At 37.9% G+C, this 63589-nt stretch overlaps 4 protein-coding genes and 1 non-coding gene across 5 annotated transcripts; 1 reads left to right on the top strand and 4 right to left on the bottom strand.

Annotated features, from left to right (window-relative positions):
- The first annotated feature begins 16139 nt into the window (after positions 1–16139).
- Positions 16140–18486, top strand: LOC110942070. Its single transcript, XM_022183769.2, has 2 exons — positions 16140–16972; positions 17811–18486. The coding sequence occupies exons 1-2, from the start codon at positions 16267–16269 to the stop codon at positions 18431–18433; spliced, it is 1329 nt and encodes a 442-aa protein (XP_022039461.1). The 5' UTR covers positions 16140–16266; the 3' UTR covers positions 18434–18486.
- A 1019-nt stretch (positions 18487–19505) lies between these two features.
- On the bottom strand, positions 19506–21225 carry LOC110942071 (60S ribosomal protein L8). Its single transcript, XM_022183770.2, has 2 exons — positions 20697–21225; positions 19506–19991 (listed from the first exon to the last, which is right to left on the bottom strand). Exons 1-2 carry the CDS (start codon positions 21134–21136, stop codon positions 19652–19654), a joined length of 780 nt encoding a protein of 259 aa, XP_022039462.1. The 5' UTR covers positions 21137–21225; the 3' UTR covers positions 19506–19651.
- Positions 21226–26272: 5047 nt separating this feature from the next.
- LOC110942072 (indole-3-acetic acid-amido synthetase GH3.6) lies at positions 26273–34521 on the bottom strand. The gene is made up of 3 exons (XM_022183771.2): positions 34093–34521; positions 33305–33480; positions 26273–26989 (listed from the first exon to the last, which is right to left on the bottom strand). The coding sequence occupies exons 1-3, from the start codon at positions 34416–34418 to the stop codon at positions 26409–26411; spliced, it is 1083 nt and encodes a 360-aa protein (XP_022039463.1). The 5' UTR covers positions 34419–34521; the 3' UTR covers positions 26273–26408.
- A 4369-nt stretch (positions 34522–38890) lies between these two features.
- LOC118492783 lies at positions 38891–38996 on the bottom strand. Its single transcript, XR_004894785.1, has one exon. It is a non-coding gene; the product is annotated as a small nucleolar RNA R71 (small nucleolar RNA).
- Positions 38997–53245: 14249 nt separating this feature from the next.
- LOC110942073 (G-type lectin S-receptor-like serine/threonine-protein kinase At1g34300) lies at positions 53246–54528 on the bottom strand. The gene is made up of 2 exons (XM_022183772.2): positions 54423–54528; positions 53246–54302 (listed from the first exon to the last, which is right to left on the bottom strand). Exons 1-2 carry the CDS (start codon positions 54508–54510, stop codon positions 53449–53451), a joined length of 942 nt encoding a protein of 313 aa, XP_022039464.1. The 5' UTR covers positions 54511–54528; the 3' UTR covers positions 53246–53448.
- Positions 54529–63589: the final 9061 nt, after the last annotated feature.

Raw genomic sequence — 63589 nt, 5'->3', positions numbered from 1 at the left:
GTTACCCCTTCGAAACCGAAAGGCCAGGGCAATAATGGCAAAAGATTTGAAAATCTTGAAATACAGGCCTCAGGCGGGCCGCGTCGATGAAACAAAGAAGCTTACGCGGGCCGCGCGGGCAGTGCAGATTCGTTTACTGACAATAGGATCCAGGCGACCCGCGTAAGGGTAGCCTGATCCTTAACGCGGGCCGCGTCAAGGCCCCAGTTGCAGAAAACGTGCACAGGTTCAATGTTTGCTGTTTTAACCGACCTTGAATGCAATTATGGCAGCATGGGCGCCCCCTACACGTCCCCTAACACTCAGGGACAGTTTTTGAACATCCATGATCAATTATAGGCCTTGTTGTAATGATCTAATGCTCCAAAGTTCACTATAAAAGGCCATAAGTTGTGCACATTGTAACCACACCTCAAACCTGTTTTCTTGATCACTTCTGGAGCTCAAGAACACTCTTCTATCATCTCTGGTCGTGTACCAAGCTTCTGTAAGTTTGCCTAACCCTTTGTGGTTTAGTTTTTCATAGTTACAGCTTAAAAGTCAATCCGTCGTAATTAACGATTGACTTAGCGATAAATCACAAATGGTCCAGTGGTTTGTCGAATCAAAGGTAGTTATATGTTGGTAATCATGTGGGCTTTAAACCCCAAAAAGGGCACCCTTTGATTCCCACTATAACTAGTCCGAATGTCGAGTCAAACTTGCTTAGAAAAAGTCAACAGAATGCTATTTTGCGATTTTATGCATAATTAGTAATGTAGATAGCGTGTAACCTGTTTTAACACTCATATAACATGATAATAAGTATATTAACTAGTCTAAGCTTGTTTGATCCGACCATTTACTGTTTAGACCCCGTTCGGAACCGAAAGTCGCAAAACTTTGACTTTTGCTTTGACTTCAGTTCTGACCCGTTAAGGTATGATTTAGATATGCCTTAGGACTCTCTTAGGACCAGGTTACATGATGGTATAACCCTCTCTGACCGGTTCGTTGTTTGTCCGAGTCTTTAGCACATTTCCGTTAAATGCTTAAAAGTTGACCGTAACGCCCTTTTTACTTTAAAACGAGAATTTTGAATACGTGAAAGGACAATAACCTTAGTTACTGATTTCTAAGCATGTCCCTAAAATTTCACGTCAATCCGAGGTCTAGAATAGGAGTTATGCTAAATAGCGCAATTATAGAAACTTTAGTAATTAAACGGCGCATTTAGCATAAAGCCTATCTAAACCCAAATTTCGGCACCAAACCTTTTACACACTGATGTAAAATAATATTTTGGAATTTTTAAAGATTTTTAATTATTTTTAACCTGCTCATAACCTGCGGTTATGGCATCGGTTCGGTAAATACCGAATGTACCCTTTTCGAGCATAACTTGAGTTCTACATGGTATTTTGACCCGATTCCAGTTGCTACTGATTTTAAATAATAAATAGAGTATTTTAGACTTTATAAACTGTTCGGAAAACTCAGATTTCATGCAGAACTCAAAACCCTCTTTTATAATCTTTAAAATGACCGAAATACCCGTTCGGGGCATATAATGGATTTAAACTCGTCACGGGCATTATGGAAGGTATCCTACTGATACCACAACCTCTTTAGAGCATATTGACTTAGGAAACCTGTGTAGGACTCTTACGGTTACCCGTTACGCCTTTTGCGCGCACGGTTCGGTTTATGTAACTAGTTTACATAAACTAGCCGAAACGGGTCAAACCTTATTGTTTTGACCTCAAAATCCAGAGTGTGGTTATATTACCCATATAAAACAAGTCTTCAAACTTGTTGGGTCCGAATCACATTCCATTCCCGGTTTCCGCCTTTCACACGATTAAACCGTAATTATCCTTTGAAACTGACCGGTCTAAGCTAAGGCTAAATTAAAGACCCGTTAGGATTCTAATAGGTTGTTTAAACCTTCGTTCCAGAGTAGGAGACCAGTAAAAGAAACTTGCATTTGTTTATTAAGGATATTACTTGCTCAGGTAAATACTTTTAACTTATCTTCCCTATACGGGCTTGGGTTACGGTATATAAATTACCGCTTGGTCGGGCATTAAATCTTCCATCATATGGTGGTTAATTGAATAATTTAATCGGCCCGTTTAAATACGTTTTGTTGGCTTTACGCCTTTGGGAGCTTAATGACCATGTCCCGGATATCCTTGGCATCATTTTACGAAATGGCCACGACTTCGACACGCGGGTGTAGGCGTACACCCGACAATGTGTCTATATTAATAAAGGTATAACCATTGGTTTTCCCGCCACGGCTTTATGCTTTGTGGCGTGTCTATTAACCTTTAACCCGGCACGACCCGGACGACCGAACGCATAGTAAACATGTAATTCTTTTACAAGATTTAATTATAAATTATCCTAAGTTATAAAGAGTTTGTGCCTTGGGCATTCAAATCAATTTTATTAAACATTTTACAAAAGTGTCGGTTGAATGTATTTACCAGTGTAAACTGACGTATTTTCCCCAAAAAGATTAATGCAGGTTCTACTCGTAATAGGCTGGCCACTCCTTAGCATCGTTAGAGTCTCGCAAGCTTGGGATGCCAATATCTGTTGAACAATATTTTATATCTTATTTTGATCCCCTGTGGATTTGTTTCGACTACTCGTGATACTTGGATATTACAATCAGTGGTTGAAATATAATTTATCTTTATGCTTCCGCTGTGCATTTAAATATTGTGGTTTGACTATATTGTTGCCAACTACGTCACGCTAATCCCCCACCGGGCCCACCGGTGAAACATGTGGAAATCGGGGTGTGACAGTGACTCATGCCACCTATGCCCTAGCTAACCCCTTCGCGCTACGCGAAGGTGAAACCAGAAACTGGTCGTGCGACGCGACGAGGCAGAGGTTCAGCTATATAAGATTATAAGGGACGAGAATTTCACATTTCAGATTGCTCAATTTCTTTTCTTTCTCTCGTAACTCTGCTATAATACCTGAAGCTCTAAAACTTTGCTCCGTAATCAGCGTGCTAACCCGAATCACTGGTATGATACCCTGTCTGATCGATCTGAAACCAAATCAATGGATGTTTAAATGTTGTCTGAATAAGGCTATACTTCATCACCTACATTGTGGTTTTGATCATGTGATTATCGTTAAAGTTTGAGTTGGGTAAATACACTAATACGTGTTACATTATGTGCTTAATTAAGAACCCAAGACTTAGACCAGAAGGCTGTTACTGAAAACCCTAAATCTACAATGTGAGTCATTCTCTTTTATCAAAATGCTTTCAAAACCCTAAATGTTTTGTAGTTGTATTTACAGTGATTAAGTCTTTGTATTCTGAAATTACAGCCGGTATGTGGGGTTTTGTATACATTACTTGATAAGCTTTACTATTTGACAAAGTGTTAACCAATAGTAATATGACCACAGTCACCGAAATGGATGAGTGAAAAGTATTGTGAGTAATTGAAAGATATAAACAAATATAATATCTATTAATGTTGTAATTACAAATACTGTGTGTTTTATACGAATTAAATGAACTCACCAGTATTATTCGCTGATCAAATGTTCTTAAAACGCGTTTAAGGTGATTTATTGTGAAGAGAAGGAAAAGTGCTATAAGGCACTCAAACTTAAATAAATGGCTATGTAAAACTGAATAAAACGTGTTTTGTAATCAAGGGTTTATCCTGGTGAAAATCCTTTATGTATATATGGGTTTCATCCCACAGTTTATGAAATGGAAACGAAGGTGTTTTGAAAACTCTGATATTTTTTCCTGACACCCGGTCCTAATAAATTTCCGTTGCGATAAATTCAATAAACACTGGTACCCCTTGTATCTGCTCACGGCTCCCGCCCAGAGTAGGGTAGGGGGTTGTGATATCTGACCTCTGGTATCCTTCTTCCCTAGAACTGTCGCATCTGTGAGATTCTGGAACTGCCTAAAGGCATCCCACAACCTAAAACTGTCACACCAGTCTGGCAGATCGGAAATAAATAAGGTTGTAGACTTTTTTCTTTCCTCCTCTATCTTACGTTCCCAAACTGACTTAAGGCGGGTTCCTAATCTCGAACCATCTTTATCAAACTTCGCCACGTTAACCCCCAACTTGGCACCATCGATGGAAATCTTTGATAGTTCTAAGATCCAATCTTTGGTCCTAACGATGTTGGCAAGGCGAATGAATCCAAACTTCTAACCTCTGTATCATTCTTCCCTGGAACTATCGCATCTATGAGATTCTAGAACTGCCTAAAGGCATCCCACAACCTAAAATTGTTACACCAGTCTGGTAGATTGGAAATAAAAAAGGTTGTGGACTTCTTTCTTTCCTCCTCTATCTTACGTTCCCAAACTAACTTAAGGCGGGTTCCTAATCTCGAACCATCTTTATCAAACTTCGCCACGTTAACCCCCAACTTGGCACCATTGATGGAAGTCTTCGATAGTTTTAAGATCCAATCTTCGGTCCTAACGATGTTGGCAAGGCGAATGAATCTAAACTTTTGACCTCTGGTATCCTTCTTCCCTGGAACTGTCGCATGTGTGAGATTCTGGAACTGCCTAAAGGCATCCCACAACCTAAAATTGTCACACCAGTCTGGCAGATTGGAAATAAAAAAGGTTGTGGACTTCTTTCTTTCCTCCTGTATCTTACATTCCCAAACTGACTTAAGGCGACTTCCTAATCTCGAACCATCTTTATCAAACTTCGCCACGTTAACTGTGACAACTCGAACTTTAGACTCGTTTTGTGTAACGTTACGTGTCTATACGATATTTGGAATTAATAAATGTTGCATGAACTTTGTGAAAATGTGCAATGTGTTGCGTTATATTGAATGTATGTATGTATTTAACGATCGAACCGTACAAGCTCACATCATTCACACAAGGCCATTGGGCCATATCATTTGATTGGGCCCAAGGACGGCCCAAGGTAGAACCGGCCCCTCTCTCTAACCGTGTAAACAATTAGGGACTTGATCCTTTTTCTCATTTGTTACCAACACAAAAACACACACAACCCTAAACCCTCTCTCTCTCGGCTGCTTAGAACCCGACGACACAAGGCACAAGAGGATCATCGCCTCTCTCTTGATTTCCAACCGGTTAGTGTATGTTGCTTGTTACTAATTGATTGTATGTGATATGCACTCATATGATGTTACATGATGGTTGTTGATCGATCTAGGCTAGTCTTTATATGTGAATATACCTCATGATCTTAACACAAAAATCGGAAGTAAGGATATATGGTAATCGGTTGTGATGTGTAGAACGGATTCATGTTAATAGTTCTGTTAATCGTTTGATGCTTAATGGTGTTTTGATATCGGTCATATATGTATGCTCATGTAATCGGATTGGTTGATGTTCTAGGCCATATGTTCATATAAATTGTTAGAGATTGTTCATACGATTATTAGGGTTCATGAGGATGCTTGATAGAATATCTTGTTTGATCGATATCTTGCTAAACGAGTTGTTGTAATTGTGTTGATTGAGTTAGATAAATTTGGAAATAGTTATTGATTGTAACCGAATTTGCTTGATTAATGGGATGATTTAACTGATCGCACAAATGGACCACACGCACAAGCTGGCCCGATCGCACAACTGATCTGAATCACACAAGATCACACGCACAACAGGTCCCAGCCGTACAATGTGACCTCAGTCGCACAAGAGGTGACAGATCGCACAAGTTGTTGGGTTAGCCTAACTGTTGGGCCGGACAAGCCCAAAAGCTTGTCCCACAATCCAGCCCACTCGCACAAGGGTATTGGATCGCACAACCCAGCTGAATCGCACAAAAACAGCTGGATCGCACAACGTTACTATGTGTACATTGGGCCGTAGGTTATAGTTGGGCCGGGCAGCCCAACTGATCGGATCGCACAAGTCCACTACGTACCATATGTTTGGGCTGCTTATGCTAGCTGAATCACACAACACAATGGGCCGTTTATAGTTGGGCCTAGGCCAATCGCACAAGACATTGCCTGTTGATTTATTGGGCCGAAACCTTCATGTCTAAATTGTTATCTTTGGGCCGCTTACTGAATGGGTTATTGATTGGGCCGGGTATTGTTTGGGAAACATATAATGAATCGCACAAGTGTATGCTCTTGATTGTTTACGTGCATACGTACTTGCTTTGATTGGTTACGTGCACTACTTGAACACTGAACCTGACTTGCATAATAACCATGATAGGACGTGGTTGACCATTACTTGCTTACTCGTACTCTTTGTGTATCTGCCGAGCAAACCAAGGTGAGTTCACACAGCCAAGGCATGGGATTCCCGGGTTGGGAATTGGGTTGGATATGATGAATGTGGAATGATTACTCGTACTTACGCATATACCAGACTATAGACCATCGTCCTCAGGTTAGTCAGGACACGTTACGTAAAGCCTACGTAACCCAGTATAGTTGCCATATGTCTCCCGGGTCGGGAAGGACACGTTACGTAAAGCCTACGTAACCCAATACCATTCACTGGCTTCCAGGTCGGAAGGCCACGCTGCGTAAAGCCTACGTAGCCCCTCGCGTACCACTGTCCTCGGGGAAGGGCACGTCACGTAAAGCCTACGTGACCCTGTACGTTTTCCTGTTCTCGGTAAAGAAGAACACATGGTCGGAAGTTAGTCTAGTAAGTACCGTTAATGAGAAGCCCTCATTAACCAGGATGAACATGGGAAGCCCCCACCTTTAGTACACACTAGTATGGGAAGCCCCCACTAGCCATTCTTATGCATTACATTATGAACTTACTTTCTGTGAACTCGCTCAACTAGTTTGTTGATTATCTGCTGCATGCCTTGCAGGACCTTAGGTATACTTGGAGCTTGCACCAGAGGAGAAGCGGGTCGTTGTGGTCAAGAACTCGTGAATGCTTATTAAACACTTTTACATTCACACATTGATACTTATGTTTTGGGTTTTACATTTAATGCTTCCGCTACTTAAACAGTGTTTGGTTTTGAACACCAATTATGTCTTTGATTATTATTAAATGCTATGTTTGATATAATTGGTGGCTTGATCCTGGTCAGTCACGCCTCCAAGCGGTGGTACTCCGCGTGTGGGATTTTGGGGGTGTGACAGATTGGTATCAGAGCCATTGGTTATAGAGAACTTGGTTTTAATATGGGGAAAACGTTTTTATTAAAACCAGACTATAACCAGAACAGTGCTCTCAACGATCCACAACGACGCTTCGCTCCACGTGCAAGACTCGACATCCTAGGTAATAAGGTTTATGTTTATTGCCTACATGCTAGAATTGCATAGAACTTTACTCGTAGTATGCTCACATTACCTTGCTCACAACTTGTTATTGCTTAAGAACACTTACGTGCTTACACTCTTCTGTCATCGCACTACTCGCGAACCATTCATACTTACGCTACCTTTACTGTTCGATCATGTCTGGATGTGTTGACATGACTCAAGCCCAGTTGACGGCTCTCATTAACGAAAAGTTACTGCGGCACTTGCAGCCGCACAAGCAGGAGGTATAACCTGCTATTCCAGACCTATCCTAGGATGTTAGATCCTACTCTCGTGACCCAACTCCCGCGCTTAATCTTGACCCATCTTTCTCGCGCAACGGGTCAGAACGCACATCAACCTCTCTGCACATTCCAGAACATCATGGACTGTCGTCCAAGCACATTCAGTGGCACATTCAAGAACTTCATGTGTGCACGCCCTGAGGCTCGCAGGGTCAAGTACGCCACTGGTACTTTGGTAGGAATCGCGCTAACCAGGTGGAACGCGCAAATACAGATACTAGGGTTGGCAGCTGCTAACGCCACCCCCCTGAAACGAATTCAAAGAACGCATTAAAAGGGAATACTACACGCGTGATGACATCCACAAGTTGGAAGTGGAGCCTTACCATTTGAAAATGACGGGGTCAGAAATTGAAGCTCATACGAAACGACAGAACGAACTGGCCATCTTGTGTCCAACCATGGTGGACCCTCCAAACAAGCGTATCGAATTGTACCTCAAGGGTCTAGCCTCAGAGATTCAGAGCCATGCTACATCGGCTAACCTCGACAAAATCCAAGACATTCAGTGTCTTGCTCATCGCCTCACGGATCAGGCAGTGGAACAGAACATGCTGCCTAGTTGTATCAGCGCTATTACTACCGCTACCACTTCTGCTACTCCCGCTACTCCTAGTGACAACAAGCGGAAATGGGATGGGTATTCCAGCAAGGGTTCAGCTACCGTTCGGTCTCAAGCACAACAGCAGCACAAGAATAGTGATCGCCAGAGCACAGCAGAAGCTAAGGATTCAGGAGTCCACAACCTGCAAATCGGAATCGCCGGCAGTAACAGCCAGCAGAAATCCTATGCAAAGAAAAGATTGTTCGCATTCCTCTTTCGGGTCAAGAACCTCTCGAAGTTCAAGGCGACAAGAGTGGTGCTATGGTTGGCATCACCTCTTTCTGGAAGGCTCAGAAATGTTTACGAAAGGGACATACTGCCATTCTGGCACTTGTCACTGACACATCAGCAAAGGAAAAGAAGCTGGAGGATATACCAGTTGTGCGTGATTTTCCTCAAGTGTTTCCTGAAGATTTACCTGGTTTACCTCCTCACCGTCAAGCCGAGTTTCAGATCGAGTTAGCTCCTGGAGCAGCACCAATAGCCCGCGCACCATATCGTTTAGCTCCAACCGAACTGGAAGAACTGTCGAAGCAGCTACAAGAGCTCTTGGAAAAGGGCTTTATTCGTCCAAGCTCTTCGCCTTGGGGAGCTCCAGTGTTATTTGTGAAGAAGAAAGACGGTACGTTCAGGATGTGCACCGACTACCGCGAACTTAATAAGGTGACGGTGAAGAACCGTTATCCTCTTCCGCGCATAGATGACCTATTCGACCAGTTGCAAGGGTCGTGTTACTATTCCAAGATTGATTTAAGGTCAGGGTATCATCAGTTGAGAGTCCGGGATGAGGACGTCTCCAAAACCGCTTTCAGAACTCGTTACGGACACTATGAGTTTCTTGTCATGCCATTCGGGCTTACGAACGCGCCAGCAGTCTTCATGGATCTTATGAACAGGGTGTGCAAACCGTATCTTGATAAGTTTGTTATCGTCTTCATCGACGACATTTTGATTTACTCCAAGAGTCAGGAGGAGCACGAGCAGCACTTACGTCTTAACTTGGAACTTCTTCGAAAGGAGCAACTGTACGCAAAGTTTTCAAAATGCGACTTCTGGCTTCGTGAAGTCCACTTCTTAGGCCATGTGGTGAACAAGGATGGGATTCATGTCGATCCATCCAAGGTTGATTCGATCAGAAACTGGCCAGCACCGCGTACACCGACAGAAATACGCCAATTCTTAGGTTTGGCGGGTTACTACAGGCGATTTATTAAAGACTTCTCCAAGATCGCGCAACCACTTACTATGTTAACACAGGAAGGTGTCGTTTACAGATGGGGTAGTACGCAAGAGACCGCTTTTCAGTACTTAAAGGATAGGCTTTGCAGCGCACCTATTCTCTCATTGCCAGAGGGCACGGATGACTTCGTGGTTTATTGTGACGCATCGATACAGGGGCTTGGTTGCGTATTGATGCAGGGGGATAAAGTTATTGCATACGCCTCTCGGCAACTCAAGGTTCATGAACGGAATTATACGACGCGCGATTTAGAGCTGGGAGCTGTTGTTTTCGCGCTTAAGATATGGCGACACTACCTGTACGGTACCAGGTGCACGATTTACACCGATCACAGGAGTCTCGAGCATATTCTTAAGCAAAAGGATTTGAATATGCGTCAACGAAGATGGGTTGAACTTCTGAACGACTACGAATGCGCCATCAAGTATCATCCAGGCAAGGCCAATGTTGTGGCTGATGCCCTCAGTCGGAAAGACACTCTACCTAAGCGCGTGCGAGCGCTACAGCTTACTATTCAGTCCAGTCTTCCTGCACAGATCCGAGCTGCTCAGTTAGAAGCACTGAAACCCGAAAACGTTAAAGCTGAAGCCTTACGCGGCTCAAGGCAACGCATGGAACAAAGGGAAGACGGCGCCTACTATGTAACGGGGCGTATTTGGGTCCCACTTTATGGCGGTTTACGCGAACTTGTAATGGATGAAGCTCACAAGTCTCGCTATTCGGTACATCCAGGGTCGGATAAAATGTACCACGACATCAGCACTACTTATTGGTGGCCTAGTATGAAGGCTCACATCGCTACGTACGTTGGAAAATGCTTAACCTGTGCGAGAGTCAAGGTCGAATATCAGAAACCAGCTGGCCTACTGCAGCAGCCTAAAATACCGCAATGGAAATGGGAGGAAATTTCCATGGATTTCGTTACGGGTTTACCTAGATCCCAGCGTGGGAACGATACGATATGGGTCATAGTTGATCGACTCACCAAGTCTGCACACTTCCTGCCGATTAAGGAAACGGATAAGTTCTCCACTCTCGCAGACGTCTATCTTAAAGAAGTTGTCTCGAGGCACGGGGTGCCCACGTCTATCATTTCGGATCGCGATGCACGATTCACGTCAGAACTTTGGCAAGCAATGCACAAATCTTTTGGCTCAAGGTTAGACATGAGCACAGCATACCACCCTCAGACGGATGGGCAGTCTGAGCGAACGATTCAAACCCTTGAAGACATGCTTCGGGCATGCGTTATCGATTTCGGCAACGGCTGGGAAAAGCACCTCCCTCTGGTGGAGTTTTCTTACAATAACAGTTATCACACCAGCATTCAAGCCGCTCCATTCGAGGCATTGTACGGGCGTAAATGCCGGTCACCACTCTGCTGGGCAGAAGTGGGAGATAGTCAGATCACGGGTCCAGAGATTGTTGTGGACGCCACAGAAAAGATTGCACAGATACGACAACACATGGCGGCAGCACGCGACCGTCAGAAAGCCTACGCGGACAAGCGTAGAAAGCCATTGGAATTCGAGGTCGGGGACCGGGTTTTATTGAAAGTTTCACCCTGGAAGGGTGTGGTACGTTTTGGCAAACGGGGCAAACTGAATCCGCGATACGTCGGACCATTCGAAATCATAGAAAAGGTTGGCAAGGTTGCCTACAAGTTGAACCTACCAGCTGAACTCGGGGCAGTTCACAATGTCTTTCATGTATCAAACTTAAAGAAGTGCCTATCTGATGAAAACCTCATCATTCCTTTTAAGGAACTCACTATCGACGAACGGTTGCAGTTCGTTGAGGAACCAGTAGAAATCACGGACCGGGATGTGAAGGTCCTCAAACACAAGAGAATCCCTCTTGTCCGAGTTCGTTGGAACTCCAAACGTGGCCCAGAGTACACCTGGGAACGCGAAGACAGGATGACAGAAAAGTACCCCCATTTATTCGGGAACCAGGCAACCACTACTGAGGCTGAAGCTACTACTTCGGAATTTCGGGACGAAATTCCAGATCAACGGGGGGAGGATGTGACACCCCAGGAAAATCAGTAAACAGTACAGTTTACCTAGCTTCCTCAGTGAGTGCATACCAAATTTCGGGACGAAATTTCAAATTAGTTGGGGATAATGTGACAACTCGAACTTTAGACTCGTTTTGTGTAACGTTACGTGTCTATACGATATTTGGAATTAATAAATGTTGCATGAACTTTGTGAAAATGTGCAATGTGTTGCGTTATATTGAATGTATGTATGTATTTAACGATCGAACCGTACAAGCTCACATCATTCACACAAGGCCATTGGGCCATATCATTTGATTGGGCCCAAGGACGGCCCAAGGTAGAACCGGCCCCTCTCTCTAACCGTGTAAACAATTAGGGACTTGATCCTTTTTCTCATTTGTTACCAACACAAAAACACACACAACCCTAAACCCTCTCTCTCTCGGCTGCTTAGAACCCGACGACACAAGGCACAAGAGGATCATCGCCTCTCTCTTGATTTCCAACCGGTTAGTGTATGTTGCTTGTTACTAATTGATTGTATGTGATATGCACTCATATGATGTTACATGATGGTTGTTGATCGATCTAGGCTAGTCTTTATATGTGAATATACCTCATGATCTTAACACAAAAATCGGAAGTAAGGATATATGGTAATCGGTTGTGATGTGTAGAACGGATTCATGTTAATAGTTCTGTTAATCGTTTGATGCTTAATGGTGTTTTGATATCGGTCATATATGTATGCTCATGTAATCGGATTGGTTGATGTTCTAGGCCATATGTTCATATAAATTGTTAGAGATTGTTCATACGATTATTAGGGTTCATGAGGATGCTTGATAGAATATCTTGTTTGATCGATATCTTGCTAAACGAGTTGTTGTAATTGTGTTGATTGAGTTAGATAAATTTGGAAATAGTTATTGATTGTAACCGAATTTGCTTGATTAATGGGATGATTTAACTGATCGCACAAATGGACCACACGCACAAGCTGGCCCGATCGCACAACTGATCTGAATCACACAAGATCACACGCACAACAGGTCCCAGCCGTACAATGTGACCTCAGTCGCACAAGAGGTGACAGATCGCACAAGTTGTTGGGTTAGCCTAACTGTTGGGCCGGACAAGCCCAAAAGCTTGTCCCACAATCCAGCCCACTCGCACAAGGGTATTGGATCGCACAACCCAGCTGAATCGCACAAAAACAGCTGGATCGCACAACGTTACTATGTGTACATTGGGCCGTAGGTTATAGTTGGGCCGGGCAGCCCAACTGATCGGATCGCACAAGTCCACTACGTACCATATGTTTGGGCTGCTTATGCTAGCTGAATCACACAACACAATGGGCCGTTTATAGTTGGGCCTAGGCCAATCGCACAAGACATTGCCTGTTGATTTATTGGGCCGAAACCTTCATGTCTAAATTGTTATCTTTGGGCCGCTTACTGAATGGGTTATTGATTGGGCCGGGTATTGTTTGGGAAACATATAATGAATCGCACAAGTGTATGCTCTTGATTGTTTACGTGCATACGTACTTGCTTTGATTGGTTACGTGCACTACTTGAACACTGAACCTGACTTGCATAATAACCATGATAGGACGTGGTTGACCATTACTTGCTTACTCGTACTCTTTGTGTATCTGCCGAGCAAACCAAGGTGAGTTCACACAGCCAAGGCATGGGATTCCCGGGTTGGGAATTGGGTTGGATATGATGAATGTGGAATGATTACTCGTACTTACGCATATACCAGACTATAGACCATCGTCCTCAGGTTAGTCAGGACACGTTACGTAAAGCCTACGTAACCCAGTATAGTTGCCATATGTCTCCCGGGTCGGGAAGGACACGTTACGTAAAGCCTACGTAACCCAATACCATTCACTGGCTTCCAGGTCGGAAGGCCACGCTGCGTAAAGCCTACGTAGCCCCTCGCGTACCACTGTCCTCGGGGAAGGGCACGTCACGTAAAGCCTACGTGACCCTGTACGTTTTCCTGTTCTCGGTAAAGAAGAACACATGGTCGGAAGTTAGTCTAGTAAGTACCGTTAATGAGAAGCCCTCATTAACCAGGATGAACATGGGAAGCCCCCACCTTTAGTACACACTAGTATGGGAAGCCCCCACTAGCCATTCTTATGCATTACATTATGAACTTACTTTCTGTGAACTCGCTCAACTAGTTTGTTGATTATCTGCTGCATGCCTTGCAGGACCTTAGGTATACTTGGAGCTTGCACCAGAGGAGAAGCGGGTCGTTGTGGTCAAGAACTCGTGAATGCTTATTAAACACTTTTACATTCACACATTGATACTTATGTTTTGGGTTTTACATTTAATGCTTCCGCTACTTAAACAGTGTTTGGTTTTGAACACCAATTATGTCTTTGATTATTATTAAATGCTATGTTTGATATAATTGGTGGCTTGATCCTGGTCAGTCACGCCTCCAAGCGGTGGTACTCCGCGTGTGGGATTTTGGGGGTGTGACATTAACCCCCAACTTTGCACCATCGATGGAAATCTTCGATAGTTCTAAGATCCAATCTTTGGTCCTAACGATGTTGGCAAGGCGAATGAATCCAAACTTCTGACCTCTGGTATCCTTCTTCCCTGGAACTATCGTATCTGTGAGATTCTGGAACTGCCTAAAGGCATCCCACAACCTAAAAATGTCACACCAGTCTCGCAGATCGGAAATAAAAAAGGTTGTGGACTTCTTTCTTTCCTTCTCTCTCTTACGTTGGCATATTGATTTTGTTAGCTGTTAAAAATGATTTCTATTTGGATTGGTGGGATATATATAGGTTGTAGGCTCGCACCTTCACTTTTGCTTTTTGTTTAAAGTTATTTTAAAACTTTATTTAATCATAATTTCACTTTCATCTTTACAGTCTTCTTCCTCAAACAACCATCAAACCAGGTAACAACATTTTACCGTTCGCCAAAAAACGCTTAACTTACTCTCTTATTTTCTTCACTTTTTTTTTCTCTTTACACTCGTCTCTTTAACTATTGAGGAGGGATAGCATATATTTTTTTCAAAGGTAATGAATCGTCATAAAAAATGCACTTCTGGTTAAAAGTTGAAGTGCAGCGGAGGCTGCCTCTACCACAATGATAGATCTGCCCATGCATATGTCAAATGATCATGGAAGGTTTAAGCCTTCCTATTCTATCCTAATTTATAGAGATATGTATGTTAAAAGATGTTTACACATATGCATGATATGCTTGATATCCGAATATGTCATAGCTATACGGCTTTAAAGCATCTTTACTTTTTTTAAAGATGTTTCGACATATGCTTGATATCCGAATATATGTCATAGCTATACCTATACGACCTAGTCTTGTGTTAGGTATCAAACAACACTCATCTCACTTTATTTTTCTTAAAGAAGGTCCGGTTTAGAAGTTCGTACTCTATTTAGATAGTTATAGCATCATCCAAATATTGTTATTACAGCTTACTAATGTATTATTTTGTTTTTAACGGTAATTTTAATCACTGACAGACCACTTGAATGAACTAAATACCTTTTTATTTGAAACTAAATCATGTAATTTAATATAATTTGAAAGTTTCATTATATATAATTTAGTTGTTTCTTTTACTATTTTTATAATTTATGACTAAATATTCTTTCAATTTCTAATCTTTAAATATACCACCACGATATTCGTGTTCGTTTTTTCAAGAAAACAAACTTGACTCACAAGTAAAAGTAAAAAGCTTAGTTCTGGAAACGAACTAAATGAACACAAACAAGGTGATATTAGTGTTCGTCCGTTAAGGAAATAAATGTGTTCAAAAACTGTTCATGAATACTTTCCGTACGAATTCTTTGTACGTGTTCGTTCATTAAGTAAATAAGTAAATGAACGTGTTCATTTGTTATTTAGGTTATGAACGCAAAAGGACACAAATAAACATTCATTAAAAAGAAAAACAAACATTTTTTTGAACGATCAACAGAATAAATCCCAAGCACTCTTGGAGTACCTACTGGACCAAACAAAGTACTCCGAGAGTAACCTGAGTCCACCACCAATTCCGGGGAAAACCCGGTAACCCACCCGCCCGTAGGCACGATAGTGAAATTACCGGTAAAACTCGTTTGGCTCAAGTTTCGAACCCAGATTTCTCTGGGTCTCCTATCATTGCCACTAGTACCTCACTCTACACCAAGTGAGAGTTGAACCTCCATCTCCCAAGAGAAATGCAAGTCTCCCACCATTTGATTTAGAGATCATTGGCTAGAAAAACAACAAATCAACACAAACAAGCGAACATGAACAAAAACAAACACATGTGAACATATATTATAATATTAATTTTCTAGTAATATACAATTCACCAATATTACTAAACATCCTAATAGTGGAATTTTGGAGTAAATAAATAAAACATAAAAGTTAAAAACCCTAATAAAAATGTTGAACACGAACGAATATAAGGATCACGCTATCAAACATTCACAAACATAAATGAATGAACGTGGCCTCCATTCATGTTCCTTCATTCATTTATAAAAAAACGAACGCGTGTGAACTTCCCACCAAACAAATTTTTTTTGAACGGTGACTTTCTTTTTGAGTGACCCAATGTCACGCCGCCTAAACGGCGGCCCTAGCCAAGATCTGCCCAATTGATGAACGTTCATCGTTTAGAAACTAGAAAACCTTGTAATAAATGAACAACTTTAATGCATCATTCAAAATGGAAACCAATAAATTGAATATGTGCACCTTTTCAGTTATTCACATCCGTGACTGTCTTTTATCTTTACCATGTCATAGACTAATGGCTGATGCTTGTCTCAAACCGAAACTCTTTTTATGATATTATCCATTTCAATTCCATCACTCTCAACAACTTCCTTCTTCACCCCAAAACATCTTTAATATTTATTCCAAAATTCTCATCAAAACATGAACACCACAACACTTTCAACCAATCTTTAAAAAAAAAAAACATGTCAACCGTTTGGTTTTCCTTAAAAAAATCATTCCACTGCACATCAGATTCTTCAGATGTCCACGACCCGAAATCTAGAACCCATTTGTCAACAATCCTGACCCGAAAACCCGGAAGATGCGGATGTTCAAGATCCATTGCAAATCTTAAAGATGTAATAAATGGTGGAAGCAAAAGACATTCTGAAAATGTTGTTAATTATAGTCCAAGGTCTATTGGAAGTAGTGAGTTTTTGAATCATGTTACACATGATGTAATTGTTGATAATTCAACATGTGAGCTTAAAATCACCACCTTTGGTGGTGGTTTTCACGACGGGAATGGTGGCGGCGCCGCCGCGACAATGCAGGAGTTAAAGAATGGGAATTCTGGTCATTTGGGGATTGTTGGGAAGAATAACATGGTTTTGCAAAAAGGTAGATGTTCGTCGGAGAAAGAATATTCCGATGGGTTTTCCGGTGGAGTCACGTGCCATAAGTGTGGCAAGCAGTTTCGTAGGTTGGAAAATCTTGAAACTCACCATGTCTCCAAACATGCGGGTAAGATTCTTGTTTCATGTATTGTGTCCCTTGGATTTTTTTAATTTTTTTTGGGAGTAAACTTCCGTTTTGCTCCCTGTGGTTTGGTCACTTTAATGGTTTTGCCCCAAACCTTTCAAAATAGCCATTTTACTCCCTGATCTATGAAGGCCTTCATGATTTTGCTCCCCACCCCTAAACGTCATCCACTTTAACAGTTAAATTTTGTCACGTGCAAAACACCTGAGGGGCAATTATGTCTTTTCCCAACCCTCCCTTTACAATTCCAGCTTAAAACCCTAACTGTTAAAATGGATGACGTTTAGGGGCGGGGAGCAAAATCATGAAAGCCTTCATAGATCAGGGAGTAAAATGGCTATTTTGAAAGGTTTGGGGCAAAACCGTTAAAGTGACCAAACCACAGGGAGCAAAACGGAAGTTTACTCTTTTTTTGGTTTAATAGTGTGTATAATTTAAGGGTGATTAAACGCGTGTTATGATAGCGATAATATAATACCACTTAAGAAATTTGGTTACTGTTTTAGAAAGTTAATCCTTTAACGCATAATCATAATTACCTTATTTTAAACACTTAAATCGAGTTATTACAATTTTATGTTGTAATTATTGGTTTCACGAAAGCTTAAGTTCTGAACACCTTGGATATTTTATTGTTTGATTTAACATCACCTACGCTACATGATGTAAAAGGCTAAAGTTAAACATATATATAAAAAAAAATTAACTTTCTTTTAGTCTTCTTATCACGTTTGGCTGATGTTAAATTGTTAATATCATTTCCTTAAGTTAAGGGTTTGAAGCGTAAACTTGAAATTTCGTTTTCCTAACTTGTTTATAGTTAGTGAGCTTTCGGAGGGCGATTCGTCGAGAAAGATAGTGGAAATCATTTGTCGTTCGAGTTGGTTAACATCCGAGAGCGCTTCTGGTCGAATTGACAAGATTTTAAAGGTACACAACACGCAAAAAACACTAGCTAGATTCGAAGAATATCGAGAATTAGTGAAAACAAAAGCAAGCAAGTTACCCAAAAAACATCCTCGTTGTATTGCAGATGGAAACGAGTTACTACGGTTTTACGGTGCCACAATTGCTTGTTCGCTTGGCGTCAATGGTGACTCGAGTCTTTGTGATTGTGACAAATGTTGTGTTTGCCAGGTCATAAGAGAAGGGTTTTCAACAATCAATGACGGAATTGGTATTTTTACATCTTCTACAAGTGTTAAAGCTTTTCAATCTATAGAAGTGGTTGAAGAAGACCCAGATACACGAAAAGCATTGATCGTGTGTAGAGTAATAGCCGGGAGGGTGCATCGGCCACTAGAAAACATTCAAGAAATATCGGGTCAAACGGGGTTTGACTCGTTAGCGGGGAAAGTTGGAATTTATTCGAATATTGAAGAGCTTTATCTACTTAGTCCTAGAGCTCTTTTGCCTTGCTTTGTGGTGATTTGCAAACCCTAATTTAAACCATATTAAACGTTAAATGGCTATTCCAAGTACATTCCTTTGTAAAACTTTCTTTAGATAGAGTTATGTGTGCATACACTTGCATTTTTTACTTTCTATTGAACGACAATGTTTTTTATGTATTACATGGAAAAAACAACTTTTAATATGATTTTTTTCTTAAAAAAATTTCAAAACACCTATACATCGCATGTTGAATTTTGTTTTTTGTGTTTTATCTATAATCTAGAATCTTAATAAGTCATGTCGTCATAAATTGACGACATAAATTGTGTTAGTTGTCTTGTATTTTTTGTTCTAGATATTGATACTAGGAGAGTTTTCAAGAACCATACATCATCTTTGATATTATAATTTATTGGAAAAAAAAACAAGATTCATTGTGTATTAAAAATGCAAAGTTTTTTATCATGTGGTACATTGCTTTAGAACATCATTGGCATATTTGATACCAAAAAATATTGAAATAAAAGAGTTAGCCCTAGATAAGACAAGTGGTCCTAGATTATGAAATAGGACAATACAACAAGTGGAGTCAAATCCTATCTTTGTTTGTGTTGGTTCTTAATACAAGGTTATTGGTCTCCACTAGTAATGGAACAACTAGCTTCTTGTGATAAGGTTTGGGTTTTCCGTCAAAAATGGCTTGATGGTAAAAATAATAGTTAATTTTTTTTAATCATTGGTTTTGTTAATGCTTTGATGGTAAAAAATAATAGTTAATTTTGTTTTAATCATTGATTTTGTTTGGAAAATAGTATTTTCTTCTATTTCTCATATCAATTAATGTACTAATAGAGAGATCTAGATAATATTGACATGTAATAAAATATGGGGTGAGATTGTGAGAAAATAACATTTTATCAATATGGTTCAACAGCCATTTCAATGTTTCGTGGACCAGTAAGGCATCCGGTTTAATGTCCGGTCCGGTTATAAAAACATCTGTTCAAACTAACCTTAAGCGAATAAGCCAGGACACTTCATGTGTTCGATTATTAGATTCATGTTGTGTAACAAATTAACAACGCTACAAAATTAAACATAAAATCATACACTCCCATGATACGACTAAAATCTCATCAATAAATAAGCAAAATGACAATAACATTGTATCAAGTATTGTAGATTAACCCTCAAAAGTCCAAATTCAAACAAAACAAACAGATAAGTAAAAATTTCAAACCTGATACCAAAATCCATTCAAGTGCTCTACTTATCAGCCTTGGCGGCAGTAGCAGCAGCTTGACCTCTGAGACGACCCGTCCTCCTAGCAGCAATAAGACCAACCTTTTGACCAGGTGGTGCATCACGACGGACCGTACTTGCATGACCAATATGTTGATGGTTACCACCACCATGGGGATGCTCAACTGGATTCATAGCAACACCACGAACCTTGGGCCAGCAGTTTCTCTTCACGCGGAACTTGTGATAAGCATTACCAGCTTTAAGCATCGGCTTCTCGGTTCTACCACCTCCGGCAACCTGACCAATCATGGCTCTGCATCCGCTCGGCACAATTTTCTTGGCTCCAGATGGAAGCTTGACCCTAAAAAATCAACAATTAGTTCTGTGTCTGTTGTGATCAATACAACTTCTTTTAGATATATAAAGCTGCAACATATTCTCTACATATCGTAATAAAGCTTAAAAAAACATTAACTAAACACAATAATAATTTATGTATATAGCTAAATATGTTAATCTCTAGGCTGGTGACGAATTGAACAAACAAACAAACTTTCTTTCTCGTTCATATTCGCCCGTTAAGAAAAAAGAACAGGTATCGGTTCGTTTAAATTCATTCGTTCTTTAAACTCATTCGTGTTCAATCTCGATTAAACATAATAGAACCCATTCATGTTCAATCTTTTAACTATCATCAAACAAAAAAAACTCAAGCAAAGGATTTTTTTGTTTGTGTTATGTTCGTGTTAGTTTATGTTCATTCGTTAATATTTAAAACAAATAAATAGTGAACACAAACACAAGAACACATAAAACACATAAATGAACAATTATCATTACATCAAACCTTTCAAAAATAAACACATATATAATTATTAAAAGGCTTTAAAATATAAAACAAATTGTGATTAACAAGCCTAGCATTCTCCTAATCATAGCCAAAATGTGATTAACAAACAAGTATAAATCACAAATTAACTAGAAATTTAACCTAAATCAATCAATAATCAATAACAAACAAGCATAATAAACATATAATTACAATATAAAAAGTAAAAATTCATACCTAGTGGTACCGTTATCCGGATTATGACTAATAACAATAGCATAATCCCCGGAAGCCCTAGCAAACGAACCTCTATCCCCAACATGATGCTCCACATTACAAACCACAGCTCCTTCCGGAATAGATCTAAGCGGCAGGACATTTCCGACCATCAGATTAGCTTTTTTGCCACAAAACACGAACTGACCGGTGTACATCCCCTCGGCGGCAACGAAGAGCTCCTTCTGGTGCTTGTAACGGAACGGATGACGGAAGGTGACGCGAGCAAGCGGCGCACCGCGGCCTGGATCGTGGATGATTTCGGTGATGACTCCTTTGAGGTAACCGTTGCGTTCGCCGAAGTCGAGGCTCCGGAATCTGGCTGGGCCTTTGCGGTGGTGTGTGTGGGATTTGAAGACGGAGCCTGCTCCCTTACGTTGTGCTCTGATAACACGTCCCATTGTTGATTGTTTCTCTCTCTAAACTCTCTCTCTCTCTCTCTCTAACCTACGCGCAGGTTTGGGGACGACGGCGGATTGGAAGAGTGGGGAAGTTGAAATAGGGTTTGTTGAAGGTGCAGGAGTTTGGGCTGGGCTTTTTTGGGCCTAGTTGGATTTTGTAGTTTGATTTATGGCCAACTTATGGAACAGTCCGAAAGTGAAGGACCGGGTTGAAATTAGAGATGGGTATTTCGGGTTTCTTTTATACCCGGAATCGGTTCCTAACTGGACCCGGTTCCTGTATGAGTGTGGGTGGAACTGGTTCTTGAAGAAACCGGTTCCAGTTCCTAGCCGGTTTCAGATCAATAATAGTGGAACCGATACTAACCGATTCCAGGTAGGGTACCGGTTCCATTGGGTAACTCAATAAAATTGCTGCTATCATACTTTAGGAATTGATTCTTTCAAAAAATACCTTAATTTGAAAAAAAAAACTTACATATTAAAAAAAATACAAACTTGTTAAGAAAATACAAACATTTTGCATTGTAACCGGTTTATTTCTTTGACCGTTTACTTGTCGTGGGTGCGGCCATTTGACTTGCGGCTCGCTTTGGTGAGGCCACTTCGGTACAATCGTCTTCATAATCATTAGTTTCTACTTTGTCTTCCTCATCTTCATCAACAATCTTGTTCTCTAATTCCACTTCGTCTTCTAGACTTGTCTTATCTTGAATTGGTGGATGGAGAATTGGTGGTTTTGAAATTCTTGGATGCCATGGTATCAAATGAATAAAGAGCTTATTGAGTACAAAAAGAATCAAGAAGAAGATAAAGATGGTGTGAAAAACAAATGAATTTGGTTCACTATTTATACTGGAATCGATTCCAATAGCTAGGAATCGATTCCAACGGTAACAATGTAACAAATGGGTGTTTTGCAACGGCTAGAAATCGATTCCAATGGCTAGGAATCGATTCCAACGGTACCAGAAGTCAATCAATGCTAGAATTTAATGCACCGGGTTTTAATTGTTTACGGAGGAGCCGGTTCCGGGTAGGAACCGGTTACGAACCTTTTTTTTTATAAAATGTGGAACCAGGTAAGAACCTACGGGTTTTTTGAACTCGGAACCGGTTCTTCAATAGACTGGGTAGGGACCGGAACCGGTTCCAGGTCGGGTCTCCCGGGTCGGGTTTGGAACAGGTTATTATGCCCATCTCTAGTTGAAATTCAACTATGGCCCGCCGAAATTGTTACAAAAGAAAAATCTCTATGATTATTGACGAAATTGTTTCCATTTAAGCTTTTTGTAACCTGTTTTTACTCGTTTTAATGAACATAGTCTTAATCGAAGACGCTACGCCAAGTTTTGAGAAAAGATATTTCCAGGTACATGCCTAATGTATAGAACATCTTTTTATTTAGGAAAAATTACAAGTTTTGTCCTTTATCTTTATACCATTTTTCAGTCGGTGTCCTTTTTAAGGAATGTCGACAGGCGGTGTCCTTTACTAGGTATTTTGTTGCAAGTTTAGTCCTTTACACCAACCCAGTTAAAAAACCTGTTAATTGTTGGGTGTAATTGTGTAAAGTACTAAACTTGCAACAAAATACCTAGTAAAAGACACCGCCTGTCAACAATTAACATGGTTTTTTAACTGGGTTTGGTGTAAATGACTAAACTTGCAACAAAATACCTAGTAAAGGACACCGCATGTCAACATTCGTTAAAAAGAACACCGCCTGAAAAGTAGTATAAAGATAAATGACAAAACTTGTAATTTTTCCTTTTATTTAAAATTGTAGGAACAAGTTTTCTCTTCTCCTCTTTTACTCACATCACATGCATTTACTGTGACGAAGATGACGACTTCGGAAAATCATGACGGAATCAACAATTACGATATTATATGTTTGGTTCGTTTTTTAAATCGCCAGTGACCATGATTTAGGTTTGCATGTTGTATCTAGTTTATTTACGATAGTGCTTAATTTTGTGAAATATGTCTTTTTGGTGTACACTTGTTTCTCCTAAAACTATTCGGTAATCATCAACGCATATAGAATAAATTATAATATGTCTTTTTGGTGTACACTTGTTTCTCCTAAAACTATTCGGTAATCATCAACGTAATCTATACTATATAATAAAAGAAACCAATAAAGGGACACATGTCATTCATTGAAGCCATCAGTTAAAAGTTAATTATAAAATTAAACTTAATATAAATTTAAACAATTCGTATAGGAGATAATATAATATTTTAAGATATTTATCATATTTAATAATAATAATAATAATAATAATAAATTATTATAATAATTTATAACGATAACTCTTTTATAATATTTAAATAATGATTAAAAAGCTTTTTATTTTGATATACTCATATTAATTAATCAATTGATTTAATATTAACATATTAAAAAACAAAATGACTGCTCGCTTAAGAAAAAAAAATAAAATAAAATGAATCATTGGATAAGCATCGAATTACCGTTATTCTTTATTATTTTCATTACTTTGATATGAAAATATAATTTAATAAATATACTTAATCATATACTAAGTAAATTTATTTGAGAAATAAGGAGGTATTGCAATGTGGATAGTTAGTAGACTTTAAGTGGTTGTAACTTTTGCATTAATTTATTCGCATTAACACCGCAACTTTAGTGTCGGTGGTCGCTGACAGTAGTGTGACATTAGTGCTCGCCTATACTATATAATAAAAGAAACCAATAAAGGGACACATGTCATTCATTGAAGCCATCAGTTAAAAGATAATGAGTTAATAGCCAAAATGGTCCTTGAGTTTTGCTCACTTTTGCCACTTTAGTCCAAATCCAAAAATTTTAAATCTGAGTCCCTGAGGTTTGCATTTTGTTGCCATTTTAGTCCAAATTTCAAAACCCACCTTTTTTGACTGTTGCAACCAACTTATTTTGTCCTTTTGCGCATGGGTATTCTGGGTTCTTGATCTGAGTTTGTTATAAAAACTCATAAAAATGACCAAAATACCCCTGCACAAAAGGACAAAATAGGCTGGTTGCAACAGTAAAAAAAGAGAGTTTTTGAAATTTGGACTAAAATGGCAACAAAATGCAAACCTCAGGGATCCAGATTTAAAAATTTTGGATATTGGACTAAAGTGGCAAAAGTGAGCAAACCTCAGGGACCATTTTGGCTATTAACTCAAAGATAATTATAAAATTAAACTTAATATAAATTTAAACAATTCGTATAGGAGATAATCTAATATTTTAAAATATTTATCAGATTTAATAATAATAATAATAATAATAATAACAATAATAATTTCTCTAAAGGAGTGGGTAATATTATAAAATAATTTAGTAAAATTAAAGATGTTATTTTGGAGATTAAAACGGAGCTATAGACAGAAAAAAAAATGGATAAGTTGTTAGGAAAATATCATTAAGAATATAGAGATTAGAAATAACTTAGGTAAAATTAATTAATGTTAACGAGTCAAAAAAATCATAGGAGGCAAATCATCTGAAAAAAGATTACGTATTTACGTACACCAAGAAAAGTAGTCACCAGATATAATTTCTTATTAAATTCATTCAACCCGTGTAATAAACGAGATTTTTTAAAGATATAACATTTTTATTTTTTACCATACAAAATTACATTTATGCAACTCGTGTAATACACGGGGTTTTTAAAAATATAACTTTTTTTTATTATGTAGTATATAAAATTAGATTTATTCAATCCATATAATACATAGAGTTTATAAAGATATAACATTTTATTGTTCGATATATAAATTACATGTGCTCAACCCGTATAACACATGAGATTCTTAAAAATGTAACATTTTTCATTATTTAATATATAAAATTAAATTTTCTTAACCTGTACAATACACAGGGTTTCTAAAAATACAACATTTTTTTATTATTTAATATATAAAATTACATTTATTCAACTCATATAATTAACGAGATTTTTAAATATATATTGTTTTATTATTTGATAAATAAAATTGTATTTATTCAACCCGTGTAATAAACAAAATTTTTAAAGATATATATATTTTTATATTATTTGGTATATAAAAATATATTTATTCAACCCGTGTAATACACGGGGTTAAACCTAGTTATAATATAATTTATGTTTCACAGAAGGTGTTTGCGTTTTTGCCTCCCATACTTATAAGGGTTCACTAGTTTAGTCGACCGACCTGGTCTAAAAAGTCTAATGGCCGGCTAAGGGAGGTAACAAACATCAGTTGCTTCTACCGCTTTTCTCTTGTTCACTCAGATCCTTCGATTCATTTGTCAACAATTCATTAGATATAATCGAACCACTGACACCAGGGGTTCTACATTTAGGGCATGTTTGGCTAAGCTTTTCAAAACAACTTATTGGCTTATTGACTTATCAAAAAGCCAATAAGTTGTTTTTGTGTTTGACTAAGCCAAAAGTCCTTTTAGAAATGGCTTTTTGCAAAGAAGAAAAAAGAGGTTTCAAGAAGTCACAATATTGTGACTTTTTGGCTAGCTTTTAACTTTTCAAACTACAAATTACCAATATACCCCTTCTTTACCCCCTTATATCTAAAAGAATGCCCATTTTAGTCATTTTACATCAATAAACTAATCCAAACACTTTTTTAAAAACTCCTTTTCAAAAAGTTCTTTTCCCAAAAGTCTTTTTCCAAAAGTCCTTTTTAACTATAATAAGCTTAGCCAAACATGCCCTTAATATGTTGGATCATCAAGTACTATCAAGTTTTTAAAACACTAATACAATGGTCTTTATCTTTTAGAACGACGAAACATACATTTTCTAATTCTACACCACCTAAATTCACATAATAAGGTTTAAAACCACCACTTGATTGAGTCAAATTCACTAATGTCATTAAATCAAATGTCTCTTGACACTAATATAGTTGTAGTATGAATAGTTTTTAACCAAAAATTAATTCGAGATACAATTTAATTGAATAAAATACATCTTATATAATTATCAAAGTTTTAAAACGGATATGAAATTAAAATCTCCTTGATTATAAACTTTTCCTATATGTAAAGATTTTTTTTTTCAATTTACTTTTTATTTGAGTCTAGGTAACTAGAATGTATGGGTTTAATTAAAAAATGAAACATGAAAATTTAAAGACGAAAATGATGTTCGATTCTTAAATTGCTTTTGTACGTACACCATGACCCTACCCACTAGAAAACACCAAACACCACAAGATTCAGAGATTTTAAATTGTCTAAACAAACATTTTGGGCCTGAATTAGTTAATCGGTCCACTGCCTGTGGCCCGGAAACCATTTTGGGCACTTCGGGCTAAAATAGCTCGAAACCACATTTGCATTTAGCAGTTCCACGATTGGCTGGTACTTCACACATCTTGGAGTCTTGTACTGACTAATCGAAGCTCCTAAGCTTATTGCATAATCCATCAACTTATCAAACGTCCCGTTTTCGACAACCTTGATCTCCAACGCTCCTATTGTATTACTTGAAGCCCGACCCTCCCTATAAACACTATTCAACGACTCTTCGATAGTAAGACAACAATTTTCAAACACAGAGACGGGTATCGGGGTCGACCCATTTTCATTAACCTCCCAAAAGATGACATAGTGACCGGGGATCGTGGTCGTGTCTGCATAGCTTGTGTATTCGGTCAAGATCGCACTAAACGGGACTAAATGGTTAATTGCGTTCTCGACTGCTTTATGCAGCTCAACTTCATCGGTTTTATCGTAATCAATACTTAATGCCACGTTCTTTCTACAGATGAAACTGAATTGAGGAGCTTTGTTCTTGAATCCGACAACTTTAAGAATATCACCAACTCTATACCTATAAAGACCTACATCATTATATATATATCAGTGGTGAGTGAGCATGAGTAGTTCCTTTTTTTATACTTTAGTTGTCTTTTTTTTTTATTTGTTATATACATTTAAAAATACATATTTAATCAATGAAGCTGGGTGTTAGAGTGGTTAAAGTTGTTCACTTTTTTTTTTTTTTTTTTAAGATAGTTGTTCACTACTTCAATCCTTGAATCCTCCACTTTTGAATGCTTATTTTTTGTATATTAATTTTTAATGTTAATTAATAGCATTAATTTAATACTTATAATATAATTTAGAATTAATTACATAGTAAGTCCATGTGGTTTGCACAAAATAACATACTTAGATACTAATAGTTTAAAATCACCTTCTAGGATATTAACTTTTCATTTTGTAACCACTACTTCAATCCTTGAATCCTCCACTTTTGAATCCTTATTTTTTATATATTAATTTTTAATGTTAGTTAATAGCATTAATTTAATATTTATAATATAATTTAAAGTTAATTACATAGTTAGTCCCTCTGGTTTGCACAAAATAATATACTTAGGTACTAATAGTTTAAAATCACATTCTAGGGTATTAACTTTTCATTTTGTAACGTTTGGAGGTATTAACTTCTAGGGCATTAACATAGTTAGTCCTTGTGGTTTGCACAAAATAACATACTTAGGTACTAATAGAATGTGATTTTAAACCTACAAATAACGTTAATACATCCGAACGTTACAAAATGAAAAGTTAATACCCTAGAATGTGATTTTAACTATTAGTACCTAAGTATGCTACTTGGTGCAAACCACCTGGACTAACTATGTAATTAACTCTATAATTTATGTTCGTTAACTTTTTCTAAAAACCGAAGTATGTAATTATGCTTAATTTTTTTCCTCGACATTCTGGTATAAATTTTGTTAAAACGGATTTTCGTTCAAAATAGAGTTTGTATTGATAACGTAAAACAGTATAATGACGAACTAAACCGAACCGATTATGACGGTTTGGCTTTTTAAACAACACCCTTCATTTTCAAATAACGTTTGTTTTATATTATCATTTGCTTTGTTTCACTACAATGTGCGACATCAAGAAATCTAGTATAAATAATAATAAAACGTCAATAATTACCACAATATTCAAATTAAAGATAAAAAGGGTAAATTACACTTTCCGTCCTTTATGTTTGTATTCCATTGTAATGAATGCCCTTTAACTTCAATAATTACAATCACAATCCTTTATTGATAAAACTCATTATACTATACATCCTTTAGCACTAATGAGGTTAAAATTTTCGGTTAACTATGGCATGTGCTTTGCAAATGAGGCATTTATGTCTTTTAACTAGGGATGAGCATATCGGTATCCGATACCGAACCGATACCGATACCGCCTAATACCGATCCCGAATTTCACCCGAACTATGTACCGATACCGATACCGAAACATGTCGGTTAGGTATCGGTACGGTACGGTATCGGTATTATACCGTATTTTGAGGGTCGGTATCGGTATAATACCGATACCGTACCGTACCGATACCGAAAACGCCAAAAAGTGGATACCGATCGGGATACCGATCGGGATCGGTACGGGATCGGTATGGGATCGGTATTCGGTGGCATATGCTCATCCCTACTTTTAACCCCAATCTATTTAATTTAAATTATCCCCTTTCTCTCTCTTTTATCTCAATCTCTCTCTAGAAAACAGCCGACCACCACGGCGGCAGCACTAACTACCACCACCCCAATATGCAAAACCCTAATATTCAAAATCAATGTGATACATTTCCAAACCATATGATACATTTCCAAACCATAGCAACAATTGATGACACTGATGTACAGTTATAAATAAATTTGTAACAACACAATTAATTCCTAAAATTTAAAAGGAAAAATTACAAGTTTTGTCCTTTATCTTTATACCACTTTTCAGGCGGTGTCCTTTTTAACGAATGTTGACAGGCGGTGTCCTTTACTAGGTATTTTGTTGCAAGTTTAGTCCTTTACATCCAATCCAGTTAAAAAACCCTGTTAATTGTTGGGTGTAAAGGACTAAACTTGCAATAAAATACCTAGATAAAGGACTAAACTTGCAACAAAATACCTAGTAAAAGACACCGCCCATCAACAATTAACAGGGTTTTTTAACTGGGTTGGGTGTAAAGGACTAAACTTGCAACAAAATACCTAGTAAAGGACACCGCCTATCAACATTCGTTAAAAAAGACACCGCCTGAAAAGTGGTATAAAGATAAAGGACAAAACTTGTAATTTTTCCAATCTAAAAACATAAAGCATCGGTAGTTGTCGGCAGCGACAAAGTGAACGAAGACACCAAAGAGAATGACTTTACTTGCCGGCAGCGAGAGAGTGAACGGAGATTATTGTATCTCATCATTCTCATCGAAGTTTGCAAGAGTTCCGTTGGAAATAGTGTCGCCAACTTTGATCGGAGCCATTTTCGAATTTGATGAGGGGATGAAGTATTTATAGATGCTAATGTTTGAGAATTTGGGTTTTGACCAAATTGCCATTTTAGTCCCTAAGTTTTTGTCAAAATTGTCATTTTAGTCCAAATAATTTTTGTTTCTCCTCTGGCTTCCTGATTTTTCCTTTTTCTTACCATTTTAATCATATTGCCTAACTTAGTCTAAAAAACCAGGTTATAATCAGGGATATTTTTGGCATTAAATTATTATGAGGTTTATAAATTATGTTGTAAACTACCCCTGGTTATCACTACACAACAGTTATGCCAAAAATACCACTGGTTATAACCAGATTTTTAGACTGAGTTAGGTAATGTGATCAAAATGGCAAGAAAATGGAAAAGTCAGGGATACATAGGAGGAAAAAAAACTATTTTGACTAAAATGACAATTTGGACCAAACCTCATGGACTAAAATGGCAATTTACTCTTGGGTTTTTTTTTTTTTTTTTTTTTTTTTTGCGCAAACATTGAGTGAGAGATAAAGATATAAGTAAGAGTAAAACAATTGTATTTTAATGTTGGTTGTATTTTAATCTTATTTATTATTATAAATAAGAGTAAATTACACTTTGTGTCCTTTAAGTATATCAGGAATTTTGAAACGTGCCCTAAAAGGATTTAATTTCAGTTTATGTCCAAAATCTTAGGTTTTCTAACAGGTTATATCCTTTAAATCAAATCCAGTTAAATAACTCAGTTAACTTTAATTTAATGAAGTGCAATATAGGTATTTTACAAACCATTGGATATTAGACCCTTTATAACACGTAATCTTTTCATCCATCATCTTTCCCAAATTATGTTAGGGTTTTGAACATCATAAACAAAAGTTGGTATTTCTCTCTCTCTCTCTCTCTCGCTCTCTTCAATTTTTCTCTCTCTCTTTATCTCTCTACACTTTAAACAAGGACAACAATTGTCCCCCTCTCTAATTGTTGGTTATGTCGATGTAACGGTGGTCGGATGTGATGGGTAAGGTGGTGAGAGGTGACGGGATAGTGAGGATGCATGTGGTGTTTGGTCGGAGGAGATAAACTGATTACAGTGGTGGTTTGATTGTTGTAAAATGGTGGTGTTTGGTGGATGATGAGACGTGATGATGTTTGCTTGGAGGTGGTGATGTGATGGTTCGGTTGGTGGTTGATAACGATGATGAAGATGCAGGTAGGTGAACGACGGGGATGAAGATTTGGAGATGATCAAGATTCGATGGTTCACTTTAAACTAGAGGTGGAACCACTATTATGTAAGCCGTAGCACGGGCTACGGCTGAAGTCCGTATGCTTAGTGTATTTTTTTTCGGTTTTATACAAAGGGTAGCCTTAAAATAATACAAGGATATCCCTAACTAATCCAAACTTAACAAAATAAGGGAGCCCGATTGCAACAATGACCCAATTGATTAGATAAGCCCAACTGATCAGATTAGCCCAAAAAAATCACAAAATACGTATGGAGGCATTATTTCTGATAGACGCTCAGGATCTGGAAGAAAACCAAACGTCGCTAGTCATCTTTTACGCACTGGTCTCTTGTTTCGCTACTGCCAATAACACTGGTTTGATAATAAAAATCAACAATCATTAACGGTGACATGTTTGCCGATAATGAGGCCGTCGCTAATGAACAAAATGTCGTCGTTAATACGCATATCGCCGCTATTGGTTATGCCGGTGAGTTTGCCTGAACGTTCGCCGGAGATGGATTTCCGTATTATACTCTATTTAATGCCACCGCTATCGTTTTTTAATAGGGTTATTGGATTTTATCATCCCAATTGGCTATTGGTCGCTGCCACCCCCAACTATCACTTTGACGTCCGCCACCCCCAACTTAACACTTAGTGTGTTCTGTCACCATGTCGTTAACTTAACTGATCACTAACTTTTGATCATGTTACTATACTTTTGGGGGTGTCTTAAGATCCCTAAAACCTTCCTATGATCTATATGACACCCCCAAAAGTATAGTAACATGATCAAAAGTTTGTGATCAGTTAACGACGTGGTGACAGAACATACTAAGTGTTAAGTTCGAGGAGATGGGCATCAAAGTGATAGTTGGGGGTGGCAGCGGCCAATAACTAATAGTTGGGGGTGATAAAATCCAATAACCCTTTTTAATATTGTATGATTGCACGGTAATTTTTTTTTTGAGCTACCCCTGATTTAATGGGCTAGTTCCGCCACTGCTTTAAACAAGTTTGTTGTTCATCAGAGATGAAGGTTGAGGACAGTGGTGGTTGGTTCAGATGTGGTGGAAGGTGACAGTGGAGGTGGTGGCGGTGGGAAGGGTTATAGCGGCTGGGGGCAGGTAGTTATGGCGGCGGATGGTGGAGATAGATATGGGGTGGGTGGTGGCGGTAGTGGCAGGTAGTGGCGGTGGTGGTAACCGGTGAACGGAGATGGGTGGTGGTGGTAATCGGTGAACGAGGATGGATGTGGGTCGTAACCATTTATTTGTGTAATACCAATAATGTCTCTGCCATAAATAACCCTAACTGGGGAAATTAACTTAGTTTGGTGAAAAGGATGTAAAGTATTATATAACATGCGATTTTTGAACCTAAATTGAAATTAGATCTTTTAAATGGCACGTTTCAGAATTCCTGATATACTTAAAGGACACAAAGTGTAATTTACTCTATAAATAATTAATGAAAAAGGCTAAAGTGTCCTTGCATGTACAAACTTAACTAAAAATTTTAACCTTATTGGTGTTAAAGGACGTATAATGTAATGAGTTTTACCAATAAAGGACTATGACCGTTATTATTAAAGTTAACGGGATCTAATCTATTGTAATCCGTTACTTACATATAGGACGAAAAATGTAATTTACCCATAGAATAATGCAATAAATGATAAACCAAATAATAATCTATACATATAATAAAGTAAATCACATGAGGACACATGGCATTTTATGAGTTGATCTCAATTATTTTTTCCCTCCTAAATAAATAGATATAGATAATATTTTTTTAATAAGATTTAAATAAAAGAAATATTATTTTAATACATGAATTTTATCTTTTTATCCTTTACCCTAAATAAATAGATATAGATTATATCTCAAATAAAAAATATATTATTTTAATCCATAAACTTTATCTTTTACCATTTTGTTTTCTATTTATATTTATCATATCTTTACTTTATAGTAGAGATTAATAAAATTCAATTATAATAAAATAAACATGTAAATAACTAATGGCTTTACTAACGTTTTAGACTTTTAATGTAAAAATATCAATAAAATATAAGTAATAATAAAATAAATATATAAGGACTAAAGTTGGTAGGCGTAATCCATTTGAGATTATTTTGTTTAGAATTTTTTTGAATTTTTTTATTGTTAGTTATTTTTACAAATTAATCATTTTTAATTGGTTGCTTTTATAGGCGATATCGTATACTTCCATATGGTAAGGGGATGCGACAACCGAGCGACAAACGAGCTGAGATACTTCCACTTTGTCATTAGACTTATGTATGTATATGCAACTTTCTTTTATGCACGTTTAATTTTAGTTTCAATCAAGACCATTAAACATTCAAATTAGATAACAATGAGAATATTACAATTAAGACAACCAATGTGGTGTACTAAATTTTTTTAGTGAAATCTGAATTATTCGTTATATTTTTTTTACCTATCATATGGGTTTTTAAGTTTATTTTATTTATATTAAAAATATTTTTATTATTTTAATTAAAACCAAACAAATTCAAAGTATTTTTATTTGTTAAACCACGTGTACACGTGGGCTCTAACCTAGTAAATATATAATAGATAATAAACTCCGATAACAAAAACATACCGGCATAAGTCGTGACCACGAGTTCATATTCTTGGCCGAGTTTCACGTCCGCAAGATCGACCAATTGTGGATTTTCCTTTTCACTTTCCGTGGTTACACCGCTGGCGGTACGATGAACCGGAAGGAACTCAAAGTAAGCCATGGTGGGTATGAGTGTGTACGCAACCTCACTAGGGCTACAAAGTGGGTTCAAATTAACACCAAAAGAACACTCAGAAGATGCATACATTTTGCACACAAGAGGGAGCCCATTACTATAATAATCAATAGTTGGTATATATTGAGCCATTGACCCGGTGACAATAGTATCAACATACTTTGTGTTTGGCCATAATCTCGTAATGATCCCTTGCCATGATTTCTTCGAGCACTCAAGCTCGATAAAATCCGCAAGATTCGGGTCGGGTTTTAATACTTTCATTACTGATTCTCTTACGGACGGGTCGGTAATAACCGGATTCAAAGTACCGGTTCGGATATCATGGCACAAAAGACTCCAATGCTTTTCTAAAAACCGAATAGCATGAAGGAACCCGGTAGCGAAAAAGGCCCCGACCCGAAGAACTTCTTTGTTAAGGTACAACCCACAAAGCATTTGGGAGTACATGCTTTGATATGAATCCGGGCAGAGAATGGTTTCATTCGGGCTAGTGTAATTTGTATACGGGCCGTATGGTCTTTCTTTAAAATGGGTGCTTTTGTGAGTACTTTTTAAAGTTCGAGTTCAACACGATTCTTAATTATTTATATAGATTTGATAAATATTGATAATTATAAATGGTACGTACCTTGTAAAGAATTCAGAAATGGGATGGGATGAAAGAATGGTGGATTTATCGCCGTTGGCGATACGAGTGATATCGTTATGGAGATCTTCGTAGGTGACAACCGGAACAAGTTTCTTGAATGTTTCACGGTCCGTGTGGCCGGAGAGACCGTGGCGATGGAGGTATTCAACAGTGGCATTTTGGGTGAGAATTTCGGTTAAAATTTGTTGTTGGACTTGGTCAGGTCTAGAGGTCACATCCTCAATGAACTCAAGAGCTTTTTTGTTTTTATCGGTGAAAGCGTAGTCCGTGGTGGTTAGACCATCGTAATTGGATGATTTAGGCATGGTTGTCGACGATGGTAATGTGGAGAACAAATGGTGGTTGTGGGGAGAGATGAAAAGATAAGGTGGTCACTGTATTGTATAAAAAAAGAGTGGAGGTAGGTAAAGTGTTCTGGAAAAAGTGTGGTAGTGGTGACGGATATTTAACTTCCATCTATGGTAGGTTCGGGTGAGTTTTCCTCTTTAGGTCTCAGGTTCAAGTCTTGAGTGATGGGGGGTTTCTAATTAAGGGGTTTAGATGTATGCTACACCTTCCGACATTCACGAATAATTCACACCTTAAAAAAAAACAGCGAGAGAAAAAGTCGTCCTAGTTTCCTCGTATTTTTTTTTTAAATTAACGTTGCATCAGTTTTATCCTCACTTTTCTTAGTTTTCCTTAGATTGCACGGTGTCGTCTTAGTTTTCTCGATTTTAACACTTCGCATTTAATTTTAAATAAAAATAATTAATATATAAAACACACACATATGTGTGCATATATGTGTTGTGTGCATCTATATGTGCGTATATTTGTTGTGTGTGCATATATATACACCTATATTTTATATTTATGTTTATACATTCTCACGGGATAAATTACTAATGTTGAGCATCGTAGGGTGTTCTAGAGACCCCGGTCTCTGGCCCATTCTAACGGGTTCTTTCATGTTAGCAGATACAAGCTAGGAGGTGACAAGACTGACCCGAGGAATGTTCATACCTTCCCCTAACCTTATCATTGTTGTTTCAACAATTTTATTAAATTGATTATATACAATCATTTCCTCTAAAAACCAGTCTGATTGAGAAACCTATATAACAATCAATTCTCAATCGAGTTATTTTTTTAAAAAACCACTTAAATACATTACGTTATATGTACGTACTAACTAACCGAGAAGCCCCTTATTTTAAAAAGTTTCAAGAAGACGTAAACTGTTGTATGAGAGATTAATTTTTCTATCCATATGAATTTTTGCAAGGGTGAAAAATGGTTTGAAGCTCATAAGTGGTGCTTCTCCAACAATATGACTGGCATATTAACCAAAACTAGACAACTTAAATTGCGATCTCACAAACTTTCATCGAGCATAACAAACATTCGATATACAAGACGCTTCAACTTGAAGGACATATACGTTAATGACGTCATATAAACATGTCACGTGCACGAAACCAAAAATTAATAAAATAACTCAAAATTTATAAAAAGATTTGAATGATAAGAATATGTCATAAAAATGCAAAGCTTATCAAATTTACATTAGATAACTTTGTTTATGTCTTGAAAATTCTTAGAGGAATATCATATCAGAAGCAACCTTACAACATATTTTTAAGTCTTGAAAACAAAATTGATACAAGATTTCACCATTTTAATATCTGACACTAACATTTACATCATATAAATAAGTAACATGTTGGTGTATGGATGTGTTGTATCTTATGTTTAGGGGATTTTTCAAAAAAAAAGTTAATATTACACTTTTAACTCAAAATTATTTGAATTTTTTATTTTTAGCCAAAAAGTTTTCATCTTTTTAATTTAATCTCACAACATTTTATTTTCAACTTTGGTCCCCTACACTTTTCATATTTGGCAAATTTTTTGTATTGCGTTTTGCTCTAGATTTTGCGAGTTAACATGGTGCAACGTGCGTGTGTGGTTCAACGTTTTACGCTTCGTTCTAAATTTTGCGAGTTAACACGCCGCAACGTGCGTGTGTGATTCAACGTTTTTATGTCGTCTATTTTTTCCCACTTGATAGGTTCGCCGCAACACGCAGGTCCTAAATGGACTTAGTTATTATTTTCTATATTTTAAGTTTCGGTCGAATTTCTTCGCATTAATGACGGGTGGTCCGTAGGACAACCCTTAAAATGTCTAAATATATATACATTCCATGCTTAATTCGGTTTATTGTTTGAACTTAGTAACTACGAGAGACTTGATGTTGCAGGTGTTAAAGTGCGCAAAGTGCGAGATTTAGGGAGCTTGGATGGATGTGGGAAGATGGTATCATTAAGAGATGAAGAAATCAAGCTTTGAGGGAGAAACAAAGGAAATAGCCCACTCAGCGCCGTAACCTACGGTGCCTTGCCGTAGGTTACGGCCATTCATGCTAAAAAAGTTGGTTGCCGTAAAACAGTAGAGAAGTACCGTAAGAATTGCTTATCGCCGTAATCTACGGTGAGGCGCCGTAGCTTACGGCGCTGTATTGACTTCCTGAATATGCTGACCGCCGTAACCTATGGCGGAGGGCCGTAGGTTACGGCACCGACTGAAGCCAAAGTGTAACTTGTGCATTAATTGGTCATTACAAGGGGATTTATGAGGACTTATCATTGGGATTCGGTTACTACCTGCTGGTGAACGAAAATTGGAGCATTTTTGGGGACATTGGAGCTTGAAGAACAATAATTAATCTCTTGTTTTATGTTGGTGATTCCTTTGAACATTGAAACTTTTGTTATGATGTTGCTTCAAGCCATGAGTGGCTAAACATTTGATGATTGTCCTGGATTGAAGGTTTGATGGAGACATTTCATGTTTGAGTTTTCTAATTTCTAGAATAACAATATTTATTTTTATGATTCGTTGTTATGGTGTGTGATTGTTTGTTAGTAACGTGTTGATTCTTACGTTGAACTAATTAGAAACCATACGTTCTTGGTGCCGTTGGCAATTGAGATATCATGGGTATAGTTAGGCTTGGGTAAGGGTTGATTGATCATCGGGTAACAACCTCACGTTCTAGGAATCTGAGTACTTAGTTCCCTTTCATCACTGCAAGTAATCATACATGAGCTATGTCTATGTAGTTCTTTCTAGTGAAATGATAATATGAATGTCGAAGCAAACCGGAAATCTAGGATGATCATTTGTCTCTAATTTGCTTACAACCAAAACTTCTCTTTTGCAATTTATTTAGTTAAATTTAGTTCTAAAATCAATTCAATCAATCCAACTCTTGAAATTTACTTTAATTGCATTTAGTTTAATTTTAGTTAACTTAGAGAAACACTTCAAATAACACACATTCCACAAACTCCCTGTGTTCGATACCCACTTGCCACTATCTATTTAGTAGTAATTGGATTAAATTTGATTGTGACCACGACATCACGTCAAATTTTGGCGCCGTTGCCGGGGAGTAGTGCGCAACGTGTGTTAATTTAGTAGTTTTGTTTGTTATTTTCGGGTTTACGCTGGTTGTGTTTAGTGTGCAGGTACTTTCAGGTGTATGCATACTAGAGGCTCTCACAAGTCGTCACCACTATCGTTCGATCCGGAAATTGAAAGGACATTGAGGCAAAACAGAGTTCTATTACGAGAAAACAGAATTGTTGGTTCACCTACTTCACCCATTACACCAAGAAACATCATGCAAGAATCTCAAGTACCACCCACCACGGGTCAAACGACCTCAATTTTCACACCTACTGTCACACAACCATCACCAAACACCACCATACCTAATACCACTACCGAAGTCACACCAACCAACTCCACGCAAACAATCACTACCCAAGTTGAACCCACTCTTACCTTTAGCCCTTCCACCACAATCCCACCACTCTCCCATTTTTTTCTTCCCCAACTACGGGTCAATGATCATCTAATTTCACAATTGCACCAAATTCAACTATTGTGCATGCTATGCCATCTTTTAGACCACAAAACCAATCGGGCTTTCAATACTCGACTCTTCCATTTGGGCAATCTTCGGGAATTCAAGGAGATGGGTATGATGAAGGATATGAGGAGTTTGAAGGTTTTGATGAAGACGGGTATGCTTATGGGGGTGATGGAGATCAAGGAGAATTCGGATACATGCAAGGCCAAATGCATGTAATGCCAAATGTTGGTGGAGTGTAACAACAACAACTCATACCACAACACATTAGGCCAAGGCCACAAGGGCCACAATTGCAACGTCCGGTACTATTGCAACAAGTTCGTCCACCGAATGTTCAACAACAATTCCAAAGGCCAATTCAAAACCCACCGATGCCACAACAACAATTTCAACAACCAAATGCACCACAAGGGCATATACCAAGACCAATGGGTCCTGTTCGTCCAAGGGGGCGGTTTGGTGTACCAAGAAGGCATTTTAGAGAACATGTGAGGGGTATTGAAGCACATTTTAGGCCGGTGATTACTCATAATCCTTCACCAGTGGTTATTCCTCATAACAACCAAGGGAGAACTTTTGAAGTAAGAACAAATTCTTTACAAAGTTTGTCGAAATACAAGGGTCTAGCAACGGAGGAGCCTTATTTTCATTTGGAGGCTTATGACTCAATTTGCAACACTCTTGGGAGTCAAGGTTTTTCGGCCGATGAAGTCAAATTGGTATTATTTCAATTTTCTCTAGAAGACAAGGCAAAGAAGTGGTTCTACACTTTGCCTTCGGCATCTATTTATACTTGGGCGGAAATGCAACAAATTTTCCTAGACGAGTTTTACACCGCCCAAAAGACCAATGATGCAAGGAAGGGGTTGAGGAGTTTCCAACAACAACAAGGCGAAATGTTTCATGAAGCCTTTGAGCGTTTCAACATGATGATCAAGAATTGTCCTCATCATGGAATTGAACTTTGGGAGTTGATGAATGCCTTCCACGAGGGGTTGTGTGCCGAAGATGCTCGTGACTTAATGTCAATCACAAATGGCACATTTGGCACGAATTATGAAAATGACGATTGGGAATTCTTGGAGCAAATGGCCATTACATCAAAGAGAAAAGCTCAAGCATCAAGGAGAGCACGACCGGCCGTTACCCGAACACAAGTGCATGCGGTTGATGGTGGTAATGTACAAACTTCTAACCAAATTTATGATGTTTGTGCTATTTGCAATGAAATAGGTCATGCGGCTGAAAATTGCCAAGGAATGGTGGAAGGGCAATATGAGGAGGTGAATGCTTTGCAAGGTCAAGGAGGGGGTGGTAGAAACTTCAACATGAATTATAACACTTACCACCCTGGGTTGAGGAACCACCCAAATTTCCGATATGGGAACCCTTCAAATCAAGCAAACCCGAATTTTCAAGGTAGCCAAGGAAACTATGGTTCGCGCCAATCTTACAATAATCAAAGTGGATATAGAGGTGGGAACAACCAAGGATATCAAAGGCAATATCAAGCGGTCAAGAACAAGGGGGGTCTTCGGGTGGCAATGAAATGATGGAGATGTTGAAGAGCATGCAAGCGGAGATGCAAAAGAGGAATCAAATGGATGATGCTCGCATCCAAAAGGATGAGGCCCGAGACAAAGCGATTCAAACTTTGACCACCCAAATGGGTCAACTTGCAACCGAAGTGTCCGAATTGAAGAAAAACAAAGGTCAACTACCAAGCGACACTAAGGTAAACCCATCTCATGGTGCTTCAAGAGGTAATAATGTTAATATTCACCATGTAAGTGTTTTGAGAAGTGGGAAAGAGTACAAAACCAATCCTTCACCAGATTTGGTTGATGGGGTGGTTGAGGACATAACGGGTCAAGAAAGTGAGGAAGAAAATGAACCACCTATTGTTTCTTCTAAAAAACCCAATTTTGAAAAACCCGAAATTAATAAAGAAAAAGAAAAGATAAATGAGGGTGAGGGATCTAGTGAAGTACCATTTCCCTCGGCTTTATTAGATCCGGGTAGAAAAAAATTTATTTCAAAACGGGGTCCTCAAAAAGAGGAAATGTGGGAGGTTTTTAAACAAGTTAAAATTAATCTTCCTTTACTTGAAGCTATCAAACCGGTACCCGCTTACGCCAAGTTTTTAAAGGAATTGTCTACCCAAAAGACGCAACAAAAAGTGCCTAAATTGGTAGACTTGACGGAGCGGGTAAGTGCGGTCTTGAAGGGAGATCTTCCCCCTAAGCTACAAGATCTGGGAACGCCTCTAATAAAAATCCAAGTTGGAAATTTTCAAACCGCAAGGGCGTTATTGGATCTTAGAGCCGGGGTAAGTATCCTACCGGGGGGGGGGTTGTATGACCAATACGATTTTGGTCCATTGAAGCGGGTTGAGACAACGGTTGTACTAGCCGATTTGTCTCACAAACTTCCCCGGGGTATCGTACGGGATGTGATAGTTAAGGTTGATGAGTTTTATTATCCCGTGGATTTTCTTGTGCTAGATTACTCATCCGCGGACCCAATTCAACAACAAAATGTCATTTTGGGTAGGCCGTTTTTGAATACCGCACATGCCGTTATTGATTGTCGATATGGTACGGTCGACATGACATTCGGTAATAGAAAGATGAGATTAAATGTTTTTACTAACGGTACTAACGTTTATGGTGATGAGTGTTTCTTAGCAGATTTCATAGATGGATATGACCCGAAGGAGTTCGAAGAGGAAATTTTGGGTTCTTGTGTTTGTGATGTGTCTTTGCAGGTTCATGCATGTGAGTTGGAGATGGAAGAGAAAGAGCAAGAGGCTTTTGCGATGAAAGAAGGAAGACCGCCATGGACCCACCAAACGGATGCTTTACCGGTGGAAATCGATTCAGGTACAAAGCCTTCTTTGGAATGCCCACCAAGTGTGAAGTTGAAAGAGCTACCAAAGCACCTAAAGTATGCGTTTTTGGGGGAGAATGACACTTTACCGGTGATCATTGCTTCCAATTTGGCGGTAGCTCAAGAAGAGGAGTTGATACGGGTGTTGAAGGCTCACAAGGCGGCAATTGGGTGCACGATAGCCGATTTAAAAGGTATTAGTCCATCCGTTGTGATGCACAAAATCATTACAAGTGAGGATGCAAAGCCGACCCGTGAAACACAAAGAAGGTTGAACCGAAACTTGAGAGAGGTGGTAAAGAAAGAAGTTATCAAGTGGTTGGATGCGGGGATCATTTATCCCATCTCGGACAGTGCATGGGTAAGTCCGACTCAGGTAGTGCCTAAAAATCCAGCATCCAGGTAGTAAAAGACGAGCAAGGTGAGCAAATCGCCACCCGCCCGGTAACCGGGTGGCGAGTTTGTATTGACTATAGAAAACTAAACGCCGCTACCTCAAAAGACCATTTCCCGTTACCCTTCATTGACCAAATAATTGAAAAACTTTCCGGTCAAAAATATTATTGGTTTTTGGATGGGTACTCGGGATATAACCAAATTGCTATTCACCCGGACGACCAACACAAAACCACGTTTACATGTCCATATGGTACATTCGCTTTTTGGCGAATGCCATTTGGACTATGTAACGCCCCGGCCACATTCCAAAGATGTATGATGAGTATATTTTCGGATATGGTTGGGGAATCTCTTGAAGTGTTTATGGATGATTTTTCCATCTTTGGCCCAAGTTTCGATTTTTGTCTTGACGAATTAGAGAAAGTTTTAAAAAGATGTGTTGAGACAAACTTGGTACTAAGTTGGGAAAAGAGCCATTTTATGGTTCAAGAGGGCATTGTGTTGGGACATGTAATATCGGACCGGGGAATGGAGGTAGACAAAGCAAAGATTCAGGTAATTTCATCTCTACCCCCACCAAAGAATGTTAAGGGGGTGAGATCATTTCTGGGACACGCAGGGTTCTATAGAAGGTTTATTAAGGCTTTTAGTGTAATTACAAAACCTTTATGTAACTTATTATTGAAAGATGTTCCATTTGATTTTACTAACGAATGTTTGCAAGCGTTTCATGTGTTGAAGGAACAGTTGGTGAAGGCTCCTATCTTGCAACCACCTGATTGGTCAAAGCCATTTGAAATTATGTGTGATGCTAGCGACACGACTATTGGCGCGGTTTTGGGTTAAAGGGTGGATAAGAAACCGGTGGTGATATATTATGCAAGCAAAACTTTGTCCGAGGCGCAACTCAATTACACCACGACCGAAAAAGAATTATTAGCGGTGGTGTATGCCTTCGACAAGTTTAGATCTTACATTTGGGGGAGCAAGGTGATAGTGTATTCGGATCATAGTGCGGTCCGATATTTGATGGAAAAGAAGGACGCAAAGCCCCGGTTGATTCGTTGGGTGCTTTTGTTGCAAGAATTTGATCTTGAGATTCGGGACAAAAAGGGATGTGAAAATGTTGTTGCGGATCATTTGTCCCGGATTCCATTGGAAGGTGTTGACGACCCGAGTGAGATTAATGAACGGTTTCCCGACGAGCAATTGTTAGCCGTATCTACTTTTGTTGGACCTTGGTATGCCCACTACGTGAACTATTTGGCCAAGGGTGCAATTCCGAATCATTGGACGAAGAGGAGACGACAACAATTTCTAAGTTAAGTGAAGCAATATATATGGAATGAACCGGACTTGTTCAAAATCGGACCCGATCAAGTGATAAGAAGATGTGTTCTCGAAACTGAAATTTTAGAGATTTTGACCCATGCTCATTCATCGGCATGTGGGGGGCATTTTAGTGGGAACAAGACGGGTTATCGGGTGTCATCTAGTGGGTTTTATTGGCCCACGATTTCTAAGGATTCTTGCGAGTATGCCCGAAATTGCATCAATTGTCAAAGAGTGGGAAGCATTTCGAAGCGGGATGAAATGCCGTTACAACCAATCTTGGTAGTGGAAGTGTTTGATGTTTGGGGAATAGACTTCATGGGTCCTTTTCCAAATTCAAATGGGTTTTTGTACATATTGGTTGCGGTTGACTACGTTTCCAAATTGATTGAAGCTATCGCTACGAGGACCAACGATCACTCCGTTGTATGTAAGTTTGTGCAATCCAATATTTTTGCTCGATTCGGTGTGCCTCGGGTGATAATAAGTGATGGTGGTTCACATTTCAAAAATTTCAATTTCGGGAAGTTGTTAAAGAGATACAATGTGAATCATCGTGTTGCTATGCCGTACCATCCACAAACAAGTGGTCAAGTTGAAGTTTCCAACCGGCAAATTAAAGAAATTTTAATGAAGACGGTGAGAACGGATCGGAAAGATTGGTCAAGCAAGCTTGATGATGCGTTGTGGGCTTATCGAACGACCTACAAAACTCCACTTGATACAACTCCTTATCGAATGGTGTATGGAAAAGGTTGTCATTTGCCTATGGAGTTAGCGCATCGGGCATATTGGGCGAATAAAACGGTGAACGCAAACTATGACGAAGCGGGTCGGGCGAGAAAGCTACAATTAAATGAAATTGAGGAAATAAGGGATCAAGCGTATGAGTGTGCATCCGCATATAAAGACAAACTGAAGAAAGTTCATGATGCGAAGATAAGGAAAAAGAACTTCGAAGTGGGTCAAAAAGTGTGGTTGTACAATTCAAGATTGAAGATGTTCGCGGGGAAACTCAAAAGCAAGTGGATGGGTCCTTACGTTGTCCGAAGAGTGGGAAGATTTGGCGATGTTAACATTCAAGATGAACAAACAAATAAGCAACAAACGGTGAACGGGCATCGGCTCAAACCGTACTTGGAAGGCAACGATATCAATAATCTCGAGCTCGACAAGGTGGGCTACATTTTACGCCCAGTGGATGACGAAGAAACGTGAAAGAGGCCCAAGTTTGGTGGTTGTAAATATTTAGTTTAGTTTATTTTGGTTTGAATAAGTTCCGTTTAAACTGGTGTTCGAAACAAGTGTGGGGAAATTTTCACGGATTTCCCGAACATAGTTTTGAGGACAACATGGGTTTTTAACGGGGGTAGGGTAATAATTTTCATGTTTTCAATAAATTATAAAAACACATAAAAATTATAAAAAAAACACAAAATAAAAGGTTTTTGGTTGCCCCTCCCATCGCCCAGTACCTGCCGTAAGCTATGTTGGGGGGGGGGGGGGGCGTAGCTTACGGCAGTCAACCAACAAATATGAGCCTTACGCCATCGAGCTTCTGTTTTACGGCACAAATTTGGATCCCAGATACCGCCGTAACCTACGGCAGGGTACCGTAGGTTACGGCACCGAGCTGAACATATGGGTCCCCTGCCTGTCGGTATGTATACATAAAAAAAAACCGAAAATGAATTAATAATAATAATAATAATAATAATAATAATAATCCTTTTAACAAAAACCTTTCAATAATTCCCAACCATACATCGATCCTTTTACTCCCCAACCACACATTCTTCTCCATCTTCTTCTTCTAAGAAACCCTAACCTCCATAATTTCAAAACTTCATATCTCCTTCAAACTTTGTCCGATTTTCGTGATTTTGGAGTCCATTTTGGGTGAAATTTCACAGGGAATCCAGATTTACACTTGTATCTTGAAGATTCCTTTGTTTTGGGGTTGGATTTGAGCCTAGGGGGTGCCGAAAATTTGGGGCTTTTTGTGGGTTTTTGTGTGAACTTCAAGTTTTTGTGATTCTCATCTTCTACAACACTAAGGTATGGTGACGAAAAAAAGGAAAGGAATTGCAAGTTCGTCTAATGAGCCTCAAGGGGATGATGCACAACAAAAGAGGAGGAGATTGACCCAGGTTGGTGACCCGGACTCGGAGGAGGATGCACCCCCAAGGGGTCCGAAGCCGGATTGGACATCCGGTTCATTGATAGACCAACCTGCAGAATGGAGAGAGGATCTATTTCATGAACAAATGAACAACTTGAAACAAAGAGGTGAAGCATTTATTTGTGAAAAGGAGATCCGGGAGGTCGATTTCGGGCCATTCGGGGTCACGGCCAAGTTTAACGCATTGGGTTGGGGGGCGGCTACGAAGTGTTATGATGGTGAGGTAAAGAAGATGTATGACAAGCAGATTCAAGAGTGGGTGGCATCACTTGAATGTCCCCCATTGAAGGCCCCAAGCAAGATGAGACTTGTTGGACGGTGTAATGGAGTGAAAGTAGAAATGTCTTATGACTCTTTGCGCCGGATAGCAAGGTTTGATGATGGACTAGCCAATGAATACATCTACCCGAGTCTCAAAGATCTCTATCACGAGCCCAATCAGCATCCGCAATGGTAAAATATGCTAGATTACCTCTTCCTTCCGGGCACGACACATGGGAAGTTATATAGACGCAACTTAAGAATGGAAGCGAAGTTGTTGTTGACGTTGTGCATGTACAATGTTGTTCCGAGGCGGGGTGACAAGATGGAGGTGCGGTTCCAAGAGGTGCCAATCCTATATATGATGATGCATGGTTCTCCCAAGGTCCCATTCCGATTTCTAGTGTTGAATAACATCTGGTTGAGCAAGAATAGTGGGGAAAGAAAGATTATAACTCATTGTCGTTTGATTACGGCGTTGCTTAAGAAATATGGGGCAATCAAAGGCGATGAAAAAGGTTCTTACAAGAGGTTTAGACCATTCGACCTTAAGAATTTGGGGCCAGGTTGGATTTACAAGGAACCGGAGAGGTATCACAAGTTGAAAACAGATGGGAGGAGATGGAGAGCGTTGAAGGTGGATGCAAGACCGTTACGACCGGGTGAGGCCGATGAGCCCGAAACATCGGATGACGAAGTGAGTGGAGATGATGACTATCGTGAAGACACCTTCATGGTTGATGCTCAAGTTCAGGGAGCCGGTGTGCAAGCTGGTTATGTGGGGGGTGCATTTGATTATGCACAACAGGCCTATGATCCGTATTGGGCCCATTCGGGGAATATGGGCCAAATTATTGAACAAAGGCTGCCACCCACTTTCGGTGAATGGAGTGAACAGAACCAGATGCTCTTTGATCAACAAACTTTTATGGGTGCTAGTGTGGAAAGAGCTATCAAACGTAGCTACGATAGAAATGAGCAATGGAACCATGCTCATATGTATGCCCATGAAGAAGAAGTGAACAACCGCTACTTAGATGATCGCCAGAGACGCATGCATGATCAATGGCATGCGGGCCAACCAATTGAAGGAGATCCGCCCGTTGTGGACTACACCACATTGCCACCAAATGATGGTAGTGTGTTATACCCCACCCCACCATTGCATCACTCTCAGTGGGTGGATCCACATGCTATGAGTTACCAACAGGCGAATCCAAGTGGTGATCAAGGAAGCAGCAATAGCGGTGGAGCATTTGGCTTTGGTGAGTGGACTGATATGATGACATCCATTTTCGGACCTCCACAGCCGAAGTACTACTAGCCAGGTTATATCTTGCTCTTTTGTATATGCTTGTTTGTGTTTATTTAGTATGTTTATGTTATGGTCGGGAGGTTGGGTGGTGTTTGATGTTGATATATTTGTTGGGTTGTGAAAGTTGGTGGTGTCTTTAATAATAAAAAAAAAAATACAAAAAGAAACTTGGGGTTTGAGAGTATAAGCAATTGTTGATGTTTTTGGTTAAAGCGATCTTTCCCTCAAATCCATACATTGGGACAATGTATCCCAAGTGCGGGGATGGGGAAATTTTTGAGAATTTTAAAATTTTTGTAAATCCAAGCGAAAATTGTCAAAAATTTGAAAACTTGATATGGTTCCACTTGACACACCAACACCCATTCCTAGTTTTTTTTTTTTCTTCTTGGTGAGGATGTGAACCACACATGATTGTTATTGATATTTCATTGTTTGAGTGGCGGTGTGTGTTGTGTGTTAATAGAACTTGTGTGTGAATTCTTGTTGAATCCTAGAGTTAGTATGCTTTTGAAAATGATAAGGGACTTTTAGGAAGCCTCGTCTAGATGTGTGAGAGTGCGGGATTGGTGGGTTGGACCTCATACTTTACATATATGAGCTTGGTATTGTGAGGGGTGGGGGTTTGGTCCTTAGAAAGCCATGTTTGAGCCTTAAACCATTCGGTTGTGACCCAAGCCTACTTCCTACATAAATTTTACCTATTGAGATGACCCGGTTTAGGAAATTTAGTATGAAATGTTGATGTTCTTGCATAAATTGTTGAAGTCAAAAAAAAAAAAAAAGGAGAGAGAAAAATATGTAAAATGCAAAAAGAAGTGTTTAGTTGCAATAATAGTTTAGAAGTTGATGATGTCTTGTATATAGTTGATGTTGCTTTGTTTAGTAGTAAAAATAAAATCAGGTCAAATCAATTAGCTCTTTCATATGTATTCCACCATTTTCCTACCTTTGCACCTAGCCCCGTTACAACCCGTAAGTTCCTTTGATTCAAAAGCATGCTAGATATTGGTTAGGAGGAAATTTGATTTTCATACAAGCTTATTGTCGCGCACACACACACGCGCATTGAGTGGGTTAGCATTATGTGCTATTCTTGCTTGTCACCGAGAGTTTTTGTGAGGGGTGTGTCTTGCGGTATGATTGAAATTTAGTAAAAGGACGGCACTTTAGCTTGGTTTGCACGATTGATCGCTTAAGGGTTGAAAATAGTTTTTGAATAGGTTGCTTGGGACAAGCAACGGGTAAGTGTGGGGGTGTGACGGGTGTTCCGTAGGACAACCCTTAAAATGTCTAAATACATATACATTCCATGCTTAATTCGGGATTCCACCTTTGACTAGTGATAACTTTGCTGAATGGAAGGATGCCCTCATGCTTACACTAGGATTGCTAGACTTCGATTATGCTCTTAGAGAGAATAAGCCAGCAGATCTTACTACTCAAAGTACTGATGCTGATCAGATAGTTCATGAAAAATGGACTAGATGTAACCGCATGTCTCTCATGTTCATGAAGCAATCTATTCACAATGCTATTAGAGGCGCCATTCCTGATTCTGAAGATGCTAAAACCTACCTGGCTTCTGTGGAGGCTCAATTCAAAGGAACATCAAAGGCACACGCTAGCACTCTTATCCTCAAGCTGGTGACGACTAAGTATGATGGGAGGAGCGGCATTCGCGAGCACATCATGATGATGCATGACATGGCCAATAAGCTGAAAGGCCTAGAGATGGAAATCTGTGATGGTTTTCTTGTTCACTTCATCGTCACTTCGCTTCCTTCGTCCTATGAAGCATTCAAGATCAATTACAACACTCAGAAGGACAAATGGACGACGAGTGAGCTGGTCGCTATGTGCGTACAGGAGGAAGAGCGCATGAAGATGGATCGCACTACTGATGTTGCTAACTTCACAACCTCCAACTCTAAGAAGAGGAAGCACAATCATCAAAGGAAGGATGCTTCTAAAGTTCAAAAGCCAAATCCTAATACAAGTGCACCTTCCAGCTCTAAGAGCTCCTTAGGCAAACCCTATTGCAAGTTCTGTAAGAAAACAGGACATAAGCAAAAGGAATGCCCTGACTTCAAGGAGTGGCTGGCTAAGAAAGGTAACGATTTTTTCATGATACTTGAGTCCTTTAATTTAAATGTTCCTGCTAATTCTTGGTGGTTTGATTCTAATTCTATGGTTCATGTAACTAACTCTACTCAGGGATTCCTTTCAATCCGGAAGCTGGGAAGAAACCAAAGAACACTTAAAGTTGGGGATGATCGGGAATTAGAAAGGAAGGCCATAGGAACATTACAATTATTTTTGAAAACTGGTTTATGTATTAAACTTTATGATACCTTATATGTTCCTGAGGTAACTCGGAACCTTGTATCAGGACCAAAGTTAGACATGGACGGTTTTGTCGTTTCTCATGGTCATCGCAAACTCTCTATTCTCTATGATTCCGTTGTTTATGGTACTGGCATTCTGGATGGTGGTCTCTATAGATTAGAACTAGATGATAATTTTTCCAAATCTTTGTTGTCATATAATATTAATGAATCACTCACAAAGATGGAAAAGAAACAAGACTTAGAGACTTCATCTATGTTGTGGCATCAACGTTTAGGCCACATCTCAAGAGAACGATTAAGTCGTCTCGTAAAAGATGAAGTCTTACCTCCTCTCGATTTCACTGATTTTGGAACATGTGTCAAATGTCTTAAAGGCAAAATGACATCAGCAAATAAGAAAGGTGCCACTAGGAGCTCTAATTTATTAGAACTCATTCACACTGACATTAGTGGTCCTTATCAAATCGCTGGCATCACAGGACATAATTCATTTATCACTTTCATTGATGATTATTCTCGTTACATGTACTTGTATCTTATTAAGGAAAAGTATGAATCTCTTACAACTTTTAAAGATTATAAAGCTGAAGTTGAAAAGCAATTAGATCGTCAAATTAAAGTTGTGAGATCAGATAGAGGCGGTGAATATTATGGAAGACATACTGATGCGGGTCAAGCTCCTGGTCCATTTTATGAGTTTTGTAAGGGCCAGGGGATTATGAACCAATACACCATGCCTGGTACACCTCAGCAGAATGGTGTCGCTGAACGAAGAAATCGTACCCTTATGAACATGGTGCGCAGTATGTTAGCCAACACTAATTTACCATTATTCCTCTGGACTGAAGCGTTAAAAGCAGCTGTTCATATACTCAATAGAGTTCCTTCTAAGTCTGTCCCTAAAACTCCTTATGAACTTTGGACAGGAAGGAAACCGAGTCTTAAATATATGAAAGTATGGGGCTGCATTGCTGAAGCAAAACTCTATAATCCTTTTCTAAAGAAACTTGAACCCAAAACAGTTACCTGCTTCTTTATCGGGTATCCTGATCATTCAAAGGGTTATCGTTTCTATTGTCCTTCCCATGTCACCCGTATTGTTGAAACCAAGCGTGCTGCATTCCTGGAGGATTTCAAGGTCAGTGGGAGCAGTACCAACCCTTACGAAGAATTTCAAGAAGTACAAGACGCGGGGGGGGGGGGGGGGAGGGACTCGTCGCTTACCATTACTCCGTTTACTCCTCTTGTACCCCATGCAACTGCACCTGAAGCCACTGCACAAACTCCATCTCCACAATCAGAACCCATTATACCTCATAACAAAGGCACATCAAATGCTCAAAACCAAGACAATGCTGAACCTGATAATCAACTCAGGAGGTCATCTAGGCAAAGACGGCCTACTAATTAGGATGATTATGTTACCTACCTGACTGAAATGGATGCTGGAAAGCTCAATGATCCTATCTCTTATAATAAAGCCATTAGCAGTGATCAGTCTTCTGAATGGAATAAAGCAATGATTGATGAGCTTGAATCCATGAAGAAAAATGACGTTTGGGATTTGGTAGAATTACCCAACGGTGTCAAACCTGTAGGTTGTAAATGGGTGTTCAAAACAAAACTGGATCCGAATGGGAACGTTGAACGCTACAAAGCGAGATTGGTTGCAAAGGGCTACACTCAGAAAGAGGGAATTGTATAAGGATCTTTATGGCCCTAGTAGCTCATTTTGATTTAGAGCTGCATCAGATGGACGTCAAAACTGCTTTCCTTAATGGAGACTTAGACGAAGATGTTTACATGAAACAACCTGAAGGCTTTAAACCTGAAGGTCAGGAGCATCTAGTCTGTAAGTTGAAGAAATCCATTTATGGGTTAAAACAAGCATCACGTCAATGGTACCTCAAGTTTGATGAAGTCATGAAGAGGCAAGGTTTTATGAAGAATCAAGTGGATCAATGCACCTACCTCAAAATGAGTGGGAGTAACTTTACTATACTTGTCCTTTACGTTGATGATATTCTATTGGCAAGTAATAGTTTAGACATGTTGCATGAGTCGAAGCGGTTACTGTCGCATAACTTCGACATGAAGGATCTCGGAGATGCTTCTTACGTCATTGGCATCGAAATTCACCGAGATAGACACAAAGGGATCTTAGGATTGTCTCAAAAGACTTACATAGATCGTGTCCTTACACGTTACAACATGTAACAGTGCAAACCCTTCGTCGCTCCAGTAGTTAAGGGAGATGTTTTCGGTTCATTCCAGTGTCCGACAACAGAGGTTGAAAAGGAGCAAATGAGCCAGATACCTTACGCGTCAGTAGTCGGGAGCCTGATGTATGCTCAAGTCTGTACTTGCCCAGATATCGCTTATATTGCTGGAATGCTAGGCCGTTATCAGACTAATCCTGGCCTAGATCACTGGAAAGCAGCTAAGAAGGTCCTTAGATATCTGCAAGGGACGAAAGACTATAAACTGACTTATAGAAGAAGTGATCACTTAGAAGTGGTAGGTTATTCTGATTCTGACTTTACCAAATGCAAAGATGACAAGAAATCCACTTCGGGCTACATCTTTATGTTAGCAGGCAGACCTATCTCATGGAAGAGTCATAAACAACAGTTAACTACAACTTCCACAATGATGGCAGAATACATTGTTGTTTACAACGCAACCTGTCATGGAATGTTGCTTAGAAATCTGATCACTGGACTCAAAATCGTTAATTCCATTTCTAGACCATTGAAGCTTTACTGTGATAACTCAGCTGCCGTTAGTTTCTCGAACAGTAACAGTTCGACTGGAGCTGGTTTATATCTCGATACAAAATATTTGTTCGTACGTGAACAAGTTGAGGAAAATAATCTTTGTATTGAGTATATTAGTACTAAAGATATGCTTGCGGATCCGATGACTAAATGTCTCCCACCTAAAGTTTTCGAAGAACATGTATCGAATATGGGACTTACTAAAGACCTTATTTAATGGCATATTGTACTAGCTTATGTTTTAATTAATGAAATTTCCTCAGTTTGATTTTGTATGTCTCTAACATATGTTCTGCCGTGTAATGACATATAGACAAATATAAATACAAATCAGACGCTAAAGGGCTTATAAGTATTTTGATCATAACTATTAGGTTTTAAATTGAGGCTATAGTATGACTAATGGGTGTCCTGAGTCGAATGATGATTCAACGGCTGTATTTCTCTGCTATAGTTCTTGGTTTAAGGCTAAAATGAGTGTTAACTCCTGGCCAGGCTCATCTAATACTCATGATAAATGATTACTCGGCTAAGTGGGAGAATGTGAGATTAAATATATTATTAATATAATATTTAATCTTTTAGCCATTATAATCATTTATATTATATAGATCAAAATATATTAATAACCTATTAATAATTAGTTGGTAATTGTTGATGGACCATATTACCCTTATTAACTAATTAGGTTTACTCTTGGGTGTATATATAAGGAGATCATTAGAGAGTTTAAGGGTTAGACAATTACACAATTCACACAACCCTCATAACATCAAATCGGCTCTCTCTCCATAACCGATTCTCTCCCTAGTCTCGGTTCATCACCATCATAATCTTACACCCTAAGGAGGAACCAGATCATCCTGACAAGTATGTCGAACTCGATGGCTGCATCTCTGACTGGATTCTCTGCTGGCCTGTCTGCTGTAACAGGTATTATTTACATGTTTTCCATTATATTTAAACAGAACTGATCAACAAATGAGCGTGTTCGCGAACGATTCACGAACACAAACGAACACAAATAAATTTGGCGAACACGACGAATGATAAAGATAGATGGCCCAGAGAATAGCACTTGAACTTGAATCCCTTATTGTGGAACGGGGGTCAATCGTATTCGCCAATGTAAATAATGAGAAATGAAAGGGAAATGATGCATAAACAAGGTGAAAGAGGGTTTCTTAGTTTAATTGTTAGGGTAGTAAAATAAATAAAAGTTTAATAATACAAAAAACAATCATAAAATATATGTAAGTACAAAGATCTTCAATTAAAACACAAGCATACGAACATAAACGAACGCAAATCAACGAATGTTCACGAACACCTTACCGAACGTTCACGAACACAATCGAACGAACGAGACCTCTTTTCATGTTCGTTCATTTAACTAATCGAACGAAATTTCTTGTTCATGTTCGTTCGTTTATTAAACGAATGAACATAAACGAACTTTCTGCCGAACGGTTCACGCACCGTTCACTGAACGTTCGGTTCGTTTACAGCCCTACCTAAAAGGGTACCGCGTAGGTGGGGCGATGTTCCCCCACACCACCTCACCATCCCACTTGCATCTTTTGGGCACTCCCTCCTCCTTTACAGGCGTTAAACCTAGTAGTCAAACGACAAACATAGTAATAGGTGTAAAGAAACTTTAAAGTATAAAAGCACTATATCAAAGCAAACAAAAATATAAGAAACTCATAACACGGAGATGTAATTTTAATGGAAGCTCTAAATCTACCAAGAAACTTGATTGAAACTTTATCATTATTTTTTTCTAACGCTGAGTACGTAGTTTGAAACAGTAGTATCTATTATACAGTCTTAAATATATCTTAGCCATGAGAAGCATCTTATTTTCAAAACAAAATATGTTGTTTTGTTGGCGTTTCACATGGTTATTCAGATGCACTTGTAATCTCATATCTTCTCATAAGTGGTGTCTCCGTGATTTCACTAGATCTTGTTACAACTTCAAACGAAGACCAGTCTGAACCACCGACATTTAGTGCCATTTGACCGTAGAAATCATTAGATTCATTATTCTCTAAAAATAAGTGTGTAAACGGATTTAAAGGGTCAGGGGCAGCATAGTCTGGGGTACCACGTCCCCTTGTCATGGTTATATGGGTGTTATCCCTATTGCAAAGTTTGGCCAAACCGAAATCAGCTACTTTTGCACAAAAATTTGAATCCAAGAGTATGTTTCCTGGTTTGATATCATAGTGAACTATTCTTTGAGCGCATTCTTCATGCAAGTACGTGATGCCTCTTGCTGCTCCCACCGCAATCTCGTGAAGCTTTTCAAACCCTATCATAGCCTCTTTATTCCCTTTAAACAAATGATTATCCAATGAGCCGTTAGCCATGTACTCATATACAAGAGCTATTAAACTTGATTCAAAACAAAATCCATAAAGCCTAACAAGATTAAAGTGGTGTGTTCTTCCCATGGTGCTCATTTCTGCCATAAATTGCTCCTCAATTTGCTGGTTAGAGGTCCCATTTAGTACTTTCACGGCCACATGCCGGTTGTTGCCGATGACTCCCTTGTAAACTATGCCAAATGCGCCTGAACCCAATATGTGGTTGAAGTTATCTGTGGATATTCTTAGTTGTTGAGTGGTGAACCGGATGGGCTTTTCCCTTTCCATGTCATCAAGGAACTGGGCCATGGCGATGGTAATGAATCGAGAGTCTTGGTTCTTTAATGCCACAGTAGCTTGTATGTTTTTGTAAACTACCCAACAAACTGTAATATAAGAGAAAAAATCATTAATATCTAGAATTCATTTAAATATGCACTACAAATGAGTATTATTTCCTCCACTCCAGATTTATTTTATTGGATAGTTTATGTAGTAAGACTTACTAAATGAAAAAACTGTGACACCAATTGTAATTCCAAGAATGAGGCCTCGAGAAGGCGAAGAAGGAGGCGGAGGGGAAACGGAAGACATATTGTTAAGAACCTTGGAATTAACAAACGTAGAACACTTGTTTACATAGAGTTTCAAAATAGTATATAAATAAGATATTGAGACGTGTTTGATTAAGTCAAGTCACATTTGGATTTAAATAATCGCAGCTTTCTTAATTTGGCTGATAATAATCCCAACTTAGTTATTGGTTGATAATAATCCGAACGGGTCTACTTTTAACCGATAATAGTCCGCCGGTTAAAATATCTTAACGGAGTTAAGCATTTTTCCGAATTACAAACTGATATTTTATGGATTTTGATTAGAATGAGGATACGAGCCGATTTATGTAAAACTTACTTCGAAACGATGCTTCAAACGGCTTGATTTTTGTTAATTAGAAGTTTAAACACCCGAATTGAAGCACCGTTTTCGTCGTTTGGGACAGTATTTCAAGGTAAATTTTACATTAATCAACTCGTATCCTCGTTCTAATCAAAAGCCCTAAAACATCAGTTTGTAATTCGAAAAAAAACTTAACTTCGTTAAGCTATATTTAACGCAGACTATTATCGACCAAAAGTGGACCAGTTAAGATTGTTATCGACCAATAACTAAGTTGGGATTATTATCGGCTAAATTGAGAAAGTTATGGTTATTTAAGTATAATTTGTCTTAAGTCAAATGTTGGGAATACTGACTTTTTCGTAAAGAATTTTCCATTAAGTAGAATTATTCAACCTTTTGGAGTACTCAAAATTTCATTCTTTATTTTATCCATGTTATTCAACGATAGTTATTATCAATACTATATAAAAGAAAAAATTATTAACTTTTTGATGTATTAAAATGACACAATGAAAAACTAATGAATATTGACGGTTTTTTTAAAACTTGTCCAATTGTTTCCACCATATATAATATATGCTTGGCTTTTTTAATACTTGTCTGATTGTTACCGTCATATATAATATATGCTTGTGATAAAAGACATTTGCAAATTTGAAAAAACTATAAAGGAAAGGTGAGTCGGTGGGTTGTTAACACGTATAAATAAAACTATGTAAGGTTAAAATGGTAAATTTAAATTTTAAAGTTTATAAGAATATGGATGAAATGGTTTTTTTTATTATTTTTAAGTGAATGAGTAAAACTCATAGTTTAACTAGTTATACTCAATATCATACACAAAATTTTAAAAATAATATCAAATAAGCGGTGGTGCTTTCTAATATGTTAATTCCCAACAAAATGGTTTGAGAAATACTTTTGGCTGTTTTGGCTTTGGCCTAAGTTATATAGAATTGTTAAATTTATTGGAAAAAAAACTTTAAATAAACAAAGTGCAATCAAACAACGATTGATACGATTCTGACCATAGCGAATGGTCTTAGGTCGATCGATACGTGTCCAACCGTAGCATCCACGTACTGTGGATGGTCTTAACTTTTGCACACTCAAACTCTGGATTTTTAAGTAATTTTCTAAGTAATATTCTTCTTTTTTAACTAGGGATGGCAAAATGAATGGGTTGGAAAGGTTTGGGTAATGGGTTAGGATGGGTATGGGTTAGGACGGGTATGAGTTAGGACGAGTTTATTAAGAAATGGGTTAGGATGAGTTTTTGTATAGATGGATTTGGGCATGATAGCCTAAAAATATAAACAAATAAATAAATAAGGGTTATTAGATTTTATCACCCACAACTATTGGTTATTGGCCACTGCCACCCTCAACTATCACTTTGACGTCCGTCACCCCCAACTTAACACTTAGTGTGTTCTGTCACCATGTCGTTAACTGATCATTAACTTTTGATCATGTTACTACACTTTTTGGGGTGTCATAGGGATCTTGGGAAGGTTTTAGGGATCTTAGGACACCCCCCGAAAGTATAGTAATAGGATAAAAAGTTAGTGATTTGGTGACAGAACACACTAAGTCTTAAGTTGGGGGTGGCGGGCGTCAAAGTGGTAGTTGGAGGTGGCAGCGGCTAATGACCAATAGTTTAGGGTGATAAAATTCAATAACCCAATAAATAATCAAAAAAACTAAAAAAAAAAAAAAAAAAAAAAACTCAAGTTAGTTAGCTGTTCTTCTAGTAAAACTTATTATTTAACAGCAAAATCTGAGAGATTAGCGATTAATCTATGATGAGCACAACATCACTCTGCAAAACAAATCGATCGAGAGAAACGGGTGTTTTGCATCTATGCTTTCACAAATTGTCGGAAAAACAAAGTTTAGTTTACTGTTCTTCCAGTAACACTAGTTATTTAGCAGCAAATTCAAATTAAATTTCTTAATACTAATCTATGATGAACATAACATCATTCAGCAACACAAACCAACCGAAAACCATTGTTTTGCATCCATGCTTTCACGATTTGTAGAAAAAAAAAAAAAACTAAATTAATTTAGTTGACTGTTGTTTCTGTAAAACATGAGATTCAACAGCAAAATTAAGCGATTAGGTTTAAGAATTCAATGAAAAGTTCTATTAAATAAACAAAACAGCATTATGTAACTGAATTGAAATTCTAAATCATAATCAGAAGAAGATAAACTTGAAGACGACGACGGGATTATCGGAAACGATTTGCTTAGCTTTGGAAAGAGCCATATCGATTTCTTCTTTGGATGTTTGTTGTGTTCTGCTCCACAGGCCTCCCATTTATACTTAGATGGATAATTTTTTACCAATCCTGACTTGTGTTAAAATTTAGATGGATAATTTTTTACCTATCCTAACTCATCTCAACTTATTTCATAGCTCAATGTGACCTGTTTCTTATTTTAAAAGGACCCAAAATAACCGAAAATACTCAAATGGGTTTTTATTGCCACCCCTACTTTTAACGCATTTTACATCAAGAGAGAGATCCGAGAAAAGCAAGAGAACATGGCCGGCCCTGAAGGTGGGCGGGGAGGACCATCGGTCAGGGCCCGATATTTCGAAGGGCACGTTAATTTTTAAAAAACTCCGATATGTATATGTAAAAATAAATAAATTAATAGGTTATACCCATACAAACACCAACATAGACACACTTACAAAACTATTTTTATGGTTTAGATTAGTTATTAGCTAATTGGAATTAGGCTTAGACCTTTAGTGAGCACAATATCCAATTTCGTTAAGGCGTAAGGGCACGTTTTTTCAAGCTCGAACATGGTACATGAATTCTCAGGGCCGACCCTGCAAAAGAATAAATGTACAATGTTCTATTTTTCTTTGTCTAATAAGAAGAGGTGATCGTCATCAATTATGCTAAACGTGTCATGTCATGTAACTCGTTGATTAATCATTAAACCGCCGCCCGTGTTAGCGTTTAAGTAAATGACACATTTAACTCCATAGATGGAGTCAAAATAAAAATATAAAATGTAAATACTTGGAAGAACAAAGGAACCACTCAATGTGTTATTTACAACTTAATTGGCTATCATTTTCACTTATATTAACGTTATTGTTATAATGAATTCTTTTTGGGGATGATTAGATGTTAAGTGGGTGATATTAATATTCAGTTTGAAATGATTGAAGGGTGCACTTGAATTGTACGTAGGAGCATGCCATTTGCCATGAACTACTTTTACTATAAAGTATATGTTCGAACGTGACATTTGACATTAGTGCTTTCGATTTCAAACTTTACAATATATCACATCAAGAAAAAAAATAAGGATAAATTAACCTTTCATCTAAAACAAATACGGTTTATATACTAATATTAATGTAATTAACCTTTATAGTGATAATAATAACAATGCAGGTACATAAAAAAAATAAGCTGGACTAGTTAAAGCGTACAAGCAATCATATATGTAAAATATTTTATTAGTAAACTAGGTTAGAACCCCGTGTATTACACGGGTTGAATAAATGTAATTTTATATATTAAATAATAAAAAGTTATATCTTTATCAACCATGTATATTGTACGGGTTAAATAAATGTAATTTTATATATCAAATAACAAAAAAAGTTTTATCTTTGAAAATCATGTGTATTACACAGATTAAATAAATGTAATTTTGTATATTAAATACTAAACACGTCGTATCTTTAAAAAAAACTCGTGTATAAACGGGTTGAATAAATCTACCGGATAATAAAAAATTACATCCTAAAAACCCCGTATATTACATGTGTTGAATAAATCTGAAAAAAGTTATATCTTTAAAAACCGTGTATATTAAAACTTGTAAATGTAGAAATGATAAATAATATTAGTTAATTTTATTTTAAGTTTCGTAAAATATATTTGATACAAAACTAAACAGAACGTTCAAATATATAGTTAATATCAAGTGTAAATTACAATTTTGGCCCATGTGGTTATATCACTTTTAACCTTTTAGCCAAAAAAATAAACCTTTTAACATCTGAGCCCTCAACGTCTTTTTTTCAAACCCTTTTGGCACCTAACACTAACCCCATCCGTTTACTTTTACTTTTGGGGGCCAAAAGGGTTAGAAAAAAAAACCATTGGGGTCCAAAAGGGTTAGAAAAAAAAGACGTTGAGGGCTCAGATGTTAAAAAATTCATTTTTGGGCTAAAAGGATAAAAGTGATATAACCACAAGGGGTCAAATCGTAATTTACTCTAATATCAAATTAGATAACTAAGTTTGAATTTGAAGTAAATAGATAAATATAAAAGTAATAATTAAACTAAATAATATTTAGTGAGAGTATTATCTATAATTAATTAGAAAAAATTAAATTAAAATAATAATTATCCATAAGACATAACCTAATATGATGATAAGTGTCCCAAAAATAGTTTCTTTTATTATATAGTATAGAATAGATGCCTAACATATAAGTTAAACAATTCGAGTAAAAAAGTACATGTAAATGTAGAAAATCATAACATTTTAAATCTTACTAATAAAATTAGAGATACAAGTATTGATGACCAAAGTAAGTGGGGATCTTTCCCCATTCACATCAACTTTGGTCCATCACTTTTTTGGCGTAATAATGTTACAAGTCAAGTTGTTTCGTAGTTGAAATCAATCCGAGCTCAAACACAACTTTGAGCCCGTATTTCATACATCAAGTTTATTAGGCTCGCATGTTTAAATGGTTGTATTACTTATGTAAATATAATAGTTATGTTACAAATAGATATACAATTTGCATATATAGCTATAAATATACACAAAAGTAACTAAATACATTAACAAATGAGTAAATTACAAGTTTTGTCTTTTACGTTAACACCATTTTACAAGCGCTGTCCTTTGCGCAAAAGTTGACAAGTTATGTCCTTAATGTTTCAAAATCCTACACGTTATGTTCTTTAGCTCGATTATTTAAGACAAACGATTCAAATTCAAGGTTAGTCATGACTTAGGTTCGGCTTATCTTTAATCATATGTGATCATGCTTTTATGTCAATGCAAAGATGATATTAGGCAACAATGAAAACATAATCATAGGATAACCCTATAACTTCGTTAAGGATGATGACATTAGACATATTTTTTTTAAAATTAAGTTATCTCAGGATAATTGCTTAAAGTAATTCCACACTTTGAGAGGTGGGAGCAAGAGTTGACTTTGCCTTTTGTGATTGTAAGCAGGCTACTCTTGACTTTATGTATACCCTTCTTTTCTTGACTTTGACTTTTAAATGTCAGCTTGTTTCCTTTTATTCGAACTAGCAAATTCAATATCTACAAAGCCTATGAAGGCAATAGTGTTTGCCGTCTATTGGGCTAAATGGGCAGCAGAGGGAACATTCCCTCGTTGGCCAAACAAATTTATAATTTTATCCCGCATTAAAATTACAATTTTGCCATCAATTTAAAATTATGTTTTTGCTCCCACTTAAAAATAAATTTACGCTTTTGCTCCCAGCTAAATATTTCAATTTTGCCCCCGGTTAAAAATTACGATTTTGCCCCGTTTCAATTTACAGTTTTGCCATTAGTTTTTTTCCCTTAAAATTACGATTTTGCCATCAGCTCAAAATTATGTTTTTACCCCCACTTAAAAATAAATTTACGCTTTTGCTTTCAGCTAAAAATTCAAAATTTTCTCTCAGTTCAAAATTACGATTTTGCCCCGTACAAAGCCTATGAAGGCAATAGTGTTTGCCGTCTATTGGGCTAAATGGGCAGCAGAGGGAACATTCCCTCGTTGGCCAAACAAATTTATAATTTTATCCCGCATTAAAATTACAATTTTGCCATCAGTTTAAAATTATGTTTTTACTCCCACTTAAAAATAAATTTACGCTTTTGCTCCCAGCTAAATATTTCAATTTTGCCCCCGGTTAAAAATTACGATTTTGTCCCGTTTCAATTTACAGTTTTGCCATTAGTTTTTTTCCCTTAAAATTACGATTTTGCCATCAGCTCAAAATTATGTTTTTACCCCCACTTAAAAATAAATTTACGCTTTTGCTTCCAGCTAAAAATTCAAAATTTTCCCTCAGTTCAAAATTACGATTTTGCCCCGTATAAATTTATACTTTTGCCGTTAGTTTTTTTTCTTACAGCCAAGTTACAATTTTGCCCTCAACTTAAATTTACATTTTGCCCACTGTTTTTGTTTGTTTTCCTGGTAAAATTACAATTTTGCCCCCAATGTAAAATTGCAGTCATGCCGGCAGCTTCTTGGCATTCCCCCATTGTCCATTTAATTTACGATTTATCCCTGGATTAAAATTATGATTTCGCCCTCAGTTAAAAATTACGTTTTTCTTATCGTTTTAGTTTTTTTAGCAAAACTATAAAGGTTTTTTGTTTTAATTGGTTTACTCGATTTAATTTTTTTTTTCGTGTCAAGGAGCTACCTAACACTGGCTCATTAGTCCTGAAAAAATTACAGTTTTGCCCTGACCCCAAAGGTCTTATCATCGTTTTTGTTTTTTTTTCTAGCAAAATTATAGTAGTCTTTTTTTAATTGATTGAGAATTATTTGGCCATCGCCCCGCAACGCGGGCGGGGCATCATCTAGTTTACTACAAAACTAATGATTTTCATAATTTGAACAACTATCAAATCTGTTTTTTATCGGTTCACTAGTAAGGCTAAAGGGTGTGGGGATCATGGTTGGGACATGATTCGTCACATAGCAACATGAATGGAAGGCTACACCACTCCCTTGCTTCATCCACCATGATTTGCATGGATTAAACCATGGTCCTCCTTTCTATTTTTTAAGAAAGCATTTCCTTTTTCTTTAGATAAAGATAAATTAAAATAAATAAGGGGACAGTGGTTTGGGTTATGACCATACCCTGATGATAGTAGTTTTGAATGGTAGATTAGAGGTGAGTGACATGACACTGACGTGGAGGGTCATGGTGGTCATGAGGGTCATGACCACACGTCCACACCCTATAGCCTAAGACCGAATTCAAAAAATTCTATAACGTCATAACTAGAAGTAGAAAATAATATATGATGCATAAAATATAAATACTATATTAAAAAAGTAAATTACAAAAATCGTCCTCTATGTTGGCAGTATATTGCAAACTATATCCTTTATCTTCATAAAATACAAAAAAAACATACTCGATGTTTGCAAACTCTTAGATATTATGTCATTTAGTCCTAATTTAGTTAGTTTTCATAGTTAAATCTGATCAAATGAACCCCACACAAGGCGATTACCGGGCACACCCAATCGCAAACCACCATCTCCATCCAGTCCGGACATCCACCTCCGCCACACCAATATCCATCACCGCTGGCAAACCACCATCATCTCTGACCATCCACATCCGCCACACCAGCATACATCACCACCACAAACCACCATCCACCTCCGTCACACCAACATCCATCAACTCAATTAAATCACCCTCCAATCCGAACATCCAGCCCCGCCACACTAGTATCCGTCACCGCTGCAGATTGTAAGTGATTCAGATTTGTAGCTACATAAATATTTGGGATTTTGAGAAAGAGTGATAATTTTTTTATATGAATATTTGGGGATTTTGAGTTTTTTGTTTACCTGATTCAGATTGGCATTTGTTGTTTGATGAGTATGTTATTGATTTTGGTTACCTGTTTGAGAGAGGCTTCAATCAAGATGCCAAATGGAGGAGTGCGGTGCTCATGGTGGTGGTGGTGGTGGTGGTGGTGGTGGGTGTGTGTGTGTGAGAGAGAGATAGTGTTTTTTAAGTTTTTTTATACAAATAAACGGTAAAAAGTCTAATTTGCCTTAATGTGGGGTCCACTTAGACAAATTTAACCATGAAAACCAACTGAGTTAGAACTAAAGAACATAAATTGCAAGAGTTTGCAATCAACGAGTACGTTTTTTTGTACCTTTTAAAGATAAAGGACATAGTTTGCAATCTGGTATCAACATAAATCACGATTTTTTTAAACAAATAAATATATTATTCTAAGAAAAAAAACAAAAAAAAGAAGATTAAAAAAAAGAGTTAACTGACATTTTCTTCTCTGTGGTTTGTCCAATTATGCCAGTCCATGCTAAATTTGTATAATTTTCGTCCCTTACGTGCTTGAAACATGCCACTTTTGCCCCAAAAAAAAACTAAGGTTGAATTGAATAATTGGACAAACCAAATGGACGAAAATGGCGGTTAAGTCATGTTTTTTGGACGGAACTAGCATGTTTCAAAACTGTTAGGGACGAAAATAGTATAAATTTGAAATTTGGTCTGAACTTGCATAATTGGACAACAGAAATGACAATTAACTCTAAAAAAAGAGACCTTTCAAAAAACTAGGCCTGTAATCGAACTAAACGAACATGAACATAGCCATGTTCGTGTTCTTTCATTTAACTTTAACCGAACACGAACACGAACATATAATCAAACACATTTTTTTGTTCGTGTTCGTTCATTAAGAAATCGGGCATGTTCGTGTTCGTTTATGTTCGTTCGTTTAAAGCCTAAACGAACAGCTCACGAACATAAACGAACACAAACGAACAACAAAAAAATTCACTGAACATATTTAAATAAACATAAATTAACATGATTAAAGAAACAAGTCTAATATATTACATTTCATTTCATCTGAAACACATCTAAATAAGGGTTCATAGATATACTAATTAGTTATATTCATATAAGTGGTTAGAAAACCTAATATTTATATAAATATAACTATTT

Source organism: Helianthus annuus, chromosome 5, assembly GCF_002127325.2.
Source record: "Helianthus annuus cultivar XRQ/B chromosome 5, HanXRQr2.0-SUNRISE, whole genome shotgun sequence".
Classification (NCBI taxonomy): Eukaryota; Viridiplantae; Streptophyta; class Magnoliopsida; order Asterales; family Asteraceae; genus Helianthus; species Helianthus annuus.
This window is presented reverse-complemented; position numbering and strand designations above follow the sequence as displayed.

Coding starts and splice junctions, on each gene's coding strand:
- LOC110942070 (XM_022183769.2), top strand. CDS start 16,267: ATGCTTGTCTCAAACCGAAACTCTTTTTATGATATTATCCATTTCAAT. Junction 16,973..17,810: donor CCATGTCTCCAAACATGCGG/GTAAGATTCTTG, acceptor ACTTGTTTATAG/TTAGTGAGCTTTCGGAGGGC.
- LOC110942071 (XM_022183770.2), bottom strand. CDS start 21,136: ATGGGACGTGTTATCAGAGCACAACGTAAGGGAGCAGGCTCCGTCTTC. Junction 19,992..20,696: donor CCGGATAACGGTACCACTAG/GTATGAATTTTT, acceptor TTGATTTTTTAG/GGTCAAGCTTCCATCTGGAG.
- LOC110942072 (XM_022183771.2), bottom strand. CDS start 34,418: ATGCCTAAATCATCCAATTACGATGGTCTAACCACCACGGACTACGCT. Junction 33,481..34,092: donor ATTTCTGAATTCTTTACAAG/GTACGTACCATT, acceptor CCCACTTTGTAG/CCCTAGTGAGGTTGCGTACA. Junction 26,990..33,304: donor CGTGGTCACGACTTATGCCG/GTATGTTTTTGT, acceptor ATAATGATGTAG/GTCTTTATAGGTATAGAGTT.
- LOC110942073 (XM_022183772.2), bottom strand. CDS start 54,510: ATGTCTTCCGTTTCCCCTCCGCCTCCTTCTTCGCCTTCTCGAGGCCTC. Junction 54,303..54,422: donor TGTCACAGTTTTTTCATTTA/GTAAGTCTTACT, acceptor CTTATATTACAG/TTTGTTGGGTAGTTTACAAA.